Source organism: Gracilinanus agilis, chromosome 2, assembly GCF_016433145.1.
Source record: "Gracilinanus agilis isolate LMUSP501 chromosome 2, AgileGrace, whole genome shotgun sequence".
Lineage (NCBI taxonomy): Eukaryota > Metazoa > Chordata > Mammalia > Didelphimorphia > Didelphidae > Gracilinanus > Gracilinanus agilis.
The window spans coordinates 146,479,586-146,551,674 of NC_058131.1; the positions used below are offsets into that span (position 1 = coordinate 146,479,586).

General features: G+C 35.8%; 2 protein-coding genes across 2 annotated transcripts; both read left to right on the plus strand.

Moving 5' to 3' along the window:
* Positions 1-13,996: 13,996 nt before the first annotated feature.
* LOC123234782 (GDNF-inducible zinc finger protein 1-like) lies at positions 13,997-42,435 on the plus strand. The gene is made up of 7 exons (XM_044660749.1): positions 13,997-14,434; positions 15,002-15,282; positions 26,728-27,639; positions 28,964-29,058; positions 38,426-38,593; positions 41,151-41,308; positions 42,193-42,435. Exons 1-7 carry the CDS (start codon positions 13,997-13,999, stop codon positions 42,433-42,435), a joined length of 2,295 nt encoding a protein of 764 aa, XP_044516684.1.
* Positions 42,436-47,050: 4,615 nt separating this feature from the next.
* Positions 47,051-60,629, plus strand: GZF1 (GDNF inducible zinc finger protein 1). Its single transcript, XM_044660750.1, has 5 exons — positions 47,051-48,387; positions 50,272-50,366; positions 55,683-55,850; positions 58,065-58,222; positions 60,276-60,629. The coding sequence occupies exons 1-5, from the start codon at positions 47,051-47,053 to the stop codon at positions 60,627-60,629; spliced, it is 2,112 nt and encodes a 703-aa protein (XP_044516685.1).
* The last annotated feature ends 11,460 nt before the right edge of the window (positions 60,630-72,089 follow it).

The window sequence follows — 72,089 nt, forward strand, 5'->3', positions numbered from 1 at the left end:
CTAGTAAAATGGATGGTAAATGCAATTATAATCATATTATGCCATTTAATCAGTCAGCATGGCCATGAAATGACCATAATGGCATTGTGAGAACCAAGTAAATTACTTTTTTTCAAAACTGGATCTTAAATTTATTTGGAACTCTACAACCTATTGGTTGCTTTGGGGTATAACTAAAATTTTATTGCTTTTCCCATTACTTACTTTTATTTCTAGAAGAATGTGTTTATCAGTCTAAGCAATTGAATAAGGTGTTGGATAAATAAAAAAGATTTCCACAGTGGAATGAGATGAACATGAAACATCAAAACAAGGTTAGGTTGACTTAAGAGGTGTGTGTGTGTGTGTGTGTGTGTGTGTGTGTGTGTGTGTAAAACTTATCTATATAGCTGAACTTAGCTATGTATTGGTGATACTTGGAGGGAAACAGTTTCTTCATTTCTAAGTCTTTAAGAAATGTGAACCTTTCTAAAAATTAGATTACATTTGTTTGCAATATTTCCTTCTTATTAATTGTTTGATTTTTATGCCATCAGTTAATAAACACCTAACTATGTACTTTTGGACACAAAAACAAAAATCAGATAGTCCCTGCCCTAAGGGAACTTTTTTGGTGGGGAAAGAGCAATATGTAAATGTATATAGTACATAAATACAAATTTATATGGAGCAAATTCAAGTGGATAGGGGAACTGGGCATTAATAATAATAATAGATAGTATTTTTATAGCATTTAAGGTTTTTAAGCACTTGACAAATATCTTTTTTTGTTGGAACCAACAGCCCTTGGAGGTAAATGAGGTGGAGATGAGAAGGGAGAGTATTCCAGGGCATAAAGCAAAGACACAGAAATGGGAGATGAACACCTTGTTATAAGGAGCATAAAGAAGGCTAGTTTGGCTAGGAAAAAAAAAAAAACATTTTGTGACGCAAAGTAATATATAATAAGCCTGGAAAGGTATAGTGGGTCCTCTTTGTAAAATTCTTTATCTTTTTTTTTAAAACCCTTAACTTCTGTGTATTGACTCTTTGGTGGAAGAGTGGTAAGAGGGTCAAGTGACTTGCCCAGGGTCACACAGCTGGGAAGTGTCTGAGGCCAGATTTGAACCTAGGACCTCCAGTCTCCAGGCCTGACTCTCAATCCACTGAGCTACCCAGCGCCCCCTGTAAAATTCTTTAAATGCCAAACAGGAGTTTTTATTTTCTCCTAGAGGTAATGAAGAAGATACTCAAACTGCCCAAGCAAGGTTTATGGAACATAATCTGTTCTGTGCTTTAGAACATCATTTCATTAGGTGTGTGGAGTAGGGGATTAGAGTGGGGAAAGAATTGTATAGGAGAACCTGAACAAGGGTAGTGGTATAGGAGTGTAAAGAAGGAGAAAAATCTAAGAAATGTTAGTGGAGGTAGAAAAGCCTCACAGTTATTGAAGAACTAGTTTTCTCACTGATGATAATCTTTCATTAAATATCACATTTTCCTGGTAGACTTGTTTGTGTGTATAAGTATATTCCCAACTTGAAAAAATTTAATTCAATAAAGAAATATTGTAAAATAGCCAGAAAAGAACTTCAAAATAAATTTTCACATCCCCTTCCCCAAGCTCTTCTTTGTGTGTGTTAGTTAGGCACTCATTTACCAACTCCATAAATGTTACTACAACTAATTTGAATAAAGTCGTAAAATCAAAAATCTGTTTCCAACACCACAAACATACAACTAACACCTTGTAATTCTTTAATGAACAACCATAAGTAAAATCTTCTTGAGTTTAATCAAGTACATATATAACAATAGGATCTTCTTTCTCAGGAAATGTACATCAAACCAAGAACTTTTCATTAACTTAGTTTAAAGGTGTGTCTCTGTTGCATTCTTAGAGTATTCAAAGTTATTCAGCCATTTTTATTTGCCTTTCATTCTACTACTGACTCATGGCCTACATGGATTCTTCCTGTTTAAGGTCCTTTTTTAATCTAGGAAGTAGTATCAAAAGGTTGGTAGTTTCCTTTTTTTAATGGTTCTAGTTTCCCAGACAGAGTGTTTCTGCCAAAAGATCTTAAGGGTTAAATTTCTCTTTCTTTTCTGGGAGACTTTCCCTTCAGTTATCTTCCCAACTTTATTCCAATAAGTAAGTAATTTAACCACAAATGCTAAAGGTTAAAAATGTTTATTAAGAAAAAGTAAACATTTCCCAAAAAAGTTGAGTAAACAAATTTTCTTGTGCCCAGAGGAAAAAGGCTTGGAGAGAAAGGAGATACAGGATTACTCTTTTAGGGTGTGTAGTGCTAGTGGAGTTTCAGCTCCACAGCTTCTGTCCTGACTTGCTTTATGCCAATTGGTCTGAGAGACTTCTGTGTGGCAGTCACCTCTATTTTTGCTGCTCTAGCTCTATGTATATTCAGCTTCTCTCTTCAGAACCTGGGTTTCTCTTCAAAAGTCTTTTTGAACTGGCTTTTAAATGTTTACCCTCAGGTGTGCCTTGTCATTCTTTATCCTAGAGAGTTGTTTCCTTTCTGATTTACTGAAGGGACCATTCAGAGGGATCATCTGATGTTGCTGCATGCATATATATATATATACATATATATATATATATATATATAGAGAGAGAGAGAGAGAGAGAGAGAGAGAGAAAGAGAGAGAGAGAGAGAGAGAGAGAGAGAGAGAGAGAGAGAGAGAGAGAGAGAGAGAGAGAGAGAGAGAGAGAGGCTGCCACTTCAGTGTTAGTACTTGCTTTGTGTGATTAGGACCAGAGGTCAAAATTACATGTATGACATATTATAAGAATAATAATACATACTGTAATGTAGAGGATGGCAGGATGGAATTCCTGCAAAACACAGAGTCAAGCCTCACCCAGAATTCCAGGGGACCCCCCCTGGAGAACTTTGGGTGAGTGACAGTTGAGGGAAGTTAAACAGTTGCTTTCTGGGAGTTAAGGTGAGCAGATCTTGTTGCTTGCTGCTCCTGACTTGGGGGTTCACCTGAGGGGCCATTGTGGCAAAAGCCATCGTGGTTTCTACTCAGGAGTTAGCCTGTCTAGTAGGATTAAACCTTACCAACATCAATATAACAATTATTTAGTAATAGAGAGATTAGAAATAATTAATATTAGCCTAGAGAACAAGTTGACCAAGGGCCTGCCACTCCCTCCTGGGGGGGGGGGAGGGGCAGCTTCAACATGACAGATCAGGGTTTCCCATTACTTATCCAAATCCTTATTATCCCTCCTGCCTTCCCCATCCCTTTTCCTTCTTCATTAATATAAGCTTTACCTTCAATATTTGTGCCTGGGTATTATTTGAAGATACTCACTGCTCATTGTTACCATCTAGCTTGAATCCTTTCTGCTGCCTGCTTGAGAAGATCAGCTCCATCTCTGCCCACAACATTAAGATAACTAGTTACTACTCAGCCCTCTATCAGGCCTGTGGGGAATATAAGTTAAAGAAAGGGGAACATCATTAAAGATTAGTAAACTTGCTTGGAGAACCACAGCCCTGTCTCCATTTCCAACTGAAATCCAACTGCTTGGGGGGAGGGGTTTGAGATCAAGGAGTGCCTAACCCCCTCCCTACTCACTCAAGCCTGTCAGTGTGGGAGGAGAGTGTCCTGGAGATTTCTGGCCCTGGCCTAATTATCTGTTTCTCCAATATATCTGTTATTACCAACATAACAATATAGGGTACATATGAGTAAATATGCACAAAAAGCAATGCAATAATAAAAATGAGTCTACCACTATCAATGAACATGTATAATTTTACAAAAGGTACTGTAACATGGAAAATGGCAGGGTAGAATTCCTGCAAGATACAGGGTCAAGCCTCACCCAGAATTCCAGGGGACCCCCCTGGAGAACTCTGAGGGAACAGTTTGAAAGCAGTTAAACAGTTGATTACTGGAGTTGAAATGAGCAGGTCACTCTGCTTGCTGTTGCTGGTTTTGGGATTGCCTTGATTGCCTTAGTGGCAAAAGCCATTGTGGTTTCTTCCCAGGAGTTTGCCTGTCTAGTGGAATTAGACTTTTCTTTCAATAGCATTTTGTTATTCATTTAGTTATTTTAGATATTAGAAGTGATTATTATAAGCTTTGAGGGCCAGCTGGATATAAAGGTCTGCCACTCCCTCCTGGGGGGGTGGGCAGTTTCTACCTGTTCAGGGCTTCCCAGATCTTATCCAAATCCTAGATACCCCTTCCCTGCCTACCCTTACTTCTTCTTTATCAGTAAAAACTTCATCTTTTAGTAGTTGTGCCTGACTCTTATTTTGGGCATACTCACAGCTACCATAAAGCTTAGTTCCTTTCAGTTGCCAGCCAAAGAAGTCAGATCCTCTTCTGTCCCTGATAACAAGACATCAAGCTTCACCTAGTGTCCCTCAGTCAAACCTGTGGGGAATATAAGTTTGAGAAAGTGACCATCATTAGAGATTTGCCTTGCTGAGCTTTGCCAGAACAACACCAGTCCTGCCTCCATTTCCAACTGATTTCCAACTGCTTAGTGGGAGGGGTGAAGAGTAAGGAGTACCTACCCCTCCCTACTCACTCTAGCCTGTGTGTGTGGGAGGAGTGAGTCCTGTAGGTTACTAGTTTCAGGCCATCTCTTCAGCTTCCCCAAACATCTCTGTTATTATCAACATGAAAGGTACACCTTTCATAGGTAAACACTAATATTATCTTACTACACATTTAAGTACTTTACTGGCTTCCTCTATAATATCAGAAGTTAGTCTCCTCATATGTCAAATAGTTTTTAGTCTCCTCTGCTCTGCTGATCTTTCTGCCTGTATTCTACTAGCTAATAAAAATCTTCATCAGAACTATAGTCATACATCCCTAAACCTGAATCTGTATAGACCAGTAATGGACAAAGAGGGGGCCAAAGGAAAGGAAATGCTCATCTGTCAGTCTGTTTCTAAGGCAATTCTTTCAAAGTTTCATTGTATTGTATCCTACTCATTGTATTTGTCAGATTAGGAATAATGTCAGGCAGCTGGATAGAACATTTCAGGGGGCTATATCTGGCCCTCTGGCCGTAGTTTACCCATCACTGGGTATAGAGTATAGAATAACTTGTTTCCACAACTGATGTGAAAATTTGCTATCTACAATAGGTTACCCCTGTTTTGTTTGATGTTGGATTACCATACATCCATGGCTTCTCTTTAAAATGTCTGTTTCCAAGTCATTTTCTGGTTCACACAGTCTTTGGAAAACTGGGAGAACATCTCTTCTACATAAGAACCTGATGAGTACTCATTCTTCCACTGGCAATAAGCCCTTGCAATGAATTTTCTTTACAGGGCACCCACTAGTTTCTGTGGGCTAGTAGACAAGTTGTACATTTTTTCCACAACTGGGTGTGGAGAAGTCTATCTATCAATTCTTTATCACAAGAACACCAAATTTCTTAGCAAAACTGTTTTTTCATTGCGAATCTCAATGATGAACTCAGATATCATGCTGCCATTTATTTCAGTCAGAGTGCTTGTGCAACTGAAGTTAGAGTTAGGTGATAAGCTTCTTTTAGCTCCTTTATAGGCTGAGAATAAAAGTGGTTATGAAAGGCTTCTTTTCAAGATCTCAGAAGCAGAAATCAGTAAAAAGACATGATCCTTGACCAAACATCAATAGGTATGTTACAAAGTCTGTGATGTTATTCCTGATATAATTTCATGTTTACTATGCATGCCACATATTGTCTTTACCAAGATTTCTGTAGTGGTTTTAGTGTTCTGAATATGTTCAGCAATGTATAATTGGAAAGCTAAGGATGGATATACACAAATCATTCTTTGAACAATACTTTTGTTGCTGTATGTAATGTTCTTTTTGGTTTTTCTCATTTCACTCTTCATAATTTCACATAGGTCTTTCCATTTAAAAAATATGTTAATTATTTCTTCTGGCATAGTAGTATTCCATCATAATCATAAGCCACAACTTGTTTAGCTATTCCCAATTGATGAGCATTTCTTCTATTTCCAGTTCTTTATCACCACAAAGATAGCTGCTATAAATATTTTAGGACATATAAATTCTTTTTCTCCTTCCCTGATCATCTTAGGAAATAAACCTAATAGTATTGCTGAGTCAAAAGTATACACGTATATTTTAATGAAAAAACAAAAACAAATAAATTTAAATAAAAAAAGAAAAGTCAGTGGTGTGGGTTCTCCTTGAGGAGTGGTAAGGCTAAAATTTCAGATGTCTAGGCAGCTATATGACATAGTACATTAGTGGATAGAATACTGGACTTTGAGTGAGAAAGACTGAGGCTAAATCTTGCCTCAGATACTTATTAGCTCTATGCCTTTAGCCAAGTTAATTTCTCTTAATCACAGTTTTCCAGTCTATAAAACAGGGAATATAAATAGCACCTACCTCAAAAGGTCTTTGTGAAGATCAAATCCAATAATATAAATGAATACAAAGTGATTTCTTGAAAACTTTAAAATGTTATATACATGTTAGCTGTTATATACATGTTAGTGTTATTAATATTGACAAGGAAAACCTATACTGTATTTATTATCATTGAGATCCTATCTAACTATATATATGGGTACCAGAGTCAGAATTTTAGCATATGTAAAACTCAGAAATAATAGCATATTCAACTCAAAGAAGACAGATATAAAGGTTAAAAAAATAAAGGTACAAAATTTCCCTCAGCAAATGGAATTTTGTAACAATGAAAAAGCATTAGCACTTATTAGCAATAAATGAATGACTGCTAGAGTAGCAGTTCTCAAACTTTTTGATCTCACAACTCCTTTTATGGATTATGTCTATTGGTATTTACCCATATTAGAAATTTAAAATGTTTAATATTATTATGAAATAGTTTTGACCTTGCAGACTTCCTGAAAATTTCTTAGGGACTCCTAGGAATTCCTGGACCATATTTTGAAAACTGAGGTGCTACCTAGCACATTGACCAATATGACAGTAAAGGAAAATAAATTTTGGAAGGGTCGTGGCAAAATTGGGACACTGATGCATTGCTGGAGGTTTTGTGAATTGATCCGACCATTCTGGAATCTAGAATTATAAAAGGTCTTCTTGGTGTTCCTGTCCCTTTGGTTAGAGGTGTTGTTGTTCCTGCCAAAGTCTATTTGTTGCTTGAATCTACATTGACATACCATGTGACCTAAGCAGCCACACAGATAACACCTGCATGAAGAACCTTTTAAGCCTTGTTAATACTAGCAGGCTACCTGGATTGACTACATCCCCTGCTGGCTTGGAGGGCGAAGTTCTTTATCTCTTCAATTTCCTTATCTTTTCTAGCCTGCTTTAATGGCTTCCTTAGGTCAGCTATGATGGAATCTTTCTCTGAATCACTCTGTCTGGCTGTTCCAATATCACTGAAGCAGCCCTTGGCCAGAGCAAAGTGGTCTCTGGTCAGGAAAGTGAGTAGATCTATTGGCTAACCTTGTAAATGATGATAATAGATAATATTGATTTGCTTTTGAAGATAGGTCCTAAACCCTACTCTATCCTAAGGCCTAAATTTACACTTTCCACCTCCTTCCTCTCAGGGCCCAGGTGGGATTAGGGGTAAGTGAGTGCTTAGGGTGAAGTTAGGGGAAAACAGAACCCAGCCTTGGGTTTCCAGGGCCTTTTATACTCTCAGTTCAACTGCCAGTTGGTATCTGCCACATGGTGCATGCCACCCTCAACATTCCATCCAGGGAAACTGGCAGGTTTGACCTAAACCAAACATGGCAATGCTCAAACCTGTATTACAACTATAGTTGATACTAAACCTAGCATTAGTAATAAAATATGGGTTAAAAAATGCTAAGCAAGATAACAAGATAATTACACATACACTCAGTTGTGGAATTATTGGGTTAAGGTCTATAATCAGTGACTTTTCCTTGCAAACCAATTTACTTGCCACTAACTATGTTAGTGTGCTTGGCTTGACCTAGTTAAACTCTGATCATTACTCCTTTTCCTAATTGTTCACTAATCATCCCTTTAATACATTATTGAATTTTGCTAGGAATCAAAGTCAAATTTATTGGACAGTTTTCAATCTCTTACTTTATTCCCTTTGTGTAAACTGAGAAAATAGATGCTTTTTTCCTAGACCCTTGTATCTTTCACATTCTTTGTAGTCTTTCAGGAGTCATTTACATGCTGAGTAGTCACAACTGCTTATTCTTTCAATTCCCTGAGATAAAATATCTCTGCTTGCTGATTTGAACTCATCCAGGATAGCTATCAGCTCTCATTTCCCCAACTCTCCATTGGGTATCAACTCCCCATTATTTAAACCCTAAACAGTCTAAAGGTTATTCTTCACAACAGAAAAATAAGAGAAAAATGAGAATAAATTCTACCTTCTCTCAGTTCAGTTATTGCCATCAAGTGGTGGTCCTTTGCCATTTTTTGATCCTTTTCTTTTTCTTAGTATCACTAAAAAATTTACCCCAAATTTGGGCTCATCCTTTTTTGTTGTTTTTAGATCTGTCAAGCATGGCTCTTTCTGAACTAAAGTTCTCTTGATATTGTTTTCCCAGGACTTTGCTATATTTTTGTATTTATATTATTTTACTTGTCTATTTGGTATACATGACTTTAAAAAATCTAAATTACTTTGTAAGTTCACTGTATATCTATAATGTCTCATTATAGAACTACTTCCTTTCTTCATTAGAATTTTCAGTTTGGCTTTGTAGAATTTTGAGTATGTAATCCTACCTCTCATTTCTCTAAATCCTCAGAAACTGATTTTCTTCTAAACTAGACTGCATATCAGACTGCCCCTGGCTTTCTCCTACACAAATTCTAAGATAGAATGATCACTTTTCCTCTAAGATTTCTCTCATTTAGTTTCAATTACAGGGAAAATCAAACCCAGAAAAGAAGTTCCACTTTTGAAAGATAAAATTATCATTAAGGCAAGTCATGAATTCCATAGACATTTCAATTCAACACCTAATAACTTCTTTATTTCTAATTATAGGTAGCAATTTTGGGGACTTATAGTTGTATTAATCAGATTTTTCCCCCTTGTTTATTTTTATATTCAAACCTTGGGCATGAACTAGAACAAGAAGGAATGCTAGAAGCTATCAAGTCATGCCCCCTCATATTACTGTGGAAACTGAGGCTCAGAGAGTATAAATGATTATTCCAGGATCACCCAAATAGTCAGTGTCTGAGTCAAGATTCAAACTTGGATCTAACTCCAAGCCCAGCATTTTCTTCACCGTGTAACAGCCTTAGTCTTGTATGAAAGTTTCATCAGATTTCAGAGGAAATTGAAGATAACAAAGACAGAATTACTTTCTAATCTATTATTCAATAATAGTTTTGAATTTATTTTGGGTACAGCTAACATAGGACCAGTTACATTCATAATTCTTATGAGCCATTTTTATCAGTATGACAAATTTATCAGCATAACAAAATTGTTGGATAATTTCTTGAGAAGAGTCCCCCATTGTCAAAATTAAGCTTTTATGAACACCGTTGAACTAATAGTAAGAACAGATAACAGAAGAATTCATTGGTATGCCATAGTAGGAAATGGGGGTCACTTTTTTTTTTTTAAGTAAAAATATTTATCTTGGGAAATAAAGTCTTTCTGAATGATAGCCAAAATATAGATTCTCTATATTTGCTTTTGGGTACCTTTTATTTAAAGCAACATCCTGTATGTATGGATCATAATGCTGCACTGGGTAGCACATTTGTGTGTGAAAATTCATAGAGAAGTCAATTAGAAGAAAATTCATGTGATAGTTTAGAGAAGCAGTTAGACCTTTTATTGGAAAAGTTAGTTGTATGTTTAAAATAGCATATGATAACCCTGACTTTTTATAAAAAGATATGCCTTATTCTTTGCATATACTGTTTTAGTATGCAATTATAACATGTACCCTAAAATGCATTATATTATGTTTAGGTATTTATTATGGTGTGGTCATGACCCTGGGTTCTCAAATGGCAGTAACAGCAGAGCCTGAGGACCAACATATCATACCAACCTGGAAAGTCTAAGCACTGACTTTTCGCAAACTTTATCAGTCATATATATACAGACATATACATAAAGGCTCACACCAAGTTGGGTACAGAGTAATTAATTGTTTGGTCATGGCAACTTGTGAAGATTATAAATTGAATAGTTTATTGCATTTAAGATATGTTAGTAGAAAGGGAGAACATATATTGATGAAATCGTAATTCCTAGAAGTACTGAAATGATATATTATGTGTAAAGAGTATAAATATGCTTTTAAGATAATGCTGGTTAGAAATCATATGAATTAAAGGGAAAAATTAATTCTTTCTTTCCCTGGAAGGACGTTGGAATTTTTTTTACTAGTATATAATAAGGAGTCTAGAATAATACATTGGAAAACTGGAAATATGTTCTTTTTATTATGTATGGTGAACCTGAAAACAATTTTTTTTAACATTCAACAGAAAATACTTATTTTTATTTATTTAGAATATTTTTCCATGGTTCCATGAATCATGATCCCCACTTCACTGCTCTTTCCTCCCCCCTCCCGAAGCCAACAAACAGTTCCACTGGGTTTTATACATGTATCATTGTTCAAAACCTATTTCCATGTTTTTCATATCTGCAGTAGGTTGATTCTTTAACATCATAACCCCAATCATATCCCTCTCGCACTATGTGATCAATCATATATTTTTCTAATGTAAGAGAAGCCTTGCACAGAAGTGGCTTTTGGAATGTTGCAGAGACTTGAATGATAGGAGAGGCAGTTGGAAGGAAAAGCAGAGAACTCTGGGAAAGGAACTGTTACGGGGAAGTTCATCCCTGGACCTGAACTGTGTGGAGTTCATACCTCACCTCAGGATTTGAATACCCTGAATACCTGAGGATTTCCCAACCTTTTCCTTGTACCTGGTCTCCTGGACAACAAACTTAAGAGGGCTGGCTGAACATTTTACAGCAGCTTGAGGGGCTTTGCCCAGAAAGCACACCGAGCCAGTCCTGAAGAAGATCTTCTCTTTCTGTGCCAATAAAGACATTGCAATCTGTCATTCTAGATTAGGTTAGCAGCATAGGAAGGAAGGAAAAATTAAAGAATGCTTTCTGGCTGGAACCTTTTGGCTTTTGGCTTAGGCCAAAAGAGACTCCAAACCACCCTGTGTTTAGACTAGGGCATTCCTGTTCCCACTCTCCAAAACCCTTCCTTGAACCTGTTCATTAAACCACCCCTTTGAATTGAAACAATATGCAGTCAGATAATCCTTTGTGAGGGAAAAGTGCTTGTAGGGTGAAGGGGTTTACTTAGGGGGGAAGAGCTCTCTGTAGCCCCAAGTTCTGTCAAATCTTGGGGTGCCCACCATTGCTCTTCCCCTAGCAGGGGTTAGCCAAGAGGGACATCAGGAAGGTCACACATAAAGCAAAGTCCTGATCAAAAGCCAAATCATATTTCCTTCAGTGTTTCTACCCTGATCAGACGCCTGCTTGCTTTTTCACATCCACCATATCCAGCACTGTCAGAGTGCAGCCATTATCTCTGTCAAGAAGGAAGGAGTTTTCCCACGAGGCAACTAATGTTATAGGTGGTAATATAATGATATCAGATAGGGCCTGATGGAGAGATGGCCCAAAGTCCTCTGATAGTACAAGGACCTGAGCTGAGTGAGGGTGAGATGCTAGGTGAACACCAGGTCCCACAAGTATTTGAAGCTCAGCTAAACACCCAACTCCCACCTAACAGTGCCCAGGAATAAGTGATCAAGTGAGAAGCTGTGACTTGGACCACACAGCTTCCCTGACCGCTTATCCTGGGTTTAGATTGATGGATAAAGCTATAGACTAATGGATAATGCAGATGATTGCAATTTGGTTTTGCTTGAGCAATCCCTTCCCTCAGACCCAAGGATAAGATTATTGATCCTTAGGACAATAAAGACTTTCAGCTAAGTAGACTTTTAAGATTTAGTTGTAACAACTCAGGAAAAGGAACAGGGTTGAAGGAAAGAGGTGTTGGGAAAACTTCACTAAGCTACTGATGATCAGGTTTGTCAATCAAGGGCAATCAGGTTGAGACTCTATCTCCCCCCCATCCCTAACATTGGTTATTGGCTCTCATTATTCTTAAACTGGTCTAGATAAACAAAAGAAAACTCAAATTATAATGTGTACTTTCATGATCAGTGTGACCAGCAAAAGATGAAATGAGTGAGGAAACAAAGATTTAATCTGAGTGTATTGATTTTTTTTTCATTTTTTTATTTTCATGCAAAACATACTTCCATATTGGTCACTGTTGTAAAAGCAAAGTCATACATAACCAAAACCCCAAAACAAAATAAAAAATACGCTGATGTGAAAGATGATTCCAATGGTTCTTTCTCTGGAGGTGGATAGCATTCCCCATCATAAATCTTTGGGAATTGTTCATTTTATTGGCGAGAGTATCTAAGTTTTCACAGATAATCATTATCTAATAGTGCTGTTATTATGTACAATATTCTCCCAGTTCTTTTTATTTTACTCTGCATCATTTCTACAGATCTTCTTAGCTTTTTCTGATATCATCTTGCTTATCATTTCTTATAGCACAATAAATTACCAACATGCACCACAATTTATCTATGTTCTTGGTCAAAGGTCTTTTTTTTTCAAACCCTTACCTTCTGTCTTGGAGTCAATACTGTGTATTGGCTCCAAGGCAGAGGAGTGGTAAGGGTAGGCAATGGGGGTCAAGTGACTTGCCCAAGATCACACAGCTGGGAAGTGTCTGAGGCCAAATTTGAATCTACAACCTTCAGTCTCTAGGTCTGGTTCTCAATCCACGAGCTACCTAGCTGCCCCCTTTAGTTTCCTTTCTCTTAGATTATGTGCCTAGCTTATTCAATTGTGGGAACTGGGAGAAAAGTATAATGCATTTTTTGAGTATAGCCCTGTGTGGCTGGGAAAGTGAATCATCTGTACCTGCTGTTTAAAGACCTTTGACCAAGAATATAGATTAGACCAGTGATTCCCAAAGTGGGTGCTACCGCCCCCAGTGGGTGCTGCAGCAATCCAGGGGGCGGTGATGGCCACAGGTGCATTTATCTTTCCTATTAATTGCTATTAAATTTTTTAAAAAATTAATTTCCAGGGGGCTAAGTAATATTTTTTCTGGAAAGGGGGTGGTAGGCCAAAAAAGTTTGGGAACCACTGAGTTAGATCTTCTCTTCTTTCTCTGTACTCTCTCTTAGAAACTTCATCAGCTTCCATAGGTTTAATGACCATATCTAAACTAATGACTCCTAGTTCTCTACATATCCATCCCTGGTCTTTCATGAGCTCCAGTCCCAAATCACCAATTGTTATACATTTACAATTGCTTTTTCTGCAGTGTTCTCAAATTCAGCATGTACTAAAGGAGTCGTTATCTTTCCCCAGAAAGCACAATCTTCTAATGAACTTCCCAGTCTGTTGTAATGGCTCCCTCTGCCTTTTAGAATCTCTAGTTCCTTTGAAGCTCACCTCAAGCACTAATTTCTATGTGAAGCCTTTCATGATTCCCTAATCCTCTGATCTACTAATGCTTTCCCAACAGATTATTTCGTCTCTGCTTTGTAAATACTTATAAACATGGATTCTTCCTCTTTCAAGTATAAATTTCTTGAAGATAGAGACAATTTCACTTCCATGTTTGTAAACTTTGTAGCATAGTGCAGGTCCTTAATAAAGGCTTGCTGACCAATTGATACTTTTGCCCATTCTTAATATCAACATACCAAAAATGTGATCTATCATGAATTTAGTAATATTACTAAATAACATTAATAACCTTCAGAGAAAATAAACTTTTAGTAAGATACTAGAGGTTTAGTATTCATAGGTATACTTATAATAAAATTACAATAGAAAAGTAATTAGCCTCAATTTCATGGGTCAGTCATATAGACAATCCCCACCCCCCCAAAGACAGTGAAACAAATATATGATGGTAATTGGCTTCTTCTATTTTCTCTTTTCCTTAATCACAGAATGGAGAAAAAGAAAATCTTGGTGAGATCCAAAGTGGCTGCTTCAAACCTTCTGAGTGCCTTGCATTCTCTCTATCAGTTTGGTCATTTCTGTGATGTAACTGTTCATACAATCCATCTTGGAATCCAGGAAGAGTTTTTGGTGCACAAAGCAGTCTTGGCTGCTTCAAGCAACTACTTTAAAGGGCTTTTTCTAAGTGATGAGATGTCAGACATTAAGAGGTGTACTGTTGTTTTAGATGACATTTACACAGAGGAATTCACATCCTTTCTGGAATTCATCTATACGGCAAAAATTGAGATTGAACCAGAGAAATTGCATCGAATGAGAGAGGTAGCAGAGAGACTTGAATGCAAGGACCTGCTTGACATTTGTGAGGAAATGAAGACAGAAAGTAAAATGGATGGCTTGGATTTAAGTCTCCATTTGAAAACTCAGGTATGTGAAAATGGTGGGGCTTCATGGGTCTGTGATCAACACATTCATCAAACTAAACTGAATAATTCTCTACCAGTAATAGTGGCTCCTGTGAAGAGAAAACTCTGGGATATGCAGAAACACAGAACATTGTTAACAGGCAGTACAGATCAGACTTGCATGGTTGTAACTGATGTGAAAACTGAAATAGAAAAAGTAGTTAAACAAAACAGAATAGAGCCCACTGAGAACTATACCACAGATGTAATCAATTTGGAGAGGAAAAAAAGCCTCCCTTCTTTGTGTGGGTTGGAGGCCAAAGAAACTTGTCTAGTCATCAGGAGTGTATTATCTGAGCAAGATGAAGATGAGAATTCTCATATTTCTCAATCTCTGAGCTCAAATGAATGCAGTAACAAACTGCAGGATTTACCTCAGGTGTCTACAGAAACATACAAGTGTGAAAAATGTGAACAATCTTTCCCTTTCATCAAATCATATCAGTCCCACATGGAGACTGCACATGGGATTAATGTTGTCATCAAATATAGCTGTAATGTGTGTGACCAGCTTTTTTCCAATCGCCAGAACCTGCAGCAACACCGACTTACAGTTCATAATGATGAGCGGCGATTCCCTTGCATGTTCTGTGACAAGAAGTTTAAACGTCAGAAGGATATAAAGTGCCATGTACGAAGAGTTCATGAAAAGAAAAGGAATCCTCAGGCTTGTCCCTACTGTGACAAGGTCATCAGCTCCAAGTGTGGTCTGACTGTTCACATTAGAACCCACACAGGAGAGAAACCCTATAAATGTGGCTATTGCCCTGCAAGCTTTGCCCAGAGGTCTGCTTACAATACTCATGTAAGGTACATTTTGTGTATGTATGTCTGGTCACAGTGCTAACAAATGAACCCAGTATTATTTAGTGATTTTTATTTCCACTTTGTTGCATTATTTGGCTTATGAGAGAGTTGGGGTGGGAAAGATAAGGAAAGAGTTAAATATCAGACATGCTTTTTTAGGGGTTATGAGGAGCAGCCTATACCTGTCCTAGGTTTATATTCATTGTGATCTTAGGAAAATCTTTAAGTAAACTAAATGGTATGTTTATGCATATGGGATCAAAAATAAGTTTTTTCTTGGGCCCTGCACATTGAAGTTATCTGTTGATAGGAGATAATTCTCTAAACAGTAACATAATTGATATAAAATGTTGTTCATTTTAAAATAGAGAACCAGAATTCACAGAACCACAGAATCTCACAACTAAGACCTCAAAGGCCATCTAGTCTACCCCATGAGAGAAGAACATTTTTCTACAGTTACTAAATTAGTGGTTATCTGGCCTTTTCTTGAAAAACCATAATAATGGGGATTCTACTACAGTACTACCTCCTACTTTTATGTAACTCTTATTGTTGGAAAGACTAAACTTGGCTCTTTGTAACTGCTACCCATTGTTTCAAGTTCTTTAGGGTTTATATAGAATAATTCTAATCCCTTTTCCATCTGACAGCACTTTAGGAACTTGAATACAATGACCATGGTCTTGATTCCAGGCTATACATCTTCAGTTCCTTCAGCTGATCTTCATATCTCCTCAACTCTAAGCCCTTTACCTCTCCCACCTATCCTTGTATGTTTTCAGGCTTATCAGGATCTATTATAAAATGTGGCATTCAGAGCTGAACCTACTAATAAAGATGTAATCTAGCCAGAGTAGAGTATGGTGGATGTATCACCACGCTGGACTTGAATGCTATGCTTTTCTTAAATGTAGACTCATGTCAACACTGTTAATTCATGAGTTTGTAATTCATAAAATCCTTTTTTTTAATTATGTAGACACACCTCTCTAATTTTCTGAATCCAAGTGTTAGAATTTATCCATATTCATCTTATTAGATTTGCCCCAATGTTCTTTAGTCATTTCAAGTCTTTTTGAATCCTGATTTATCTAGTGTATTAGCTTTCCCTACCAGCTTTGTGTTTTCCATAAATCTAACAGACATGTTATTTGTGCCCTTGAATCATTCATAAAAACATGTTTAAAAAGTACAGGGCCAAGCACATATCCCTGTAGCAGTCTACTAGAGACTATAATCTAATTTGGATTGAATAATTAGTAACCACTGTTTTATTCCATAAGAATAGTGAAAGAGGATTTGCCAAATATTTGTTAAAATATAGGTAAATCATATCACTTGCCTAATCAAAAGGAAACAAGGTAATCTAGCATGATCCAGAATTTTATCAGAAATCAAAGTTAAGCACACTGGACTATATTTTTTAGATTTTACTCTTTCTGTTTTGAAAATTGGGAAGATTCCCTTCTCCAAGTCTCTAGTACCTTTCCCATTCTTCCTAATCTTTTTTTTAATTTAAATGTATTTGTCTGTTTGTTACATTAAAATATCCACTTAAATCTCCCCCCCAAAAGAAGACAAAAAGACATGTATATAGAAACTTATTTCTTACTTATTCCTATTTGTCAGTTATTTCTCTGGAAATGAACATATATAAGTCATCTTTCAAATAATATTTCTGTTGCTATACATAAAGTTCTCTTGGTTCTGCTGATTTCACTATTTGTGATTTTATGTAGACCTGTACATCTTCCCATGTTTTCCAAAATGAACCTACTTGTCATTTCTTATAGCATAGTAGTATTCCATCATAATCATGTGCCACATTCCCTAGTTGATGGGCATACCTTCAATCCAGTTGTTTGCCACCAGAGAGAGGCTGCTGTAAATATTTTAGAATATATAGGTTCTTTTCCTTTTTTCCTGATCACCTTAGGAAATAAACCTAATAGTGGTATTGCTGGGTCAAAAGGTAATTGGCAATGCATCAGAAACCACATCTTTCCATACATTGAGGGGGCACAGTCAATAGAAATAAATATAGCAAGAAATACAGACTATGCTTCAAAATTTTTATCCTTTTCTCCATCCCCCCCCCTTCCTGATAGGCCAGTGATGGTGAACCTTTGGCATGGGTGCCAAAGATGGCATGCAGAGCACTCTTTGTGGGCACATGGCTGTCCTTTCCCCACCACCCCCATCCCCAGAATTGGTTACTAGAAAGGAAGAGGGTCTCAGGCAGAGCTGCTCCCCTCTCCCTCCCCACCATGCCTGATGACATTTTTTCCCATCTCCTGCCCCTCTGCCCAGTAGCCCAATGGGAGCGAACAGGGGGTGAGGTGGGCAGCTCACAGGCAGCAAAGCTAGAGGGTGACAGAGCCCTTGGGCCTCTCCCCTCCCCGTCTCTACACTCGATGAGAACATTTCTCCCTTCACCCACCTCTCCACCAAGCAGCCTGATTGGAGCATTTCCTCCCTCCCCTGCTTGGATGTAAGGGGGCAGGCAGGGTGATCCTGATACTTGGTCGGGGGAAGGGGCATGACACGGGGTCTCTGGATGGGGGCGAGCATAGCACTTGGTCTGGGGTGTGTGGTTGGGGCGGGGCCATCATGGTGGTAGGTCTTAAAGCCTTGCTTCCTTTCTGTAGTAATAATAGAGGTGACACCATGGAACTGGACTTGCATCAGGAATACCCAAGTTCAGATCCAGCCTCAAATTCTTTACTAGCTAGATCTGTGAACTTTGGCAAGTCACTTAACCTCTGTCTCAGTTTTTTCATCTATAAAATGGGAATAATAATAGCATTTACCTCCTAGAATTATTGTGAGAATAAGATATATTTGTAAAGCACTGTGAAAATCTTTAAGTGCCATGTAAGTGTAAGTTATTGCTGTTCTTATTGTTATAATTACTGGAGGATCTAGATTATCTAGACTACCATCTAACCTCTCCTCTGTCTGAAAATTCAGATCCTTTGTTTTCTTATTGAATCTCTTCTTTTTTTATTTTTTAAATGGAACACTTGCTTTTCATTTGATAACCCTCAGAGAGAAGCTTCCTCAAATCCCTTTACTTATACTTCTAAGAAGGATACCAGCCTGCACTTTTAAGTTTAGATAACAATCCTTTGGCCTTTGTAGTCTCAGAGAAGTTTAGAGTTGGAAATTCCTCTTATACTGTATATGACATCATTCTCTACTTGAAGAACTCCAATGAAGGGGAAAATCTACTACTTCCCTTGGCATCATATTTCACTTTGTGACAGCTCTAATTATAAGGAAGTTTTTCTTGACTTCATGCCTAACTTTACATCTTCTATTGTTAGAATTAAAATTGTCTTGAGAGACTGATTTTTGGACAATAGTAACAGTTTATTAATTATATAAGTTTATTGATTAGGCCAGCATCAAAACCAATAAAGTGACATAGGTCAATGACTCTCCTGATGATCAGAGACCCCCAAAGTTCAATTAGGCAGATAAATAAATAAGAGTTCTAGTAGCTCATTATTCAGCCTCTCCCTTGAACCTCCAAGACATCTCTAATTGATAAATAGCTAATAACAGGTGGTCCATCAAACTATCCACCTCAACCCATCCCCACATTATGGGGAACACTACACAGAAAAAAAAACCAAAAAAACTATTGTACTCTTCATTTATTAACCAATTCGGTTTAAAGAAAGGCATTCATTGGGATTCCTAAGGACAAATAAAAGGCAAAAAGCAGAAGACTGGTTGTAGAAATACACAGTAATTATAGGAATTGATTAGGGGCCTTTCTCTTCCAGAGCCCTGATGGTAAGACCTGATTTAAGGACCCCCACAAAGTAGTGGCGTTATATTTATTTTGTTATTTACATATATTTTAAGGCTTTATAAACTCTTCCCACTCTCCTATAAACCTTTTCAACCCTCTTATTAACCTATAGTCACTGAGCCAATTGGTGCCCAAGATATAGAATACAGTGCTGTGATTGGTCACCTTTCATTCCATCAACCAATAGTGTGCAGGGATAAGTGTAACTCTGTGATACAGAATTAGATATGTATTTTTTTTTAAACCTGAGACACAGTGAAGCCACGATAAATGAACCCTGAGATAGCGAAGGATGACTGTATATGAAACATAAATTCTCATACTACCCATTGCTCCTGGTTCTCTCCTCTCGGGCTAATTAGAACAATCTAATCCACTCTTCTACATGATAATCCTTCAATAAACACTAGACCATAAACATCATGGTCCCCTGCATCTTTTTTCCTTCCAGGCTAAACATTTCTAGCTCCCTCATCCTATTCTCATTTGGCATGGATCCAAGCTTCATCACTATCTTGGTCACCTTCTTCTGGCCATTCTGGCGTATTAATACCCTTCATAAACTGTGGCATTAAGAATTGCACATAATAATTCATATATCTAACCAGGCTATAGTAAAAGGGTCTGTCACCTTTTTATTCTTGGAATGACTTAATGCAACCCAGAATTATATTAGCGCTATATAGTCACATCATACTGCTAATTCATACTGAACCTGAAGTCCACTAAAACATCCAGTTCTTTTAAAAACTGCTGTCTAAACATGCTCCATCCATCCTATACTTGGGGTGTTGATTTTTTGAACCCAAGTGTGAGACTTTACATTTATCTTTATTGGATTTCTTCTTCTAAAATTGAGCCCATTGTTTCAGCCCTTCAGAATCTTTTTGGAGCCTGAATGTCACCTAGTATATATATTAACTATCTCTACCAATTTTGTGTTATTTGCAAATTTATGAGCATGCTATCTATGTCTTTATGCAAGCTAGTCATAAAAAAAAGCAGAGGGCCAAGGACAGATGTTGACATATTGTACTAAAAACATCTTTCTATCTTGACTCTGAATCATTATAATTTTTTCTGGTCATCCAATTGGTTCTGACTCTAACTTCATTATTAGGTATGATATAGCTGATGATAAAGCTAATGTGATATTAATTTATATTAACATAGCTTTCAGGTAGGTGATGTCTAAAGAGTTCTGGGCCTAAAGTAATAAAGACCTGAGTTTAAATCCTGCCTCAGAAACTTATTAACTATATGACCTTGGACAAGTCACTTAGCCTTCTTTTCCTCAGTTTCTTCATCTGCAAAATGGAGATGATGATAATAGCACCTGCCTCCCAGGGTTTTTGGGAGAATCAAATGAGATGATAATTGTAAAGTGCTTAGCATAATGCCTTACACATAGTAGGTGCTATGTAAATGCTTTTTTTAAAAATAAAAAAATATTTTATTATTAATACTACTATTATTATTTTAAAATTAACTTATTTTCTAATTATTTGATATTACAAACATTATTTGAATATATAATTTAATAAATTATTATTTAAATATGATGTTATTTAATGATATAATGGGATATGATAATAAGATAATAGCCTTGCTATATTTTGCCCTGGTCGTAAGTTCAGATGACTAAATTTTAAGAACATTGTTGAGCTAGAGATTGTCCAAAGAAGGGGAGCCTGAATGGCAAAGAGCCTTGGAGTAGAGACAAGAAGATCAGCTGAAATAACTAGAGGTTTTCAGCCTATATAAAGCAAGCTTTATTAGACACATATATTAGGCACAAAGATAGCAGTCTTTAAGTATTTAAAAGGATAAAACTTGTTCTACCTGACCTAGGCGGGGATAGGGACTAAGGACAATAGGAAGAAAATGCATAGCTAGAATTGGCTGCCTCAGGAGACATCTTCAGGCAAAGGCTGAGCAATTACTTGTTGGGGGTGTCTTATAAGGGGACTCTGGAATACCAGTTATACCATATCATTACTAAGGTCCCTTCTAATTCCAGTACTTTTTATATAGCACAGTAACACTGTGAAGAAGATAATATAAGTATTATTCCCATTTCTTAGGTGAGAAAACTAAGGCTCACAAAGGCTAAGTGGCTTGTCTAAGATAGCATGGCTAGTAAATAAGATTTGGAATTCAGAGAATCATGTCAGACAACATATTTCCATGACGCTATCTTTGTAATATGACTATTCTACTAATGGAACTTACTATTCTAAACTTTTCTTTAATTTCTCAGAAAATTATTTTAATCCTCCCTTCATCTCAGTTAAAAATTAAGGGAAGTGGGTTCAGGGAATATCTGGCCCATAGAATCTGGGAATTTTCATTCAGGTTTAGGATCCTAGCTCTAAGAGAAAGAAATGGAAGTAAATCCCTATTCTCTCTTAGGTAATTATCTTCTTCATATAGGATAATTATAACCATATTTGTAAATATTTAATTTAGTAAATGATACTCTTAGTTTTTGATACTGCAGGATTGAGAGGAATTTTTCTCCCCAGGTACACAATATAACCTTCCAGAACTTGATAGCTATTGCAGTGCCAGTTCACTTTTCTTTAGTTCTTGTCCTGCTACAGCAGACTTAGGCCCAGAGAATATTAAAGGGCTCAAGATCCAAGTAGATGGATGAGGAAATTGTCATAGTTACTGAAGGGAGATATATTGTAATTAGGACGTCAAAGGTATAGAATAAAGGATTTAAGAGACAGATGAGAGAAACTATAGAGAATGGAAAATATGTGAAATAAGCCTAGTAAAGTGAGAATCAGATGGTGGAAGGTTTTAAATGCCAGACTTGGAAGTTCGAATTTTATCTGAGAATCAAGTGGTCCCTAATGAAGATTTTTTAGTAGAGAGGGTGACACTTTCATATCTGTCTTTTAGGCATCTCAATTTGACAGCTGCATGAAAGATTAAGGTAAAGTAGATGAAACAAAGAATTAATTTCAGGTGGATTTTATTATTTGAAATGGTTTCTTGAAGACATTTGAATAGGGACCTGATAATTAAGATGAACTATGAAGAGACAAAAAAAAAATCTTCCTCTCACAAGGGCCTTAGATTTAGCCATCTTATTGAGAGGCACAAAGGACTGGATTGTGTCAGTTCATTTCTCCTTTGCAGTTCATCCTATGATTGTTCTTTGTCATCCTTTTTTAAAAGTTGGTAAAAATGACCTTGAGCCCTCTGTTTACCTACATTCTAAATTGGACCTCTTCTTATCCACTGACTTTCCTTATCAGTTAGCTTACTCACTCACTTTCTTTTACTCTTCTCACTTACTCTGGTAAGAAGCCTCTTGACTCCCTTAGTGGTTTGCTTCCTCAGTTCTTACCTACCTCAGTTCTTCCACCTCAAAATTCTACTCCAGATCTGTGTCCCACTTCCACCATATCTCCTGGAATTCCTGGACTCTAACAAACTTCCTTTCATCCTAAACTTCTTTTCTCATTCCCTCCATTTTCTGGTACTTACTGAGACTTGGCTTCTCCTCCCGAGGACATAACTCACTGTCTTTTATATTCGTTTAATCTTTAGTCTTTCCTTGTCTAATGGTTCCTTCCCTATTGCCAGTTAACATGTTTCTTCCAACCTTAAAAAATAAAATAAAATATAACAAAAAAACCTCTCTTGGTCTGACCATCTTCACTAGCCATTAGTTTCTATCTCTCTTCTATACTATACTCCTTAAGAAAGGTATATAATCTTGGTGCTCCACTTCCTCTCCTTTCTTTTCTAATTTCTCTGCTTTCCAGCTTCCAACTTCCTCTTGCAATGAAAACTGTTCATTCCAGAGTTACCAGTGTTCTCTTATTGCTAAAGGCCTTTTCTCAGTGTTCATTCCTTTTGACCTCTCTGCACCCTCTGACATTGCTGACCATCCTTCCTTCTGTAGACTCATTATTCTAGGTTTTCGTGACTTTTCTCTCCTGGTTCTCCTCTTAATAGTCCTACCTCTCCTTAGTCTCCTTTGCTGAATTTTTATCCATTCATGCACCCTAAACTTGGGTGGTCCTCCAAACTCCATCTTGTCCTATTCTCTCTTTTTCATTCATACTATTTTACTTGGTGACTTCATCATCTCATGTATTTAATTATCATCTCTATGCTGATGCTTTCTACATATTCATCTCAGTTTCTTTCCTGAGCTTTGATCCCACATCACCAGATGGCTTTTGGACCTCTCAAACTGGATATACTATACACCCCTTATCCTTAATTTGTCCAAAACAGAACTGACTGTCTCTTTCCCGAGAGAGAAAAAAAAAACCCAGCAAAACCAATTCATACATTGAAAATATATAACATAGAAAATATTCCACATCTATAGATACTCCACCTCTACAAAGAATGGGAAGGTATTATTTCATAACTCTTCTGGGGGACTACATTTATTCTTTATGCTTTCACAACATTCAGTTTTGATTGTCTTGTGGTCCTTCTATTTTCAGTTCTATTTTCTACATTGTTTTGCAATAATTGCTAATTGGTGAAAAGCCTGGCATCTCAAAGCACCATGTCTCATCACCACCATCAATAAATACTTTGGTATACAGCCCTATTTTTTTTTTCAATAATCACCTTAGGGAATATGCTTAACAATAAAATCTCTGGGTCAAAGGATATAAACATTTTAGCCACTTCATTTGCAGAATTTCTTATTGCTTTCAAAAATGGCTATCAATTGATAGCTCCACTAGCAGTGTATTGATATTTTTGCAATATATATCTAATTGGTCTCTTTGCCTCAAGTTTTTTCCTACTCCCTATTTCTGGGCCATTCAGTTCTGAAAGTGATTTTCCTAAAGTGCAGGTCTGATCATGTCAAATATCTATATCAATATCTATCTATCTATCTACCTACCTATCTATCTATCCAAAGACAGACCCCCTTCCCTCTCTATTCAGAATTTCCTGTCCCTCTGATATCATTGGCATTAACTCTTCATAACTTACTTCCTTTTCAGTATTCTTGCTGTACCTTGCAAATGACATCCTATCTTCTGTCTTCGTGCCTTTTCACAGTCTCTCATTCCTGAAATATTCTCTTTTATCATCTCCGCTTTAGTTTCCTTGGCCTCCTTCAAGACTCAACTCAGATCTCATCTTCTGCAAGAGGCCTTTCCAGTCTCCCAACTGCTAGTGCCTTCTCTGACATTACCTTCTACAAATACTCTCCCTCCCTTCCCTCAATATTCTTTATCTCTCTCTCTCTCTCTCTCTCTCTCTCTCTCTCTCTCTCTCTCTCTCTCTCCCCCTACCTCTCTCCCCCTTTCTCTCTCTCTCTCTACACACCTACATATATATGTATATATATATATACATATTCTATACATATACATACTTACACATAAACACACACACATACACACACATATATGTACATATATATATATATATATATATATATATATATGACACTGCAAAGTCATTGTAGACAGGGTTTGTTTTTCCCTTCATTTCCTTCCCTTACATTTCTTGGAACATAATAAAGGCTTATTGATGGACTGATTCTGGTTGAATTCTGTTCTTTCCTTTCTCTTATCCATTTAAGGGATATACAATTTACAAAAATAATAAAGACCTTGCCAGCATTTCTTTGTGATTTTGGAAAGGATCCTGTCCTATGCTCCTTGCAGAATGACAGTGAGGGCTATGTCTTCTCTACACCTACTTTCTCTACATTCTTCATTCTCTAACAGTTCCATTGATAAGTATCACATTGTCCCCATTTTCCATCACACTCTGTGTTCTTCAAGGTAGTAGTGAGAATTCTTAGGTTCTAGTTTAAAAGCAGTTTACTGGCATTTACTTAGCTTTTTCTTGCCATCTCTTCCTGAACCACCTCTAAATTCTTAAGGTTTATTTTCTTTGATTGGAGTGGATGGTATTGATTTGTCCAGTGATTTTATCTCCTTTGGGAAAAAAAAAACCTAACCCAAAATGGGGTTTCAGTTTAATCTTTACAAGAAAATTAAATAACTATTCAAGTAAAACTCATTTAAAATATAAAACTATGTAAACACTTGTTTTTAGGAAGTAGTCAAAATTTCAAAGCACTTAAAAAGTTTTAAAATGTTTTTCTTTAAAAGTATTTTTTTATTCTACCCATTTCTTCAAATCACATTTTCAAGCAAGAAAAAATTTGAATAATTATTAATGCACACCTGATTAATAAACAGATTCACTTTCACCTAGCATATCAAAAAACCTTAATAAAAGCTGGCTGATGATGTATAGAAAGAATTCAATGTATTTAAACAACAAGGTGAGGTAGTTAGTATGCCGCTCATAAGAAATGGTAGAGAAGTAGCAAGAGAGTGCTTTACCACAGAGGTGTCAGACTTGAGTCAGACCAACTAAAATGTAATTAGGAAATGTTTAACAAAATAAAAAATACAACAAAGATAATGCTAATTTGCAGTTTTCTGAGAATATGCTGCCTTCAGAGAACCTTTAGTCTGATACTGCTGCTTTACAGAAAGTAACTTGAATAACTGTTAGAAAAGGAGATTCAGCCAAGTACAACTACTTCTAAATTTTGTTGGGCTAAAAATATTTTTTCTCCTGGTTTTTTCAGAGAGGAACTGGATTATAAGAAGCCTGTCAGAGTTCTCATTTGTTTTAGGATAACTAACGCATGTCAATCAATAAGCATTTATTAAACACCTTCTGTGTGTTATACTGTACATAAAAGGAATGGCAAAAGACAGTCTTTGCCCTTAAGGAGCTCTGACTAATGGTAAATTTAAATTTCTTCAGCACCTAAGAAGTTGGTATCTATTTCATGTCATTTTGGGAATCTTATTTATCCTGAATTTGCATTTTCTTCTCCCTGTAAGGGAAATTTGAATTTCTAGTACAAAATCATATTAAAAACAAAGCAAGAATTTATTTACTCATTACCCTTTTCTTAGAAGAAGCAATCACTGTTAGTCTTGGTCTATGTATTTTTTATCATTACAACAATTTGTAAAATAATAATATAAATTACTTAGCACCTAATAGAGTAAAATTAGAACTCTAGGACTATGTAAATAATGGTAGCACACAATAGCTCTGAAACGAAATATTAAAACTAGAAGTGTCCTTAAAGACCATCTAATCCAACTCCCTTATTTTACATATGAGAAAACTGAGGCCTAGAGTAGTTTGTACCCAAACACAAGTATTAAGTAACAGAGCTAGGACCTGAACCCAGCTTGACTGATTCTGAATCCAGCCCTCTTTCTGATATATAATTAGCCAAAAAATCACATAGTGAATACAATAAAAGACTTCTGTAGAGAATTATTTTCATACCTCCTCTAGAATCATCACTAATTCTTTGGCTTTCCTATTACTCCATTGTTATGTAAAAAGAGAGGAACCTCATAGCATGGGATATTCTCTTTAAGTTAGAGGGAATTCACAATAGTTTTGTAAAAGCATATGCAAAGTTAGGATCAAGAAAACTTAGAAACTTTACCAAGTCTCTGATAATATCACAAAACTACTGCATTGAGTTAGAGATAGCCTACCTGATAAGACTTTCATTTAAATATAAGTTCTAACCTACCATAAGTTGCATTTTTTTTATTGTTGTTGTTTTTCTACAGAAAAATACATGAATCAAAACAAGATAGAAAAACTATGCCAGTATACTGGATGGTTGTTCCATCTACTAGCAGATCAGAGGCAACAGATTATGAAATTGATTTTACTAAAGAAACATGGGAACGGTCCTCAGATAATGGTTTACCAATGGGAACCAATGGCAATGACACTTTCATCTACGAAGATAATGCTAGAAACTCATCTAATGTAGTTGATTCTAGTAATGAAGCAGAAGAAAATGAAAAAGAAAAAAATAATAACAAAGAAACTGTACTAAGTAGAGAAAGGGATCAGGATGAAAAATCAAGTGTTAAAGGAGAAGGAGATTATGATGCTGGTTTTTCTGAAGTAGAAATGAATGATAGCAAAGATAATGAAGTTGTCTGCACAGATGATGACTTTTCAAATGAAAAAGATGCAGAAGATAATGAATCAGAGGAAGAACTTAAGATAAAGAAAGTAAATAATATGACTATAATGAAGAAATCAACTTATGTTATAACTTGTGATAAGTGTAATCAGCAATTTGTATCCCGGAAAAAATACGTGGATCACTGCAAAGATGTACATCAATCCCTTCCTGGGAAGGTCTATCAGTGTGATATCTGTAGCAAGTCCTTTGCTAGTTACAACAGCTGTAAAGAACATCAAGCTTGTGTGCATACAGAAGAAAGGCAGTTTGCCTGCACTCTCTGTAATGCTACTTTCAAACGAAAGCGAGATGTAAGAACTCATTACATGCGGAAGCATGAAGGAAGAGTAAAACGACCACTTTGTTCTGTGTGTGGAAAAATTTTGAGTTCTAGAACAGCACTGGTATTCCATATGAGAACCCATACAGGAGAAAAACCTTATGAATGTGGTGTCTGCCACTCCAAATTTGCTCAACCATCCCAACTTAAAATTCACACAAGGTTAGCTTTTGCCAGCTCCTCTTCATTCTCTTTAGTCATCTATTCCAGCCCCCATTTTTTCAAAACAGAATTTCCTAAATTAATTTCAGATGTCAGTATAATAGTTCTACTAATACTGATCAATTAAAAATAATTCACTTTTAATTGTCTTACCAAAAGTAACTTTAAAATTCTTTTTTTGTTGTTGTTCAAATGGGAAATTCACTAAATAAACCCTTTTACACCCCAGAGTTAGAAATAAGTCATCCAAAGCATATAATTTTACTTTTTAAGCATGTAATTTTAAATTAATATATTCTTCTCAAGTATTTTACTATTTAATATATAGTTCTAAAAAGTTCTACTTAAGGGGATAACATTAGGGATGTTTTGCATCCAATATCTCTTTGACTGTGAACTTCATGGGAACATTCTTTGAAATACGAAGATAGGAAACTGTAGTGTTAAGGTTTATTTAAATGTGACATAGCAAATTTTTGTTTCTTGATTCTTCATTAAAATATGACATTCAATATTATCTGACATTACTTACTACTTATCAAGTCACTTGAATAAAAGGTAATGGATTTATGAAGAAATAAATAAGAATTTGATTTTATAACATAGGCATGTTGTGGTTATGATTATCTTAATTTTGACCCTTGCCTATGTCTAAACATCCTCATTTGATTTGTCCTTGATTTTCTCAGTGTGCAAAATTAAATGTAGTACTCAAAACTCTAAATTACTACAGATGATGGAGGTGCACTTGGTCAAAGGATCTAAATCTGTAAGTAATCTTGGATGCCATCTAGATCACCCCTTCTCATTGTATACATGAGGAACTGAGGCCCAGAGAGATGAAGGTAGGACAAATAGTACAGAGCCAGGATTTTCAATTTAGTTGTACTAGCAATTCTATCATGCTTCATTCCTTAAGAATTGTTTTTAACAGTTGAAATTTGATATATACTATTAAATATGATGGCCTGTGGCTCATTTTTCTTTTACTTGCTTTTATATTTTTTAATATTTTTTGCTTTTACATCAGCATCGTTTCCAAACATGCACATTCCTTTCTCTCTAATCTGGAATTTTTAAAAATCAACAAAACTAATCAATATAGGTATCAAGAAATTTTGTCATGTGACATTACACACAATAGTCATTTATATTTATAATGAAGGAAGGTTGATATAAATTATCTTATACCATCTTATAAACTAATTTTATAAATAAAACATGCATTTTGCTCAATAAAATAAGTTTAAGATCAACTAATCTACAGGTTGTTTTTATGCTACTATTGAATCTTTATGCCTTTCTTTTTACTTAATGGATACAGGTCTCATACTGGAGAAAAGCCATATATTTGTGAGGACTGTGGAGCTAGCTTTGCAGATAAAGGAAAACTAAATGGCCACAAGAGGACCCACACAGGTACCATAGGCTTGTTATATCTTCATCTAGAAGATAAATCTTTACTTGATATTTGGACTTAATCCTCTATAAATTCAAGCGATCAGACTTTGTGTGATTTTTCCCATATATAGATATAGATTGACATATTAGTTTTTTTTATCAAAAACAAGGTATTATTTACAATAAAAATTCTGTCTTCTGAGGAATTGAAAACACATGATTAAAATTTATATATAATTTGGAACTGGAAGTTAGATTGACAGAATCTTTTGACCCTACTTCCTAGAAATGAATAAAAAAAAATATCAAGTGCCTACTAAGTTCAGTATAATACTACGCATTCTGAAAGATACAAAGAAGTAAAAGAAATGATTGAAGTATCCTTTTGCATAAAATAAGCTCTTTGAAGGCAGAGGCTTTCTCACACCTGTATTTGTATACTTGGCACCTAAATCTGTTACATAATGAGTATTTGTTAAATACTTGTTGGTTGATTGATTCAGAAAGTTCATACCAAAATTGGTGTAGTGTAATAATTTCCTTGGGCTGTCCATCTTTAGAGTTTCTGGATGGAACTGAGAGGCATAAACAATTTTGAAAAATAAATAGAAGCCATTCTATATAAGCCTTTTAAAAATAACTTGAAATAGTGGGGCAGAGCCAAGATGGTGACATAATAATGCAGGAAAATCTTGGAACTATTCTGAATTTCCTTCCAAACTGATCCTTACAAAGCATCTCAAAAGGACAGAAGTCAAAGCAGGACAAGCAAAGGAGCTCTTCCACTGGACAAAGTGTGGAAGGAAGGCAGCAAGACAGGATTTCCACATTATAAAAGGCCAAAACTACACGAGGAATAGTGTAGACTGATCACCCCTCCTGTCCCAATACTGCACCAGAGTCAGAGCCAAGATCAGGGCAATCTCTGAATTCCAGGGGACTGACTACACTGAAGAAAAAGCATCTTAGACTTACCCCTGGAGCAGACTTACTCCTGGAGGCTGCTCCAGGCCCCTGCAGTAAGATTTGAAACTTAATAGCACCAGATTCACTAGTGGCAGCTGAGGCAGCAGGGCAGTGGTTGTAGTAGTAGCAGGGGCAGGAAAGATAACTTCAGGGCAAAACACTGCAAAGTGTGCTATACCACCTACCTACAGAAATCCCATGCCCGGGAAGTGAAGTTCAGGGCTCCAGAGCACCAACCTCACAAGGCAGTAGGCAGTGGCAGCAACAACAGCAGCAGCAGAAGAAGAAGCTATTGTGGAAGATAGCCTCAGGGCAAAACACCTTGAAGCCTGCTATGAAAGGCCTGCTTTCATTGGACAGGAAATTGGAGGTGCGGCAGCAGAGGTGTGGTTGAATGAGCACAGCTAGAGATTGAGATGGTATTCACAGAGGCTGTCCTAGTGCCATCTGCTTATAGTTACATACAGAGTTGGCATAGAAACTCCATATTCAACATAAGTTTTTTCTTGGGGATAGTGAACAAGTCATATACTAACCTTGTTACCAACAACCTTGTTACTAACAACTTTGTTACTAATAACTTTTCGAGGTTGGTTACTTGTCTCCCTGGCTATGAGGTGGAGAAAGCAATTCTTTCAGTGGAATGGGACGTACCAGCCTTTGAGGGCAATTTCTCCATTTATCATCCATTGTTAATTATCGAATCAGGAATCAGGGAGGGGGGAAACTTGACCTGTTTTTGCAGGCACTTGTGTATCTAAGTTAAGGTTTTAAAATCTTTAACATTAACTCACTATTTGCTGGTTTGTTATAGGGAGACTAGGGGAATTTCTGTATTATTACATGTAAAGGTGGGGCTTTTCCTAGGAGTTTGTAGGGGGCTTATAAGGGTTCTAATAATAACCTATATTGTTCTTCTGTATTACCCTGGGACTTAGTGGGGATATTGATCACTAATTAGGGAGTCACAAATTAGAGTCACACAGGGAGGCCTAGGTGGAAATCCATCCTCCTGTAAATCTTGCTTTGCAGATATCAGGGTCCTTGTGTGACTTTGTCATAAATGTGAACTCATTGGCCTTTGGCAGTCTGCTATATCTACAAAAACCAGGAAATACCAGGCTCTGGAGGTGAGGGTCATAGCTCTATTTTACCAGGCTCGCTCAAGCCTCTGACAGAGAAGGGAAGAGAGCCCCAAGGCAAAGCCCTGCAAGAAGCTAAGATATAAATGACCAGAAACATGCAGAACTCCAAGTCCTTAAGCAGGAAAATGATTAAATAATAGCAAAAGAAGCTCTTGACCCTGGAAAATTTCTACAGAGAAAAAGTGTAAAAAACTGAAGCAACAGGAAAGGGTGAGAAACAAGCAAGCACATGCAAACTCTCCAAAAAAAAAATGGTAGCTGGTGGCAAGCTATGGAGGAACTCAAAAAAGAGTTCAATAACCTAATAAGACAGAAGAAAAATGTGAAAAATAAATGAAAGTAATACAAAAAAGAAAATAAGAGTTTAAAAGGCAAAATTAGCCAAATGGAGAGATACAGAAAGCAAATGAAATAATAAGCAAATTGAAAACTAGAATAAATATGCTGGAAGAATAGGCAAAGAACTATAATGATAAAAAGGGTGCCATGAGAACCAGAATAGACCAAACTGAAAAGGAGAATCAAAAAATAATGGATGAAAATCAGTCTTTAAAGACTAGAATTGGGCAAGTAGATGTAAATGATTTCACAAGACATCAAGAAATAATAAAACAAAATCAAAAGAATGAAAAAATTAGAAGGAAACATGAAATTTCTCATTGAAAAAAATAATTGACCTGGAAAATAGATCCAGGAGAGATAATTTGAGCATTATTGGACTGCCTGAAAGCCATGACCAAAAAAAGTCTATTACTAGAAGTTATCTAAGAAAGCTGCCCTGATATTCTTTTTTTTTTTTTTTAAACTTATCTTCCATGTTAGAATCAATACTATGTATTGGTTCCAAGGTAGAAAAGCAGTAAGGGCTAGGCAATGGGGGTTAGTGACTTGTCCAGGACCACACAGCTAGGAGTCAAGATTTGAACCTAGGACCTCCTGTCTCTAGACCTGGTTCTCAATTCACTGAGCCACCCAACTGCCCCCTGCCCTGATATTCCTGAAAAAGATTACAAAATAGATATTGAAAGAATCCACAGATCACCCCCTACATTAATTCCCCAAATGACAACTCCCAGGAATGTTATAGCCAAGTTCAAGACTTCCAGGCCAAGTTGAAAATACTGTAAGTGGCCAGAAAGAAACAATTCAGATATCATGGAGCCCCAGGGAGGATTACACAGGATTTGGCAGCCTCCATACTGAAGGACCACAAGATTTGGAATATGATATTCTGAAAGGCAAGAGAATTGGGTCTACAACCAAGAATCACCTATTCATCAAAACTATATACTTTCAGGAGAAAATATGGGCATTTAATTAAATAGAAGATTTCCAAGCATTGCTGAAGAAAAGGTCAGAATTAAACAGAAAATTTGATGTCCAAATACAAAATTCAAGAGAACCATAAAAAGGTAAATAAGAAAGAGAAAAAATTTAAGGGCTTCAATAAGGTCAAATTGATTATACTCCTATATGGAAAAATGATATCTGTAACTCTTAAAAATCATGTTCATTATTATAGTATATAGAAGAACTATGCATAGGCAAAGGGTGTGGTATTAAACTGTTTAGGATGCCATATTAAAAAAATTAAATTGGGGAAAAATAGGATTATACTAAGAGAATTACAAAGGAAGAGGTAAAATGGGGTAAATTATAGACATAAAGAGGCGCATGAATTAGGGTGGGAGAATACCATTACAAGAAGGGGAGGATGAGGGTGGTGACAGGTAATACTTAAAACTTACTCTCATTGGAATTGGTTCAGAGAGGAAGAATAGCTAGATTTATTGGGGTATGAAGCCTCTCTTATCCTATAAAGAAGTAGAAGGGGAATAAGGAAGGGCAGTGTGGGGAGAGGACTAATATAAGGGAGGGAAAAGTTGGCAGGGGTGCAATTAAAAGACCCTAAAGAGAAGTAGGAAGGGAATAAGAAGGGAGGGGGTGGGAAGGAGAATAAAATAAGGGTGGGGGAAAGAGGACTGATTAACAGCAAAACCCTGGTGTGGAGGAATATAATGAAAAGAGACAGGGCAGGATTAAAAGAGAAAATCAAAATGATGGGAAATACACTGGTAGTAATCATAACTGTGAATGTGAATGGGATGAACTCACCCATAAAATGGAAGCAGATAGAAGAGTGGATTAAAAACCAAAATCCCACCATATGTTGTTTACAAGAAACACATGAGGCAAGTAGAAACACAGGGTAAAGGTAAGAGACTGGAGCAGAATTTATTGGGCATCAACTGAGAAAAAGAAAACTGGAGTAACAATCATGATCTCTGACAAAGCTAAAGCAAAAATAGATCTGATTAAAAGAGATGAGGAAGGTAATTACACCCTGATAAAAGGCAGTATAGACAATGAGGAAATAGCAGTATTCAACATATATGCACCAAATGGTGTATCATCCAGATTTTTAAAGCAAAAACTATTGGAGCTTAAGGAGGAAATAGATAGTAAAACTGTAGTAGTGGGGGACCTCAATCTTCCTCTATTAGATCTAGATAAATTGAAATAAGAAATAAATAAGAGAAGTGAATGAAATTTTAGAAAAATATAGTTAATAGATATCTGAAGAAAAGTAAATAAGGATAAAAAGCAATATACCTTCTTTTCAGCAGCATATGGTACTTATACAAAGATTGGCCATGTATGTGGGCATAAAAACATTGCAAACAAATGCAGAGAAGCAGAAATGATAAATGCAACTTTTTCAGATCATAATGAAATAAAAATTATAATTAGCAAGGGTGCATGGAGAGGCAAATTAAAAATTAACTAGAAATTAAATAATCTAATTCTCTAAAATTGATGGTTGTTAAAGAACAAATCATAGAAACAATTACTGATTTCATTGAAGAAAATGACGGTGAGGAGACAACATATCAAAATTTACGGGATACAGCCAAAGCAGTACTCAGGGGAAAATTTATATCCCTGAATGACTATATTAACAAAAAAGAAAAAGAGGAGATCAACAAATTGGTCATGCAATTAAAAAAACTAGAAAAAGAACAAATTGAAAACCCTCACATAGAGAGAAAATTGGAAATCCTAAAAACCAAAGGATAAATTAATAAAATTGAAAGTAAAAGAACTATTGAACTAAAAAATAAGACTAGGAGCTGATATTTTGAAAAAAAAAACAATTAAACAGATAAAGTATTGGTAAATCTAATTTTTAAAAAAGAGAATCAAATTAACAGTATCATGAATGAAAAGGAGGATCTCACCACTAATGAAGAGGAAATTAAGGAAATTCTTAAGAGCTATTTTCACCCAATTATATGACAATAAATATGGCAATCTAGGTGAAGTGGATGAATATTTACAAAAATATATTGGCCTAGACTAAAAAAAGAGGAAATAAAATATAATCTCATATCAGAAAAAGAAATTAAACAAGCCATCAAGGAATTCCCTAAGAAAAATTCCCAAGGCCAGATGGATTCCCAAGTGAGTTCTATCCAAATCTAAAGAACAACTAATCCCAATACTATACAAACTATTTGACAAAACAAGCAAAGAAGGAGTCTTACTATATTCATTTTATGACACAAGTATAAAACTGATTCCTAAGCCAGGCAGACCAAAACAGAAAGAAAACTATAGACCAATCTCCTTAATGAACACAGATGTAAATATTTTAAATAAAATACTAGCTAAAAGACTATAGCAAGTTATCACAAGGATTATTCACTATGACCAGGTGGGATTTATACCAGGAATGCAAGGCTGGTTCAATATTAGGAAAACCATCCACATAACTGATCATATCAACAACCAAACTAATAGAAATCACATGATTATCTCAATAGATGCAGAAAAAGCCTTTAACAAAACCCATTCCTATTGAAAACACTAGAAAGCATAGGAATAGAAGGGCCTTTTCTTAATATAATAAGCAGTATTTATTTAGAACCATCAGCAAGTATCATCTGCAATGGGGATAAGTTAGAAGCTTCCCAGTAAGATCAGGAGTGAAGCCCATTATCACCACTACTATTTAATATTGTACCAGAAACACTAGCTGTAGCAATTAGAGAAGAAAAAGAAATTGAAGGGATCAAAGTAAGCAATGATGAAACTAAACTATCGTTCTTTGCAGATGATATGATGTTATACCTAGAGAATCATAGAAAATCAACTAAAAAGCTAGTAGAAATAATTAATAACTTTAGTAAAGTTGCAGGGTACAAGATAAACCACATAAATCATTAGTATTTCTAAATATCTCCAACAAAACTCAGCAGCAAGAGTTAGAAAACTCCATTTAAAATCACTCTAGACCAGTGATGGGCAAACTATGGCCCATGGGCCAGATGTGGCCCCCTGAAATGTTCTATCCAGCTGTGCCACATTATTCCTAATCTGACGAATACAATGAATCTTCGAAAGAGTTACCTTAGAAACAGACTGACAATGAGCATTTTTTTCCTTTGGCCTCCTCTTTAAAAAAGTTTCAATATTCCTTTCTTTTATAAGTGTTAAAGTGAAGCTAGGTGATCCAGTGGGGTCATGGGTTCAAATCTAGCTTCAGACATTTCCTAGTTTTGTGTTACCCTTGGCAAGTCTTTTACTGCTCTTCTGCTTTGGAACCACTACTTAGTATTGATTCTAAGACAGAAGGTAAGAGCAAAAAGTGGCATGAAAGTATGTGCCATTTATCTCCCTTACACATTTATTGTGATACTTTATAATCAAATGTGCTATATCTAATAAAGGATTTATGGTTTGTATCTAAAATGGCCAACTATTTTTATTGATGATTGAAAAGGTCATGATTATACTAAGTAATGTAACAATAAAAAAGCCAGTAACCAATATTTGATAGAAAGGGAGATAGAGAAAGTCTATGTAGTGAGTCTCTTCCAGCTCTCCCCCCAGGGCTGAATATACGCTGGGAGACTTTAAGGGGGTGTCACCCTGAAATTGGGTGACATGGATGGTTATGCTGCCCCATAGGAATTGGGGGCAGGGCTTCCCTATAAGACGAGGTATGTGGTACCCCAATCAGATTCTGAATAAGGACGATATACACACAAACCTCCCCCCATCAGTTAATTTCACAGCAGGTGATCTGGCTTCAAGATGGAGGCAGCCAGACCAAGCTGTGGTTCCCCTCTCTTGTGTTGTCTCTCAGGCACTCTGGAATGCTATCTGACTAATGAATGGCTTTTATTATACACAATTCAGGGATTGGGGGAAGCAGTGAAGGGCAGAGGCATTTGGGGATGCCCTCTTCTCTGTTTCTATGGAGTCTGTCACTTAGGAGGGAATCTTTGGGGTTCCCACTCCTAAGCTTCTTCCCCCACCCTTTCTCCTTCTGTTTCTATTTCTAGTTTTCAGTTTCTATCCTTTTCTATAATTATAAGTTTTCACTGAAAAGTAGTCTCTCAGCAAGGTTGGGTAATGGGAGGACACTAAGACATCACTCCCAAAACAGAGTCCAAAAACTTAGCTAACTCTATGGTTGAAGTCTTGATGGGTGAGATGTGACAGAATGGCTTTGATCAGGGAATCAAGGTTTCAACTTCCAAAGAAAGAACCTCAGAAAGCCCTCAGGACCGAGCAGGGATGTCCTCCTTCTCCTCCCTCTCTGTCCTCTGCCCTCTCCTCTCCTTCCTTCTCCCGAGTTCCTTCCCAGAATTCCCTCTGGTCTCAACTGTCAGCAACTGTCAGCAACTGCCTTCTCTGGTTCCTTTGTCCCATCCCCCTTACACAAATCCTATCCTTACAGTAACCAGAATTCAACTTTAATTTCCTAGAAAATGGGTAGAAATTAATGTTGGCAGATGGCAAAAGGACCAGCCGCTCAGCTAGCATTTATTAAGCACCGGTTTTGTTCTAGGCACTGCTAGGATGCAAAGAAAAGCAAAAGGCAGTACCAGCTGTGCTCATCGGGCTCACAAAGAGGAAAGACTACATATAAACAATTTAGTACAAACATGAGAATAGAGGATCAGTCAGAGATAGTCAACAAAAGGAAAGTTCTAGCATGAAGATGGATCAGGGAGGGCTTCTTGTAGAAAATGAGATTTTGGCTGTAACTTGAAGGAAGCCAGGAGACCCAGGAGGTGCATATATAGAGAGAAGTAGAGGGATGAGTGACAACCAGTGAAAATGCCCAGAAATGGAATGTCTGGTTTGAAGAACAGCAAAGAGGCCATTACCACTGGTTCACACACTGTTAGAGTGAGGAGGGTCCAAGAACACTGAAAAACAGGAGAGGGGAAAGGTCATGATAGACTTGGTGTTTTGTTGTGTTTTGTTTTTCTACAGTTGATCATTGTACTTTATTGTTGTCACCATATACAACATTTTCCTGGTTCTGCTCACATCACTTTGCATCATGTCTTAGAAGTATTTCTGGGATTTTTTGTGATCATCTTGTTTGTCATTTGTTATGGCACATAGTATTCCAATACAACCATTTACCACAACTTTTTCAGCCATTCATTCCTCAATTGATTGGCATTCCTTCAGTTTCCAGTTCTTTGCCACTAGAAAAAGAACTGCTACAAATACTTTTATAAGGGTAGCTCCTTTCTCCTATCTTTAATTATGAAGGGCTTGGAATGGTAAACAAAGGATTTTATACATGAACCTGGAGGAATGGGAAGCCACTGGCATTCAACGAGGAGGGGGTGACATGATATACTCATTATCAATTTAACAGCTGTGTGGAAGATGCACTGTGGTAGTGAGAGATGTCATGCAGAGACCATCTAGTAGCTGTCACCAGGGCCATGGCAGGGTCAGATAAGAGCTGAGGAATATGTAAGAGATGGTAACAGGGCCTAGCAACAGATTGGCCATAGGGAATGAAAGACATAGAGTGAAGGTGGCCCTAGATTTCACTCTGATAGTAACTGGGAAGTTATGAAGAGAGGTGGAGAGCAGATAACACCTTTTCCTTCAAAATACAGTGTAGTCCTTAAAATTTAAATATTAAAAAATTCCTTGAAGGAACATTTAGTGTATCAATCCAGTATTTGAAAAATTATTTAGGAATGTTCAAATAATTAAATCAGTAGTTCTCATCATGACTGAATAAAGAATAAAATAAGTGGGGAAGGACAAAACTGCAATATGGGAATTTAATAGTGATGGCAACAATATTAACTTATAATTTAAATGCAAGAGAAATGTATCATATGTGAAAGTTAAAGATATTCACACTTCCAGTTCTTGAATTATGGTGAAATCTGCAATGATAAAATTATCATCAACATATTTACAAATCTTTGATTTTATTTTGTTTTTAGGAGAACGGCTATTTAAATGTGATGTCTGTGGAAAACATTTTGCTACCAACGAATACTTAAAATGCCACAAGAGATGTCATATGGGAGCTAAGCCTTATAAATGTGATATATGTGGGAAAACATTTGGATTGAGAGCCTCATTAGCTCAACATAGCAATGTTCATGCAGGTAAATATATATGTAAAAAAAAAAAAACAGCAAATAAGGCATTTACCCTGGAAATCAACAGACACCATATTTAGTTAAAGTAACTTATTAACTTTTAGTTAACATAACAACGTTTTAATAACTTAAATAACTTCAACAAGACTTGGAATCTCTTGTCTATCTTCCTTAATAACAACACATTTTTACACATTTCTGTATGATATAAAGCACTTCCAAATTGTTTTGTCTGCAATTACTAGTTTATTGGGTTAGAACTAAGAATCTTATCTAAACTTTAAAATACTCCCTATAATCTAGCCCAGTGATGGGCAAACTACGGCCCTTGGACCAGATGGGGGAGAAGGGCACTGAAATGTTCTATCCTGCCTAGCAACATTATTCCTAATCTGACGAATACAATGAGTAGGATACAATACAATGAAACTTGGAAAGAGTGCCTTAGAAATAGACTGACAGATGAGCATTTCCTTTCCTTTGGCTCCCTCTTTAAAGTTTGCCCATCACTGGTTAGCCTGATATTTTCTACAAAATTGGTACTTTAAAATTTTATCATACTGAATTCTCATAACAACTCAGGAAGTAGATGACAGAAATATTATTATCCTCATTTTACAGGTGAGGAAACAGAAACATTGAGAGGTTCAGTGAGTTGCCCCAGTTTGGGCCTTAACAACAGGACTGACAACCTAAATCTGACTCTCAACTGCTATGATCTTTCTTCCGTTATACTGTACTACACTCCACTGAACTACCCAAATTTCTTTTTATGACTATTAGTGCCAATGTTATGAAGAGAAAATGTTTAACTTACAGATTTTACATACTTCTTGACATTTGTTCTAAAAAGGGAGATATATTCAAGTAAATTGAAAACTATTGAATATTTTAAAATATTTTATTTCCTCCCAATTACATGGAATAACAATTTTAACATTTTTTTTAAATTATGAGATCCCAATTGTCTCTCTCTTATCTTTTCACCACTCCCTAAGATGGTAAATAATTTGATCTAGGTTTTTCGTGTATGATCATATAAAATATATTTCCATTTGGCTGATGTTTATTGAGTATTTTAAGTGAATATAAAAGAAATATAATGCTTGGCCCCTGCCCCCTAAGAATGTGCAATCAAGTTGCAGAGTCAGAATTATATGAAACAGCTAACAATGCAAAAGAATATGTTTTTATGCCAGTCATTTCCCTGTATGTCCATCCTCTTTCCTGAGGATTCTAATGACAAAAAAAAAAAAAAAAAAAAAAAAAAAAAAGGTGCAAAATTCTACATCAGGTACAAACTATAGCCTCCTACTTCTCTCATAAAAACAAGGGTAAGTGTCATTATGTTACTGGGACCACTTTGCATCAATTTATAGGCATTTTCTCAGGTTTCAATTTCTCACATTTGTCATTTCTTACAGTGTAATAGTATATGATTACATTCACATGTCAATTTATTTAATTTATTTGTTTAACCATTTATTTAACCAATTTATTTAACCATTAACCAAATGATGGGTACCCAGTTTGTTTGTTAAATACTTAGTATTTGCAAAACAAAACAAAACAAAAACCTAGATTGTTTTTGATTCAATGAACAGCATATTTTATATGACTAGTAAGGCCTTGCTACTGAAAGACAGGTTATTTTTGTTTTTCTCCAAAAAGAAAAAGGTCAATGAAACTTAAGAACGTCCAACCCCATCCAGTACAAACTGTGAGGAATTGTTAAATATAACTTCTGAAAGCAAATAATTCATTGCCTTTAGAAACCTGTTGTACAGGATTAAAACAAGAGGAAGCAGCTGTCCATCTAGGGACAGGAACTTTGAGCACGAAAGCCTCTGGAGAACAAATTCTGGTCCTTCAAGTTCACCACATCTCTAATTTGTATAGTAGTAGGTAGGTGCTTTGTTCTACATCTCACAACTACACTCTGGAGTGTCTCATCTTCAAGATGGTTTTTGTTTTGTCTACTAATGAAGATTAATCCTTTGTCTCAGCTCACTGAATCAAGATACTTGGAAACACTTGGTAATGGCCCATTTCAAGTGAATGTGCTATTCCTGCCACTGGATTAAAGCAGCTGAGTCCTTGAAAGCATGTTGCAAACTCTTTAATCAAACCTGAACAAAAACTGGCTTTTCGAAGAGCCTACTGGCCCTTAGGAACACTGTTGCTCCATGGCAAATCTATTTCTCCTCTGAGCAAAAGGAGAGATCAGCAGCCTCATGCTATGTAGACTGGAGAGAGCACAGTGTTGTTGCCTGGCTGGTAGAAAGGCTTAGTGCTAGCCTTTGATCTTAGTGAATAATTGACATCAAGGCTGATAGAATTGATTTGGGGATCCAGTGTTTATGTGTGCAAATTCGTACAGTAGCAATAAGGTCAGTTCTGACTGCAGATATGAACCTCTTTGCAAAATATTAAATATCTCCTATACTGCCAAAAAAAAATTTTATTTTATTTTGCAGTACCAAAGTGTTTCATCTAACAAAAATATTGTTTTAAAAACTTTGCGTTATGAAATATCTCCACTGATTTTGATACTTGTTTACAGAAACTCGTCCATATTTCTGTGAACTATGTGGGAAAACTTTTACACAACAAGGAGCTCTCAGACGCCATCAGCGTATTCACACAGGAGAAAAACCATATAAGTGTCGGGCTTGTGAGAGAACTTTTACAGACATGTCAACATTGAGGAGACATGTGTCCGTAGGTTGAATATCCATAATGTAATGTATACTAATTTGCCTGAAATTGGAAGGAACTGTTAAGAATTTTTACCCAAATTCATCAGTTTATTTTTCCTTAACCTCAAATATTTTTGACCCTTTTACTTACCTTTGAATGAAATTAATGAAATTAATAGTATTAGAGGAATATATGCTCTAGATAGTTTTATTAGTTGTGGCTAATAGAGTTGTACAGATTTATCCTAAATTTTTTGTTTAAAAGCTATTAGCTATATCATGAAGTATACCATTTATTAAATAATTTTGAATAGGTAGTATTGTCAAATGGACTAATGCCATTATTATTTGTAGAAAGGCGTGGCAATGTCAAATATCGTTTTTATAACTTTGCTTATTAGGATAAGACCATAGAGATCCTTTTTAAAGTATAAGAAGGAAAGACATAATATAGTAGTACCATTCCGTCATTTTATAGATGATAAAGTTGTGGCCAAGAAGAGTTAAATGACTTACCAAAGTCACAGAGCTAGGGTTGGAATTAGGACTGGGCCTCCCTACTTCTGGCCAGTATATTATAATAAAACCTAATATAAATGACGTTTAAAAATATTCTAACTAAAATAACTAAGTCATGAAACTTTATTCAAATTATATTCAACACTTTTCAAAACTTAACACTACAGGTCACTGAAATGGACATTAATCTATAGAAGTTAGTAGTAGTAAATAGTGACATCAGCCTTCTGTATCATATAGCCTGGGTAGAATTTTAGTCAACATTTTGATGGTATTAATAAGTCAGTCCATTTACATAATTTAGGATGGTTCTGTTATGATTTCTATGTACTGGCTTTTCTTAAGAGCATTTTTAACCAGTGCTCTTTTTTCTCCCATTTTTATTAGGTCCATGATCGAAATGCACATTGGAGAAGTTTCCTGATAGACCTTACTACTAAAAAAGACCACAACTGGTCAAAAATTGAGACCTTATCAGATGTGTGTATGGGTGAGGAGCCAACACCTGAAATTTGGTCAGTTGACCAAGGTAGACTATATAAACCAGAGAATGCAGTTGTGAAAACTGCTAATGTCGTAGCTACCAGTGTTACTACTTGCACCAATAACCATTCCAGGGTATATATGTAACTATAAGACTTGTATTGATAAAGCTGTTTACATAGCACAATCACATAATTAAACATGATGAGGAAATTTTAAATCCTAGTTCAGCTGTATATATTTTATTTAATGCTATAGTAAGCCTTTTGTTTTTTGGCATTTTTTTTCTTTTAAGAAGTGATGTAAAACTCATCAGAAAAAACAAGTTTGTTTCAAAGAGTTTTAGTTCTTGGAACTTTTATTCACATATAAATGTATGACACTAACAATTCTGTTATATTAAATTCTACATACCATTTGTATAAACTTTACATTTATGTTTATGCTAATATTAAGCTAATTCTAGGGGATGCATATGGCATCATTACATGGATTAATTTATTTGTATATATTTATAGAATGGTTTTTAGAAGCTTTCTGAACATCAAAAACATGAAATCAGTCGTGCAGTGGTAGAATTTAGAGGGTTTTTTAAATGAATAAAAATGGGATGTGAAATTTTACCTTTTGCTTGACTGATGCTGATGTAGTTGTTTTATATTTTGTAAAGGTCTTACTTGAATCTTTAAAATAAGCCAATAATGGGGTTGAATTATGATATGTATTAACAGATAAGCTCTTGCAATGCAAACCAATATTACATAATAGAAAATTATTCATGAATTTATAGTTTTGTAAAAACTTACCAGCAGTTTAGGAAATCACAAAGAACCAGAAATGAAAAACACAAACAATTTTAGTGTCCTCTTTGTATTTTACCATTTCTTTAGCATAATCTGAATCATGTATCATTAAGGTTCATCTAATTCCATAGGGAAACTGTAGCTCAGAGCTTTGCCAAAGGTCACAGAACCTCAAAATATATATGTAATCTACAAACACTATGTTCTCAGTATTTGTGTCTCATATTTGGAAGGAAGTCTTCAAATGGTATTAATTTATTTTCATGAAATCATTATGTTATAGAGCTTTTAGAAAGACCTTTTTCTTCTTTACTGAATAGAATATTTTTTTTATTTAAAGCTATAAACCAGTAGCATTCTTTTCATATAGTTATAACACTATGCCTTTAGGACAGCATGACAGTAGCAAATGCCTTCATCTTTTAGCTAGGTGATAAACATTTCTTGGACTTACTGCTAACTGCACTGCCTCTATAACCAAAGGATCTGACACAAGACAGTTACTGCTTATGTCCAGAGGAAAAACTTTAAGCAAAATGAATTTCATCTTTTTATACAGGTAAGACTAATTAACTGCTTAATTTCAAACAATTTTCCTAAACTGTAATTAGAGTTAACCATGGGAATCAGTGTTCAAAACAAAATATCTAGGTAAGAAGCAAGGGGCTAATTTAGAGGTTTTTAGATTTAAAAAAAACAAAACTTGAATTATCACCACTCTAAATGCAATGGAACATCCATTAGCACTGAAATAAAAAGGCAGGTTATTAAATGTGATTACAAAGTACGAATTATGTGCCTGTCTCATTCTTGGATGGATGCATGATCTCAATCCATTTGCCTCAGATATCCTTTGCAGCTCTTCTATCATACAATATTAACTTCTAGAGGTCAGGACACCATACCTTTTTTCCCCTTTATATCTCAAGAACCAAGCACAACGCCTTGCAGGTACACTGGATAAACTAAATTGTGTTCTTTTAGTTCTCTTCCCATGACCATTACTATTTTCTATTTACCTCTTGTGGTGGGTTATGACTTAACGATTTTGCATTTCCCTATAGCCTTTGAAAGAATGAGTCCGTCAGATTAGGGCATGGTCTTTAAATGCAGATTGAGACCCCTAAACTATCCAAGACTGGATTTGAAACAGATATTTCCCAAGGCAGCCTACACTCTACACTCTCCCAGGATGCATCCTACTTACATTGCTGAGTGCTGAATAAATGTTGGATTAGGTATTAAAAAGGACTCGGTACCTGTGATGTTTGTAGGACATTGAGAAAGGTTTTCAAAGTTTAAAAACTCTGGAGCGTGAGCAACCTCCATTATAGAATTGTTCTGGGTCTTGGCAGGGGCAGGATTTGGTGCCATGGTGATTGAGGACGCAGTGCCAGGAGGCCAGAGTTTAACTTTAGGACTGAGTTGTCAGCCTGTGAGTGGCAGCTTTGCCGGGCGCCGCAAGAAGGCCCTGGGAGTAAGGTTTAAAAACCCTTCGTTTTTAACTTTTTAAACCCTTAGTTTAGCTTGAAGTTGGATTCAGGAGCGCTGCCCTGGGGTCTGGACTGGGTGCCTCACCAGCCCAGAAGGGCTCCTTGAGTACCAGAGGACGCGAGCAGAGTGCCCCTGAGCATAGAAGCTCTTCACCTTTCCTCAAAGGCTCCAGCAGTTGTCTCTGGGGTTGGTGGGAAGGAACTGTAACAGGAGCTACGCGAACTTTACTCTGAGGTAGCAAAAAAGATGCTTGCTAGCAGTCCAGTAGGGCACTCAAGACGTAATCATGAAACTCACGTTCTCCACGTGACCCCTGCGTAGTCCGAGCCATGTGACCCAAGATGGCGTTCTCGAAGTCGCTCTGGTAGTTGCTGTGGGCGGGCGCGGTAGGAAAGGAACTGTGAAAGCGCGCCCCCCACCCCCTTGTCCCCACTGGGGAGCGAGGAGAGGCAGGGGCAACTGCTGGTGAGGGAGTGGCGCGCGCTGTGGAGGGGGCGGAGGGAGCGCCCGGCAGCCAATGAGCTGCAAGCAGAAGGGAGCCGAGCTTCCCGAGTGGCCGCCTCTTTCTTTCCCTTTGCCTTCTCCTCCCCATAACTCTCCTCCCCATATCCCTCCTCCCCGGACCTCGTCCAGGCGGATGTTCGGCGCCGGGTGAGTGTCCCGGCCCCGGCCTCTGAGGCAGTGTCCTAACCGGTTCCGAGTCCCTCCGTCCCGCAGCTGCGGCTTCCCCCTGCTCCTCGGCCCATCTGTGTCGTTGGGGCGCCCCCTTGGGCCTAGGTGAAGGCTTGGGGTTCGGGAGTTCCTGAGGCCAGCGAGGGCAGCCCCTGGGCCGGGGCGGGAGGGACCCGGGTAAGGACGTGCGGCCGGAGAGTAGGGAAATTTCCGGGAATTTAGGCAGCGTTCCCCCTCTCTTCCCAGTGACTACCCCATTCCTGGCCAGCCTGGGCTGGGCAGCCCTGTGGCCAGTCCTCGGCTTCATGTGGTCCGTGATCTGAGTCAGACGCCCGACCCCCTTCTGTGGTGCAGGTGCAAAAACTGTCCCTAGCTAAGGGAGCAGAACCAGATGATCTTCCAACTTTATGTGATCAGGCGTCCTTTTTTTTTTTTTTTTTTTTTTTTTTCTCATCAGCTCCTAAGCCAAGATCTGGAAGCCGCAGGTACATATGGGATGGACTTAGTATTCTTTTCCATGTTCTGCTAATGCCTCTGTCAAAAATCTTGAAGTCAAATGGCCCAGCCAAGGCTTAGCAATGAGAATTTCATACCATTTGTTGGGTTTCCATTAGTTTACTAGGTTTTTATACTTAAGGAAGACAAACATTTATTGAGTACTTGCTATGTGCAAGATGCGATACCAAGATGAAGTCCCTACTCTCAAGGAGCTTACAATCTTACTGGGGTGGTAGGACATATATACAGGTATTTGAACATAAATATGAAGTATCTTAAGTAATATGAGTGGTTAATATGAGTGGTATAAGTAATGTAGAACTTGAGGTAGTATTCTCTATAGTGCAGTTGGGAATACATCATTGAAGGTGTGACATTGCAATTGAAGGAATAATAGCACATAGAAAACTGGAAAAGAGTTGGGGGCGCATTCCAGAAAGAGCAAAGAATAATGTTGTAGCATGCTAGGGGAGATAAACAGGTGGCCTTGGCTGGAGCAAAGAATTTTTATTAGGGAAATAGAAAATAAAGCTAGAAGCAGGTAGACACCAGATTTGTGAATTATTGAATTGGGTGTATCCACGAATGTTAGGATAGAGATTTTTAATTTTATTCTTTAGCAATAGGAAACCCTTGAAGGTTGTTTTAGGAAGATTAATCCGGCATTGTTTGAAAAGGAGTTAGGAGAATTTTGAAGTTGTCCAGGTTTGAAGATGCCTGGATAGCATTGTGGGTAACTATGAAAATGATTTTTTTAATAACCTTAAAGTAGGGATTAATTGGAGGGGGGGATTAATTTCTGCAAGCAGATAAAAATATATGACTAGAATTCATGTTTGGAACCAGTGGTAGAAATCTAGATATATCACTTATGTGTCAAGCAGTGAATGGCAGTTCTTCAAGAAGTTTATAGTGTTTTGGGGAAAGATGACACATAAAGGGATGATATAAAGCAGAAATTATGGTCAAGGGAGTGAAGTGAAGTCCTGCATCAATAATAAGCAGAAGAGCCAGTATAGTTACAGGGGTAGATATGAAGTTTGCAGTGGGGCTGAAGTCCCAGTGGAGTCATCCACATTTAAGGATGATAATTGAGCTCTCAAAGAAGAGTTGAAGGGTGATAGTGATCAGACTGAGTTATGTCTATATGTAAGTGAGCAGGAGAGTGGAAGAACCGTTGAACCTTTTATAGTCTCTATAAAATTAATATGTATAGTTTTTAGTATTTTAATGTCATTAATTGATTCTATTTTAACTAACTTTTCTTTTCAAAGCTGTTTTCAGAAAGAAGAAAGATGGAAAGTGGTGCAGTTCTGCTACAGTCCAAGTCATCACCAATTAATCTTTTGAATGAAATGCATCAATTACGCCTTCTTGGTCACTTGTGTGATGTGACTGTCAGTGTAGAGTATCAAGGTGTTCGAGAAGAATTTATGGCTCATAAAGCTGTATTGGCAGCCACAAGTAAATTTTTTAAGGAGATGTTCCTTAACGAGACAGCCATGGATGGAACAAAGACAAATGTATATTTAAATGAAGTACAGGTTGTTGACTTTGCTTCTTTTCTTGAATTTGTCTATACTGCAAAGGTTCAAGTAGAAGAAGACCGTGTGCAGAGAATGTTGGACATGGCTGAGAAACTGAAGTGTTTAGACTTATCTGAAACTTGTTTTCAGTTAAAGAAACAGATGTTAGAATCAGTACTCTTAGAGCTCCAGAACTTTTCAGAGTCTCAGGAGCCAGGAGAGAATAATGTTTCTCAAACAAATGATGTTATACTTGATTCACAGGCAGCAAGCATAATAGTAGAAGTTCCTAATGATGATAGCCTTTCTGATTCTTCAGATTACCCTGTAGAAAGAAATAGCAATGGTTTAATACCACAGAAAACACAGAGAAAGTCAAAGGACAAAGTAGATAAGAAAAAAGAAGTTATGAAACCCCACTATACTAAAATTAGAAGAGCCAGTGGAAGACTGGCTGGTAGGAAGGTATTTGTAGAAATCCCTAAGAAGAAGTACACAAGGAGACTAAGAGAACAGCAAAAAAATGCTGACGATAATGGAGAGAACAAGGTTCCAGAAGACCAAAGCATACCTGATGTGGAGATGGTGACAAAAAATGTGGAACCAAAGAATGAGGAATGTGATGCCAGCTTTGTGTTGGAGGAAGCTTTGAAAAAAGCTGAGGAAGAGGATGATAAGAAAAAAAGCAACTTTAAGTGTACCATGTGTGAAAAGGAGTTTCTCTATGAGAAGAGTTTCCTGAAACATATCAAACATAACCATGGCATTGCTGCTGAAATCATATATCGTTGTGATACATGCAGCCAGACATTTGCAAACAGATGTAATTTGAAAAGCCATCAGCGCCATGTTCATAGCAGTGAGCGCCATTTCCCCTGTGAACTTTGTGGAAAGAAATTCAAGAGGAAGAAAGATGTTAAAAGGCATATTCTTCAAGTTCATGAAGGTGGAGGGGAGCGCCATCAGTGTCAGCAGTGTGGCAAGGGCTTGAGCTCCAAAACAGCTCTTAGGCTTCATGAACGAACTCATACAGGGGACAAACCATATGGATGCACTGAATGTGAAGCTAAGTTTTCTCAGCCTTCTGCACTGAAAACACACATGAGGTATGAATAGACTTCATTATACTTGTGAAAAAGGTTAAAGGACTGGGTATTCAAGAACACTTTTTAACCTAAAAAAAAAAAAGCATCCTTCTAAAATGAAATATATTTTATTTTCAGATAATGTTTTTATATTTGAAGAAATCAATCCTAAACTATGACTTTGGCTAGAGGTTTTTGCCTGTTTTGAAGTAAGGCCTCTAAAGGCTGAAAGAATAGTTAATTTAGGGTTCAGGGATCTTATTCAGGTTTGAAAATTTGTGGGAGGTATTCCTGTTCTCCACCTGGGAATTGCAGGATCATTTCCACAAGCTTAATGTAAATCAGTAATTCTTAAACTAGGATCCATGAAATTTTTCAGTTAATATTTTGATAAAAATTTAAATATAATTGGTTTTCTTAGTAATCATTTATGTTTTATGTATTTAAAAATATTATTCTAAGATTAGAGGTTCCAGTTACTTCACCAAAAAACTTCCAGAGTGGTTTATTATTCAAATAAGGTTAAGAACTGATCTAACTCATTAAATGTATGCATACTACCTTCCCCCATAGGACCTAGAAAACTTAACAGTGTTGAGAGAGACTGCTTGCTACAGGAGAGGGTATGTGTACTTCTCAGAACACTTGTGCATTACTCTGCATTTCAAAACTAGAAGATCCATAATGACCTAAAGGGGTCCTCCCTCTATGTTTTTTTTAAGAGAGAGTTGGAGCTTATTCTTTTTCTGTAGTTATTAACTGCAATCAAGAGTTAGAGACTATAATTAGGGCTCTTCAGCTCTTTAGAGGCCTCAATGGAGGTACCTGAGGATCTGAGTACACTTTTGCATCAATTCCTCTTTTGAGTTTTAAAATGCTGTTAGCTCAGGGCCTGGCACTTTAAGAAGCCATTAATAAATAAATTTTTGTTGCTTGTTGTTATACAATCTCTACAACTGGGGGAGAGAATGGGACAAATTGTTTTTGAGTATATTCAAGTTGAAGAAATCTAAAATTAACAATTCTTTTGGCATTTAAAAAAAATCCAGAGTTTTCCTAATGCCTCATATCTATAGGTAAATTAGTGACAAACAAAATCCTTATAATTACCCTCATCTCCAGGAACCTAATTCTGAGGCAGAGAATTGACATTCAGAGTAGGTTAGGAAAGGAAATACTATTCATCCAAGCTTTTTTGGGGGGAAGAAAGATGAGGAAGTATAATAGTTATAGCCTCATAATGCATACATATTTGTTTTCTAATAATAATAGGTTTGTGTGTCCTTTTAGGGTCATTTCCCCCTTTTTTGATCATGAAATTTATGATTGGTGCTGTGGTACATAAAAATGAGGTGCTATTGAACATTTCTGAATAGTTTGGAAATATGTGACAAGTTATCAAAACATGGTTCCTTAGAAAAGGAAATATTATACTATTTATTTTGAGAATTAGAAATTTTATGGCAACTAAAAAATAGTTCCTTAGAAATTTATTGTTGATTATGCTGCATGGAGATTTTTAATGTTATAACTTGATGTAGCAATTATTTCACAGTTTATAAAAGCTTATTAAAACTATTTGCTAAGCTAGAACTATATGAAGACATGATCTCTACAAATATATTTTAAGATAAGATGAACCAGTAGATAAATGAAAATTCATAATGTTCATAAAATTATCAGATAATCATTCTAGTATCAGGTTTTAATTTATGAAGATGATAGCTCTATTTTCTTTGAATTTTCATTAATCTGCTAAAGATTTTCATCAAGAAATTTACTTCAAGAAGCTTGGAATGGGAGGCACTTTAGTTTGAAATATATATATTTTGAGAGAGGGAGGAAGGGAGGAATGAACTTAGAAATAAAAACATTCTGAATTATAACGGGATATTGTAATTTCAGAATTCATACAGGTGAAAAACCTTTTGTCTGTGATGAATGTGGTGCAAGATTCACTCAAAACCACATGCTGATATATCATAAAAGATGTCATACAGGTAAGTTCTTACGCTGTCAATGTCATACCTATAAGAGAAAAAGCCACAGAATCAATGAATGCTAGGACTGAAAGAGAATTTAAAAATGGTGTAGTACACCCCTTAGTTTTACTGATGGCTAAAGAGGACCAAAAGAATTAAGTGAATTGCCTTAAGCATACAAATTGAGCACCAAGACAAACTTAGATTTTCTGATTTCAAATGTTCATTACAATACTACAGCTACCCACTTATTTAGACATTTACAATTTGCTAATTTAATACTATTTAGAACTTTTTCCAGTTGAAGTATACACACTAGAGAATTTAATTAAGAATCTAAAAAAAACTAATGATGGTCTGTGAAATTGTTTATTTCCTTTACCTGTAAAATAATTTCTCTAAGTCTTATGTCATATAACCCAAGTAAAAAATGAAATTAGAAGAAAGATGAATGAAGTTTCCATTACCATAATATTTAGTTTATTAAAACATGTAACTTGATGATCCACTTCAGTATCTTTGCCAAGAAGACCTCAAATGGGATCACCAAAAGTCAAATGTGACAATTGAGCAACAACAATTTCACATCAAGATGCCCTGGTTAAAAGTCAAAAGTTTAGGTTAGGAGTAGGGACACTGGGTATGAAGAAGGGAAAAGGCGAATGGATGATATATTAGATTTAAATGTAAAATGTACATGTTCATGTTTAATTTTTATTTTAATGACAAATTTCACCAAAAAAACAGGACTCCTCTGATAGACATTGTAGTTTGGCAATTTTTTTTGTTTTGGAATTTTATTTGGTTTATGATATCTCAGTCTCTCAGCTATAAAAATGATTTGAATTGAGGAATGATAAACATTTTGTTCTATTTTTTTTATGTATAGTTTGCTTTAATTTTGAATTACATGATAAATTCAACATGTTTGACTATACTTCCTTCTAGTTTTCCTTCTATTCCCAATAAAATCCCAAATGTTTTATGTCTTCTGAAGTGGAAGTTATTTGTGATGAATTTTTCTAGCTAGGTTTTGTTAAAAATATACAGAAATGCATATGCTTATGTTTTTAAAGTGTTCATATACCTTTTCCTTTTGAGCGGTGGTCATTAGCGTCTCAGTCTGTCCAACCCCTCCTAAATTGAGGAATAAAAGAAAAATTCTTTCTTTTTCATTTCTTCTCCTCTACCTTTTTCTTCTTTCCTTCCTCCCTCTCTTTTAAAATTTGTTATACTCTTTATAGCATATTAACCAATATAAATATTTTGAACATAAACTAAAATAACATAATACATAAAAATGATAAGAAATAATAGATAACATTTGTATAGTGCTTTGGGGTTTTCAAAGTGCTTTTCATATATTGTCATTTGATCCTCACAGCAACCCTTTGAGGTAAACACTAATAAATCCTCCTTTTTACAATGAGGGAATTGGGGCAAAGCTTAAGTGACATGCCTAGTCATACCAGTAGTAAGTTTCTGTAAGAGAATTTGAATTTTTTTTTAACTCCCAAGTCCTGTACCACCTAGCTCCCTAATAATAACATGTTGGTGGGCTTTTTTTTGTTGAAATATGATGTCTTTGACACTACTGATGATACTTTCTTAAATACTCTTTTTTTTCTTACTCTGTTCCTTCCCTTCTCCCCTCTAGTGAGGGGGAAGGCCCTAATATATACATGTACATTCCAGGTCTGAAAATGTATGTCTCTTTTCATATTTTAAGTTCATAACCTTTCTGGCAAGAGATATATGATATGGTTCATCTGAATTATTTTGGATTCTTAGTTTATCATTGTATTAATTAGCATTCTAAAAAAGTTTTCCATAATACTTTCCATAATGTTTTATATAGATTATTCTTCTAGTTTTGCTTTTTATTCTTTATACAGTCATAGGAGTATTCCTAGTTTCCTCCGAAACTATACATTTTGTTATTTCTTTTGGCATAATATTGTATTTTATTAATATACTACAAATAATTTCAGCCATTCTTCAAATAGGACACTCCTTTAGTTTTCAGTTTTTGGCTACCAAAAAGCTCCCTTAGGTATTCTTGTACATATAGCTCTTTTTACCTTTTTCTTTGATCTCTTTGGAGTTTATGCTACTAGTAGTATTTTGAAGTAAAAAGGGTGTGCATATAATAGTTTTAGGGGCATAGTTCCAAGTTACATTCTAAAAGAGCTATAATATTTCACAGCTCCTCCATCAGTACCCCTCAGACGTTTTTTGATTTTCCTCTTTTGTCATCTTTGCAGCCCTGTAGTTTTGAAATGGAATCTTAAAGTTGCTTTATTTGCATTTCTATAATCATTACTTTTTAGAACACTTTTCAGAGGATTTCTTTCTTTGAAAACTGCTTGTTTGACCATTTACCTTTTGGGTATCATTTTATCATGTATTTGAAACAGTTCCTTATAATGTTGAATGTTAGACTTTTATCATATAAACTTACTGCAAGTGATTTTTTCTAGTTACTTGTTTGCCTTCTGATTTTAGTGACATTGCTATTGTTTGTACAAAAGCTTAAATTTCACTTATTCAAAATTGTCCGTCTTTTGTGATTGTTTTTCATGTTTAGTCATGAATTTAACTGTCCCTCTATCCATAAATCTGAAAGGCAATTTTTTACCTTGCTCCTTGAATTTGTTGATGATGTAACCTTTTTATATATTTCTGTATGTGCATCTGTAATTTATTTTAGTATATAGCGTGAGATGTTGTTTTAAGTCTGATTTCTGCCAGCCTGTTTTCAGTAACTTTTGTCAAATATAGTAAGTCACTTTGGCAATAATTGAGATTGTTGGGTTTATGAACACTATGCTAATTTGTTTGCTCCTATGTATTTCATACATAACCTGTTCCACTGACTGACCTTTTTTTAAAACCAGAATGAAATCATGTTGATGATTTTTATACTGGTAGAACTCTTCTTCCCATTTTTTTTTCATTATTACCCTTAAAGTTCTTGACCTTTTTTCCTCCTTTCATGATTACTTTCTAGACCTATAAAACTATTTCTTTGGGTACAGCACTAAATAAGGAAATTAATTTAGATAGTATTATAATTTTGTTATATGAGTTAAACTCACCCATGAGGAATTAATGTTTCTAATTATTTGGGTCTGTTTTTATTTTCTCCAAAGAGTATAGTTCCTTAGTGAATCTTGGTAGATACCCTCCCAAATTACAATTTCTTTGGTTACTTTGATTAGGATTTCTCTTTCTAGCTCTTCTTGCTGAGTTTTTTGGTAATTACAGAAATTTTAATGATTTGTGTAGATTTATATCCTGCAACTTTGCCGGTTAGTTTTGTTTAAATTATTAGTTGATTCTTTAAGATTTTCATGAACATACCACTTTATTATGTGCCAAAAAGTGTTCTTTTGGTTCTCTCTTTGCCTATGTTTATTAAGTTTCTTTTTGTTTTATTATTATAACTAGCATTTCTGGCATTATTATATAGAACTCATGATAATGTGTATAAGGAGTGGGCTAACACTCATGTGGGGCTAGCAGCTCCCCTTTCTGTCTTAGAGGAATGCTTATTGATTTATAGAACCTATCTGTATCCTAAGGCTATTGATAGTAGACCAGCTATAGCATTCCTCCTGGCCCCTAGGAAGGAATGAGACCCCTTCTTAATTGTATAAGGATGGGCAAGGATGGATATTATATTTCTTAGACTTAGCTTAAGGACTTAAAGATAACACCAGATGTCTTGGTATTTTCCTAGGAGCTGAAGGTATAGTAGATAACAGTTTTTACCATTAATTATAACTTTAAGCTAACTCACAGGGAAACTAAACTTATGTAACTCAGAAATTGTCCATTGTTTGAGTCCACTTGCAAGGTTAGATATAGTGGACCACATTCCCTGGTGTCTATTTGCAATCCTCAAAGATCACAGATTTCCTTGAGATGAAAATAAAACAGTGATTATTAGGAGAAATGAATTTCAAAACTTTAATTCATTACAAGCCAGCTGAATTTCTGAACTATGTCTAGAGGTAAACATTACTTAGGCAGTTTATAAGACAAAATCAATTGACTGTAAATAGGATCAATAAAAAAATTCTATTTTACATCACTTTAATTTCTGAAGTCATTTTCCTTTTATGTCATCTTTGCCAATGGGTGTGATGAGTGTGAAATGGAACCTTTTGTATTTCACTTCTGTCTTAATCTTCATGACCTCATTGAGATTTTCTTGGCAAAGATGATGAAGTGGTTTGCCATTTCCTTCTCCACTCATTTGACAGATGAGGAAACTGAGGCAAATTGGTTCAGTGACTTGCCCAGGGACACATGACTAGGAAATATCTGAGCTTGGATTTGAACTTGTCCTCCTAACTGCACAGCCTGCACTCTGTCCACTGTGCCACCTAGCTGCCCAAGAAATGGAACCTTAGAGTTGTTTCAGTTTTCATTTCTTTAGTAATGATTTGGAGCATTTTTTTTTCTAATATGGTTATTGACTTTTTGAATTACTTACCTTTGAAAATTACTCATCCTTATCCTTTGATCTTTTTTGTCAGTTGGATAATGTTTTGGATAAATGTTTTGGATAAAAAAACATTTGTCAGTTGGATAATGTTTTGGTTAAAATAATAGATAATTTTGTTTTTGTATATCTCTATATCAGAAATTTATAATTCTTTTATTTGAGGGTACTTAAAAATCAGAAACTGAAACTGGCTACCTCTAATTCAGATCTTCTTATCCCAAGGTCTAAGAACTTTTTTTTTTAATATGTTATAGCTATATTTCAATGTAATTGGTTTCCTTTGTAGTTTGATATATTTTATTCTGTTCATTTTTAAACTTTGGAGAAGCCCACAAATTTCAGCCTGCCAAAAGAGTCTCTGATTCAACAAGATTTGAGAGCTTCTACTTTAGTAGAATCTTGATTTAAGTTTGGTTAACTCTTACACACTGGCTTTACCAATTATCAGCTCATTTACTTGCAGTTTTTATTATGCAATAGTATAGGCCAGTGATGGTGAACCTTTTAGAGACTGAGTGCTCAAACTGTACTCTCAGGCACATGTGAGCCTCCCCCTTACCCCAGATAGAGGCAAGAGGAAGTGTTCCCATTGGGCTGCTGGGTAGAGAGGCGGGTAAAGTGAGAAATGTCTTCAGGTGTGGTAGAGAGAGAGGGGAGCAGCCCTCTCTGGCACATGTGGAATAATAGGTTTGCCATACAGATATAGGTTGTTAGCAGTGATGACTTTTAGAAATATATGTTGGTATTTAACCCATTTGTTTCTTCTTCTTTATGTATTTTAGTGTAAGTTTTTATTACAATCCGTTTCATATTTCATGTAGGGGAAAGACCTTTTATGTGTGAAACATGCGGCAAAAGTTTTGCTTCTAAGGAATATTTGAAGCATCACAATCGAATCCACACAGGATCTAAACCCTTTAAATGTGAAGTTTGCTTCAGGACATTTGCACAAAGGAATTCACTTTATCAACATATCAAAGTTCATACAGGTATGACCTGAACTTCTGTTGGAAAGGGAATTATTTTTCAAGAAGAGTGTCCTCAGTTTACAAATGGGTTGTGTCCCCAGACATGCATATAGATTTGTTTTTTGGGATTTGAAAAATTTTTTTCCCCACAAAAAATAATGTTCTTTGTTGCAGTATGGTTCTCAGTCTAGCTTTCATCCTACTTGTAAAGTACTAGTAGGCATACTACTATACCAAAATACATATAGAACTTAATTTCCCCATGTGGTCATTTTAAGAAGAGTGGAAGATACTTCTAGAATTTGGGGCTCCAGGCACCCTTCTTTCCTTTCCCTTTCAGTAGAGATCCACATTCCCCTCTTTCAGCCCTTCTCATTTTCTAGAAACAGTCCAAAGCTCTAATCTAGGGTTGTAGGAGTTGTATTCCTTTCTATTTTCCCTCATCGGTGCTATTCCTTCTGTATTGATTTCTTTTGGCACTATTGCCAGAGCTTGGATAAGCATTTGTTTAATGTAGATAGAGTTGGAAAATGCTATCTCTTGGGTTAAAAGTTTTGATCCTTTGCTATTGCAAAAGCAATTTGATTTATTACAAAATTAAGTAATTGTACATGAAGATTGGAATTTTCTGGAGATGGGTGTGGAAGGCTAGATCTTAATACCATCACCAGAGAAGAGTGGAAGGAGGTGAGTTCCTATGGCTATAGCCAGGGTTGTTAATCATTCTGAAATCCAAGTTTATATGAGTCTTCATCTAATGAAATAGCCTCACTAGTTTGGAACTTGAAAAAATGCTAAGCTATTTCAGTGGGAATATTAATTATAGTTTTTGTCTAGACAAGTGATGGGCAAACTACCGCCTGCAAGCCAGATGCAGCCCCCTGAAATGTTCTGCGGGACATTATTCCTAATTTGATGAATACAATGAGTAGGATACAATATAATGAAACTTCTAAAGAGTTGCCTTAGAAACAGACTGACAGACAAGCGTTTCCTTTCCTTTGGCCCCCTCTTTAAAAAGTTTGCCCATCACTGGTCTAGACTAATTATTTCATCAGTGTAAAGAGCTCCCAGTGTGAAAGCTCCCTCCAATTATGCATATCAGCAACTCATCTGAAACTTAAAATTCTAAAGAGTTGCTTGGGGGCCACTGAGAGGTTGTGATTCTGTTTAGACTCCCCTATATCTCAGAGATAAGATGAACCTTTGTCCTCCAAGGTTGGCTCTTCATTCACTAATGGGAGAGAGTGTTAAAATGCCATTTTTACATTTAGTGTCTCCTGACTTCTCATGTGGCTGGAAATGGAAGAATCAATCAGAGTAGTAATTAATCCAACATGGAAATAGGAAGTTTGACTTCTCTTTTCATGGATAATCATAATGAGAGTTGGTATTCTTATGTATTTAGGATTTTTACCAACTGCTCAAATATGTGGAATATTTTGAGTAGGTATATGGAAAAGAAAATGTTATGATTTATTAGTTGTAGGTATCTGTTATCTGTCCATCTGTCTATCCTTCCATTCATTCTTCTATCTAGAGTTTATAGAGTATCTATAATTTTATCAGGCAACACCCTGATGGGCAATTTCTTCTACCAGTGCAAATTGGTACCTTTTCTATGATGAAGTCCTAGGATGGTGATGACAGACCTCTTAGAGACCATTTGCCCAAACTGCACCCCTCACACCACATGTGAGACTCCTTACCCCAGATGGGAGAAGACAGCCCCCTCCTGCACAAGTGCCATAGGTTTGCCAACACAGCTCTGGGCTGTTACCTAGAACTCTGAGAAGTTTAGTGACTCTCCAGAGTCACTCAGCCAGGATGGGTGAGAGGGCTGGGCTTTGTACCCAGCTCTTGTAGAGAGTCCAAGGTCAGCTCTCCACTCTGCCATGGATACTCATATATATAGCAAAAGAAACCCAGTTATTTGGTAGTTTTTGTTTTTGAATGTTTTCCACTACAAACTTTTAACAGTGATTTGGCTAATAGAACTAATGTTTCCTGTAGATAATATGCCCCCTTTTGGCACTTGTGGTCTTGATTCAAGATGCTTGGTATAATTTTATTTAGTAATTAAGTTGGAATTGATGAGATTCCTGGCTTTCTTCAATGTCGTATCCTAGAGGACATCATAATTTGAAAAATAGACCTTCAAGTGAGTGCTTAGTAAATGATTTCTGTGTTTGACAGTAGAAAAGTCATCAATGAATCTTGTGTATCTTTTTTCAGGGGAACGTCCATATTGTTGTGATCAATGTGGAAAACAATTCACACAGCTTAATGCCTTGCAGCGTCATCATCGAATCCACACAGGAGAGAAGCCATTCATGTGCAATGCATGTGGTCGTACATTCACAGACAAGTCCACTCTGCGGCGGCACACTTCAGTAAGGAGGAATGTGTGATTTACGTGTTCCCGTTCACCTGCTCCTGTCCCTTATTCTTTTAAATATTTTTTCAGTTCAGTGAATTAGTGCATCTTAACTAAAGTTAAGATTATTTCACAATAATATTGTAAAAGTTTTAATTAGCTTCTAGCCAGACTTTTCAGTTCTCTTGTTTTTTTTAAGGAGAGGAATAAGTGGTGCAATAACCTCAAGGCCAAGAATGGACTCTCTTATATTTGTCCAGTATAAGCTGCCCCCCTAAGATGAAATCTTTTTGAAAGGAAAAAAAAATATTTGCCTAGAAATAATTATAAAAAAATATTACATTAAAATATTGCCTGTTTGAGCTGTTGTGATTCTGAAAGTATAGAAATGAGTTATTGCACTGAAATATAAAATATAGAAAGCTAAAGGCAATGAACTTAGGAAAGTGGGGAAATTTAGAATAGTGAAATGTCAGAAATTGAAAGTGAAAGTATTAAGAAATACTTTAAACTTAAAAGATTAAAACAAAAACTACTAGCTTTATGTGAACTGTTTTTAAATTGCTCAAATATATTTCATGCAGTTTCATGGAATATATAACAACTGTCAGATTCCTCTGTATTTCAAACAAGAGCCTTAACTTAATAACTAGCAAAAAGTGGCAGATTGAGGATTTCTAAGTTCTATCACCCTCCACTTTATTTTGATTAATGTTCTTCTACATCAGGAACATTCTGTTCAGATTAAGTGTAACAGTTATTCTTCATCAAGGAAGGGGATGCTAGTAACATGTATTTTTGGAAAGAAATATCTTGTCAAGCTCTCCTCCCTCACTGATGTGGTGACAATAAGATAAACTGATGATATTTGCTTCCTCTTCTGGTTTCCCCCCACCCCTCTACCCCTAAATCCCTTCTACAACCCTAGAACATCCTTTCATTCTGTTCACCATGTTATGTCGGCTATAGATTTAGAAGATAACTTCTGGGAATTGAGTACAAATCCTTCTCTCCACCATTGTGACCAAGCTTTCTGAGGTCTGTCCCCAACTAACAACTTTCTGAGAGAGATTGCTTGGACTCTGGAACTTATTTTGTTACTGAGGAGACTGACACAAATAGGTCATTCTCACTTGCTCTTTCTCTCTCCTAATGTCACGTCTGCTTCTCTCTCTCCCATTTCTTTTTTATGCTCTACGATGCTGAAGTCCATTTCCCTACCTGTATAGTTTCTAGCAGCAGCTCTAGGACCATCTATAAATGGGAAAGGGAGTCCAGCTTCTTTGAGTAACTGTATTCCCAGAGGCTTCCATTATCCATCTCCAATTTTCTTCTAGGATCAGGAATATAAGGGAAAGAGATTTCAAGGTCTTTGCAGTAGGATCACTGTTGATAAGGGGGTGGGTCAGAGGTGGTCTTTGTTACTGGGTGTGTGCAAGCAGAAGTTATCCGTCTCCCCTGAGCAACAAAATCATGTTGTTAGTGCTTATACTGGTGCTGGGGGTGAAAACAGTGAAGCTTAAAGCTGTATCTCTGACATTAAGAGCTTCATTATAAGCTTTACTTAAGATTTATATAAGATCGGTTGGGGGATGTGGCGAGTTTCATTACCTATACTTGGTCTAACAGAACAGTTTTCTTTATACAGTATTAAGGAAAATGGTAATACATGATTAGTTACTTACAACTTTTTAATAAAGATGATGACAATGTTAGTAGGTTGGTATAAATCTTTTAAATTATGCTTATAGTTCTTGCCTGGTGTTTTTAGGACAGATTAACTTGGGATCTATTTGCTTCATTTCTGTTTTCATGTGGCCTGGAACAGCAAACAGGTTAACTTCTTTTGTGTTTTGTTTTGCTTTTTTCCAAGGATCCTTAAGCATTTTCTGATTTGTACTAGATCAGTTTTTGTAGAGAGAAAAACCAAAGTACAGTAGAATTCCAGTTTAAGCAGAGACACTAATAGTTTGAAAGGCTAGATCCTTAAAGAAATATCCAATTCAAGAGTTTTTAAAAAGTGATTCCTTAAATTATTTAATGATGATGTTTGTGTGTTTTCTTTGTAGATTCATGATAAGAATACACCATGGAAATCTTTTCTTGTTATTGTAGAAGGTTCACCCAAGAATGAAGACAGCCATAAAACTGAGCAAATGGATGAGGACTATCCATCATCCAAAATATCAGAAAAGCTACTCTCATTTGCAGAAAATGGCCACTTTCAGAACTTGACTGTTGTCCAAGGAGCTCTGACTGCTTTACATGAAAACATTCCTACTACAGACCTGGACTGCAAATCAGATGATCCTGTAGTTCCCCAGGAAGCCCTCATAGCTACCACATTAAGTGATCTTACAGTACTTCATACACAGACAGACTCAATTCAGCCATCACTCCATGTTTTGTCAAACATAGAATGATCACTTCAAGTTGTTTGCTGAGAAAATCCAACATAGGAGAAACTTCTTTGAATACACATTGTGCTCAGATCCATGCCAATAGCATAGACATAGAATTTCCAGTGGGCATACAAACAAAAGATGGGCTTTTGTGGATGACATACCCAGATTTTCCTGAAATCCCTAGTACTTGTACATATTTATCAAATCATTTTTTAAATTCTCACTTTTCAGACCCTGATTTACATGATCTGTACTTTACTCAACAGTTAAGATTCTACTTTGAGTAGATGTTATATTTATTCTAAGGCTTGATTATTCTTATTTTTAACAAAGTACAGATAGCCTCTTTTGAACATAGTTTTTACCCACTATGTGTACCATTCCAGTTTCTTAATTTCCTATGGGTAGGTCCTTTGCAACCTTTTCATTGTCTCTCAATCCACCCTAACTTTCTGTGTGGATATATTCAAATGATAGTCTTAGGATATTTTTTCCAATTGAGTTGATTCTGAAATAATGTTGGGACCATATTTTTCCAAGTGTCTTCTCTGATAAATCAGGCCAAGTAATAGGAGCTTTGTGATCATTGAAATGCAGCCCCTTTTAATGGGGAAGGAGTGTATTGTTGAGCTCAGTTTTTAATATCATTTAGGTACAAAAAAGAATGACCATTTAACAAAATTTTTAATCTTAAACCCAGTAACAATCTCTTCACTGACTCTACAAATAAGACTACAAAAGAGCTCCGTCATTTCTGAAATTCCATGAGTAATTGTTACCAAAGAATCCAGCAGTAGTGTGCAGTATTTTGTCACAAGGTGCTGAAAATTTATGCAAGAGCTTGAGAATGTATTGCGGGCTGCAGTAGCTTTAGTCTTCTGGCATAATGTAGTGATTGTGGGAATATCTGGAATTCATTGTGGTAGTTGGCCTCAGGTAGATTTTCTTGACTAATGATTTCCTGCTACTTTTTGATAGAGGCATAATTCTCCTAACTTTCTTATTTAAGATTAGAATTTTTTTTGACAAACATATAACATTATAGAATTCCAAACATGTTTACTTGAGATATTCCAATAGCCACAACTCAAATGTGTAATTCTAGGTTGTATTTTAATAAGATTTCAGCAGGCATTAAAAATAATAGTGTAATCATCTCAGTGCATTTCAAGCATAGCATATTTTTCTCTGCAATATTTCCTTGAGAAACTTCTTTTGTTGCACTTGCTGCTGGTGCAGTTTTAACTAGAAAAACAAAACAGACTTTGCCAAGTTTGAGCTCTACATTACTAACACAAGTGTTCCAGTTTTTGAACTTGCTTTATTTTGGTGAAGTACTTTGGTTCAGATGTGGTCCTTGGCATAAATCCATATGTTCATGTCAAGAAAGAATCTTAACCATAAAATGTTTTGGCCCATCACTTATGTTTTCCTTTAAGTTTTATTTTGCTAAATATTCTGTGAAGAGAAATTGTATGGGGTAGTTGTAATTTCTTTTGTTTTCATGAAGCCACTGGAAAGTGCTTTAACCATGTCTATTTCTCTGGAGAAAGTCTGTTTTACTCTTTTTGCAGTAATTTGACTTTCATATACTAGTGTCATATGTTTAACCAATTTCTAGTAAAATATTCACAGTGACTTAAGAGTTTCACCACAACTACAATTTTAAAAACTCGATCTTATAAAAAGTAAAAAATTGCAGGCTGTGTTTTCCCCTCTATGAGGTCACAACTTTTTTTTTTTTTTTTTTTTTAATTTCTTGGAGAGGGAAAAATCTACATTAACTTGCTTTTCTCAAAAAAACAGTCAGAAGGAATTTGGATACTAGATTTTTATTTACTGATAGTTTAGTGGTCTTCAATTTTTGTAACTTTTCAAGGAACAATAAAGCTTTACCTGTTCAATCTTTTGAAGAATGGATGCTTAGTTTCATTGTGCTGTACCTATTAAGTTCTTTATATTCAGGACTTAATTATAAATCTAGACTCAGGTAAAAACTGAGTAATAATTGTGACTGAAGCACAATCAACTATCTTTAATTGTGTGAACAGCGTTTAAAATGAAGGGTCTGTAAGCTATTTTATGGTATACTGTCGAAATTAAAATACTTAAAATATATATTAAAAATGTTAAAATAGTGTTTTTTTTTCATAACTTTGGATTTCTCCTTAATTGTAAATCTTTTATCCTATTTCAGTACTGATAAGCATGGTACTGAAGGGAGAAGGATAGAGAAGTCTTTGGAATTCATGTAGAAATAATTCATGCATCTTAATTCTGTTATGTAAAAATTAAAATATACCACGCTATCATAAATACAACATTAAAGTTAGAACATTTTGCCATGATAGATCTAAACATTGAATCTTCAAGAAATCTTTCATATTATATCCATAAATATGGAGAAAGTCAAATTTGTAGAATGAATTTGAACTCCATTAGTGACAATATTGTTAACTGAAGAAGTTTGTGGCAATTGTAAAAAGCAGGGAGAGTAATAAAACTGCTTATATTCGAGAAAGTCTAATTAATAACAAGGACTTTCTTCTGTGGGGATATAATTAAGAGAATTGAGAAATCTAGTGTCCCATGGGCACCTCCAACTCAGCATTTCTAAAACAGATGTCATCACTTTTCCCCTGCCTACAGCTTTATCTCTTGGGGTCCCACCACATCTTCCACGTGCCCAACTTCAAAACCTTGGTGTGGGCTTCCTTAGATGTCACAGCTGAGAAATAAGACAATTGTCAACTCCAACTTTCACATCTCTTGAATTGGAACCCTCCTCCCCTTTTACACCACCATGATCTGGACTACCATAATAAACGATTTTTTTTTCTCCATTCCGGCCTTTCTCCTTCTAGTCTCTCTCTTCATGAATCTATCCCAGAACAGTAGCTCGAATCGTCCAAGCAAAGGCCATGAATTTTAGTAAGGGAAGAAGAACCTTTCGGAGGAAACATGCCCCCTTGTTCTTTAAGGCCCTCCAAAATCTGCCTTTAGGCTAACATTTTGGCCTCATTCCACAGTACTTCTCAACATGTTCTCTTCAAACTAGATGATTCCGTGCATTCTCAAGCTAGATTCCCTCCCTGGAATACTCTCAACTCTTCAAATTTGCCTTTTGGAAAGGTACCACCAGGAACCAACACTTGTCTGTTCAGTCTACTCCCTACCACCAGCTGTGTTCTGATCTTATTCAAAGGCCTTGGAACAATTTGGATCTCTTTTCCTAACGTGGATTATGCTTTTTCATGTATATGCTTTGCATTTCCATTCACCCTTCTGTTCCTATGGAAGGGAAGCTCTGGATTTTGTAATTTGTCCTACACCTCTATTTTGAAATGCTCCCAAAACAGCCGCCTGTGGCCATTTAAAAGCTTTAGATTCTCAAATTTAGGAGAAAGAGCTTAAGGATTAATTTCTCTTTGGGACTTTTTAGAGATCAGAGTCCTGAGTAACAGTTCTGGGCATGCTAACTTTAGAAAGACCTTTGAGCGGTGCGAAACCACTATCTGGAGAAAGGAGGACGCTGAGTCTAGAGATGAGACGGGAACAGGAAAGGGCGTCATCGTTTACATTCACCTGTTTGGGAGGGCTCAGACTTCTATCCCAAAGCAACCCTGGGCCTCGCTGAGAGCCAGGAGAGCCAGGCGGGAGGGAGGTGCCTCGAGGCAGGATAAAGCCCTGCTCAGGCAGGGCTCCTCGCTGGGATTCCAGAGTATCTCTATAGCAAACGCCCAAGGGCATAGCAGGGAGAAGGGGACACACAATGTCTGCTGTTATGTGCCAGGTTCTATGCTAAATGCTTCACAAACATCTCATTTGATCTTCACAACTGCCCGGGGAAGTGGGTTCCCTTATTTTAATTGAAAGTGAGGCAGGCAGAGGATAAGTGACTTGCTCAGGGTCACCCAGCTAGTATATATCTGAGGCCACATTTGGACTCAGGTCTTCGTGATTGGGGCCCAATATTTTATCAATTGTGCCACTTAACTGCCATTGAATGACTAAAAGGATTTTGTTGATATATTCATTTTGTATTACTGGATTTGGGTTGAATTTACACTAGAAAGACCAGGCATATCAATTGATGCAATTTTTTGACATTTGAATACAACCCAAATTATTTCTTCTACTTCATACTTCAACTTTCCTATATTATCAACATTTCTTAGCATTCTAAAGGCTTTGAATAAAATATGTGCCTATGAGGACTGGATGCATCAGATTGTGCCTATGCTTATGTGCTTCATACTTTTGTTGTAAATAAGAGGAACTGATCCTACATTTATTTTTATTGGGCCATAGCTTTGCCTATATTACATTTTCCCCATTTGAAGCATCAGAAGAATTATTCAAATGTTTATAGAACTTGGTGAAAAATTATTTACAAAGTAAAATAAAATTTTATCTTTGCATGTAGTTTGTTTTGTTTTTCTGATTTTTCAAATACTTAGGATTTATACTTTGGTTGTCATAACAATAGAGCTTTGCTCACATCCTTACGATAAAATGTCTAAGATATTCTCTGAACAGATTTTAAAATCAGGAATATCGCATCCCACTCATCTGATAGTAAACTGGCAAATAGTGAATTCAGATATAGTAAATGCTAAAACCATAATGTATGAAACAGAGACCAAGTGTTCCTCAATTGATTCTAGCAAGGATGAATCCATCAGTGAAGTTATTTTTTTCAAATCACAACCTAAAAATTACTTAGTAATTTGGTTCTGGGACGTAAGTGCATGAGAAAAGAGATAAAGATCTACAGTGCCTGAGAGGTAAAGGTGGTGCTTGGCAATGGGCTACAGCTTCTCAAGCAGAATAAGAATAGTCGCCCTGCTATGTATTCTACAACCCATGTCACCGAGAAAAGTCTTGTTTCTTTTCAAATATTTTTAGGCAAATGTTTAGAAATTTTAAGAAATGTATAGATGCTGAGGGCCAAGATATAACAAGCAGTGCCATAATTAAATGAATTTAAAAAGTTTACTGGTCTAATTGTTGCCCTTGGTGTTATCCATGTAAGAAACCTATCCATAAGAACTAGGTGAAATAGCTTCAGAGGGTCAGAAAGGGGGCTATTCTTGGTTCAATAAAACTGTCACAATTTATTGCTAGATATGAAGTACCTTCATTTTGATCTGAAAAATGAAAGGAAGCAAAATCTCAGGACAAATTTTGTCCAGCATCGTCACTGTGGAATCCTTTCATTGAAAATTACCAGAAGACATTTATTTATTCCTGATGTTTACCTAATGATTAACGAATAAATGCTACTTTGCAAGGAACACTGCAATTTATTCAATATGCCAAGCCAGATTTGGCCTAAAATTTTAGTTGGCAGTACACAGACAACAAATACTAGAAATCATTGATACCAATTAGTTTTGTGATACGACTTTATGACTGGTAGCATCCTAAATGTATACAGATGCTAGAGTTACTGCTTACTTTTTAAAAAGCCAGCCTGTCCCCTACACTAAGCCCTTCTAGATCCCTGGTGGAACAGGTCTGTCAGAAATGAAAATACTTGGATGTCTAAACCTTTTTTTGTTGTTAAAAATCTACCTATGGCACTTGAGTTTATGGACTTGAGTCCTCTTGTGATGGTGAAAAAGGACTTAATGGTAAAGACAAATGTCACCTTATATATGTATAAGGTCTAGTTGTGGGACCCCAGACAAGTGACTACAGTATTCATAAAGGTTTCTTATCTGCAAAATATTTGCACTACTTAGCCCAGTTTTATGTGCTTTGTCAGCACTAAAGCTCTGAAAACATAAGTTATAAACCATAAAACACCATATAAATGAACTAATTCACCCAAATATTGCTTTTCTCTGATTCAACCTGAAATTATTTGTTCAGGAATTGACATAATTTCAGGGTATTTTTAAAAAGTCATGTTCATAATATAAGTACAAAAACAGAATATACCCATAAACCTCAGTAAAACTTGGATTGGGGGCAGCTGGGTAGCTCAGTGGATTGAGAGCCAAACCTAGAGAAGGGAGGTCCTAGGTTCAAATGTGACCTCAGACACTTCCCAGCTGTGTGACCCTGGGCAAGTCACTTGACCCCCATTGCCTACCCTTACCAATCTTCCACCTATGAGACAATACACAGTATTGGCTCCAAGGCAGAAGAGTAAGGGTTTAAAAAAAACAAATTTATATTGAGGAGGGAAGGAAAATGACTGATGCTCTTCAACTAAATGAGCAATGCTAGTAAACTGCAACTAATCTAGAAGTTAAAAGAAAACACATTTGAGCCCGAAGATAGAAAAAAAGAAATGAGTTATCCCCAAATAAAATGATCTATAAAGATTTCATATCAAATGTGTGAAACCACAAATGATAAAATTGAGTTTTCTAAAAACTTAATTTTTTAATTTCCTAAACAGGAAAGAGCTTTAAAAAGATTTTCAACAAAGTTATCTATTTATATAAACTTTCAGGTAGCCAATTAATCACAGCATTTCTGATAATGGAAATTTCACTATATTAAATTACCACTGTAGGCTCCATAACCTAACTACCTATCAGCGATTGACTTAGTACCTGTTGACTTAAAATTTCCAGTTTTAACTTAGTGGGTAGATTGGATTTGTTAAGGAAGCCATCTCTGACAGCTAAGCAATAAGGAGAATTACCAATCATCACGTTATCATAATTTTGACTTTATTACTGTACAAGTTCACACAAAACATACACAATCTGTTCCTGCTAAGGCAGAGTTGTTATTAAATGGTTTTCATTTTAAGTTTTCTGACCTAGAAAGTGATAGGAGAAGGAACATCAGCAGCTTAATTTTCTGTACTTTACATTATATGAAAACTGCTGTTATCACCATTTATAACACAGGCTAATTAATTACATTATAACTGACATGCTAGACTGCCAAATCTACAAAAATCACAATGTTTACATTTAGACAAATATGTGCACAATAGCAGAGAAAACACACTGTTAAACCCCACAAAAGCTAGTGCATATAGTTAGCTATGAGATCATTTATGCATATCACAATTGTGCAAAAATACTGTTTTCATATCATAGGATAAATAAAAAAGTAATCACAAAAAAGGAAATCAAGAGACAAGTTGTAAAAACATTTCCACAAAAGCGATGCTTTTCTGTAAGAAATTTTGCCTGTGACTGTCATCTTTGACCATGAATAACCAAGTGTAAGCTTTCTCAAATAACTTGGTTGATCCATGGAAAAATATTTACCATAAATGAAAATCAGACTTGCTAAAATACAAAAACTGTAACATAATTCTGTAATTATTACTGTTGTAATCTTATGAGTCCTGAAAACCCAACTCCTTAACTTGTTGAAAGAAATATGGCACTCATCCATTATGCTGGGATAGCAATTCAATGCAATTACATTTATATTCACTCTTATTCTAGTTTGAGTTTTTTTTTTGTTTTGGATGAATATATATCTTTATCTTCTGACTAGTTTGTTCCATCAGTAAGAAGTTATTTTCCTATGCTTCTATGCTATGAATAGCTATTAGTTCTTAACAAGTGCTGATAATAGGTTGAAACAATTTGTTACAATATAGATGGTATTATTGACCATTTAACACATATGAATCCTTAAAACAAAGTGGCATGTTCTTTATTAGTCTATGGATGAACTGACTTTTGGGTGCTGAAAAAAGGAGAATGAACAGAGCCTTCTTAAAAGAAAAAGTTCAATGACTAAAATTATTTTTGTCGCATCTTGCTGATCACAAAGGCTTAAAGAAAATGTGTAAGTAGTAAGCAAAGAAAAAGGAAGCACAATCAATTAAAAAAAATTTTATGAATATGGTGAAGAAAGTCACCCACATCTGGCAAATGTAAAACAGCTTTCCAAACCTGATAAATTTTCAGTAAGTACCCAACTATTAGACTATCAGATAAAAGTGTGTATTGTCTGAGGTTAAAAACATCTTTTTCTGCACAATCAAGTATTACAATAAGAATCTGACTTTTCTCTTTGGTTATTTTGCCTTTAGCCCAAGGTGGTATGAAGAAAGATCATTTTTTTCTAAAGTTATTCCAAAGAAAGCAACGATTGTTTCTTGAAATATTGTGTTGTGCTCCACTTCAATTTCTAATTAATATACTATTCTAAAAAAAATTCTGGTTTCATAGCCCAAGGAAAAGCCTCCCTTCCTCAAGTCTCCCAAGGCATTTTGTTTTTGCAATTCCAATATAATTATCATGTAATATTTACATATTATACTTATCTGCCATATTCCCAGCACCTATTACAGTTCTGTCCACAGAGAAGGTGCTTAGTAAATGATGACTTAAATTGAACTGATAATTGTATTTCATAGAATTTTAGAACTGAAATGGTTCCTTCAAGGTTTATTGATTAGCCCAGAGAAGTTGTAACTTCTTCCTTTCTATTTCATCATTCTATTTCAGTATCACAAGCCTAGATGATCGCAACAGCTTCCCAAGTGGTGTCCCTGACTCTAGTCACCTCCGATAATTCTATAAGACCACTTCCAAACAATTACTAAAGCATTACCAATGTGATTAGTATTTATCCTTTAGCTCAAAAACTTTTCATAGCTCCTCACTGTCTACTGAATAAAGTGCAAATGTCTCTGATATTTAAGGCCTTCTACAATCTGACCTCTAATTACCTTTTTTGACCTTCTCTCTCACTCTCTGACATGTACTCCACAATCCAACCAAAACAGTTTTTTCCCATTTCTTGAACATGACTAACCTTGCCTTATCATTGCTTATTGCCCTTTATTTCAATCATCATCAGTCAACATCATATCCATCCTTCAAGTTCCAGCTCCAATACCACTTTTCTCAAGAATTCTTCTATGATCACTTTCGCCCAAGAGAATCTTGACAATCTCTGAACTTTGAATCACTCTCACAGAACTATGACATTTTGCCTCATAATTTAAGCATGAACAAATCTTATCTCTCTCAATGGTTATATCATTTTTAGTCATGTCTGACTCTTTATGGCCCCATTTGGGGTTTTCTAGGAAAATACAATGGAGTAACTTGCCATTTCCTTCACCAATTCATTTTACAGACAAGGAATCAAAGGAAAATAGTGACTTGCCCATGGTCACACAGCTACTAAGTGTCTGAGGCCAGATCTGAACTCAAGAATATGTGTCTTCCTGACTTCAGGGCTGGCCCTCTATCCACCGTGCCACCTAGCTGACCAGAATGTTATCTACTTTCAGGAAAAAAAAATCAGAATCCTACAGAATAGTACCTACCACAATGCACTGCACAAAGAAAGAGCTTCAAAATCATTTCTTGGATGAATGCACCAAAACAAAATCCAAGTTTCCTTCTCAATTTCTCAGTCTAATACGTTTTAAAAATACTATTAATTTCCTAGCACTACCTCGCCAAAAACAGTCCCCTCTCTTGTAGCAAAAGTATAATTAAGCAAAGCAAACTGACATAGCTAATCTTTCCACTTTAATTTTACCTAAGGGTCATACAATTCAATATTTCTCACTAACCTGAAAAGTTATAAAATGGACATAAAATAATTGGCATTCTTTATATTTATCACAATCAATAAAATACATTTGCAAAAGAGGAGACAGATGAAGTCAACGTGTAAATTTAGTGGGGAGAAGTGTTTCTTTCCAAAGTCAGAAATAGCATTAAGCCAAATTCTCACTATAACTTGTAACCAAATCTCCTGATACCTCTGGGCATATGATTTCATTGACAACTGCATAAACTTTTCATGAATTCATTTCATAGTTTTCTAAAAACTGAAAAAAAGAACTTCCAAAATAATATTTGAAAAACTGACAAATCAGGATGTATTTTTCTCACTGTTACTTTTCACCAGCATATTTTAGAAAGGGCAGTACAACTTGACTTTCTGGCTAAGGATTCCCTGTGACATATACCCAGTTAAAGGTGAAGACTAAAGGTTTACACAAACCAGAATGAAAAAGCCCCTAAATGGTGTACAATTATGAAAAGTTAAAATCATGGCAAAAATGAACCAATCTTACTCTTTACTTAATTATCATGAGTCTAGAAAAGAGCCAGGAAAAAGTAAAAACATACAAAGTAAAAACACTCAGTATTGTAATGTGTAGACAAGTGTTCACCACCACAATTTATGACCAAATCCATTGCTCTTACATCTCCAAATAATATTCATTTTTTTCCCCTTTCTGGGGTTAACATGTTACTGTAAAATATAACACTATTTTAATCCAAGAAAAAAAGATTTGGTTAGTTTTTAAGAAAACAAACACCAATTATAAAGAGGTTTTTTTTTTTAAATTGGGAATATTCCTAAAACAACATACTTTCAAATTCTATATAATCATTAGCACTTATGATCGCTCCATTATCACCCAGAATATATATGACTTTAATTGGGCAATACAGTTTAAAACGAACTTTGGGATACCTTAATCTTAGTATCTAAAAAATATCAACATAGCCATTTCAGTCTAAGAAATATTAAGAGTGGCACAGTGATAGGCTAGAAACATTACTGTGTCTACATACGGTATTTGTTTAGTAACCTAACAGCTAAAATAGTTTTTATATATGAAGACTGAAAATATATAACTCCAAAGATCTTAACAGTGAAACATTTCAAATGTACAATCATCTGCTGAGAGATTCTTAATGGTCCCCTAGCAAGTTTATTTGCCTAACCAAAAGGATAATCTATAAGAATGAAAAAAGGAGCAGCACTGGCCTCACTAATTAAACCAAATGCATGTAACTCATCATTAACAAGCCTAAAAGTCTACCTTTGCTTGATATAACACAAATGTATAGCAAAGAACACATCTTAATAAGGTTAAGTGGCATTGAAAAAGTCAGAAAAATATATTTCCTGATCAAACAGTTTTTATGATTGAGGAGAGGAAGTTATTTCTACCATAAATTAGACGTGAGAAATATTTCCTAATGAAATGACTGTTTCATAAAGGCTACACATATACTTTATGTGTACCTAGTATGGAAATAGATTTTCTATACTATCTACATATGGTAATTTTTGCAGTAATAAAAGATGAGAGTTAATTTTTTTCTGGGTCTATACATAGATATTTGTTTGGAGGGTTTCAATATTTCAATAAATATCACATGGTAAATACAACACACCACTTTTTTTAGTTTTATTTAAAAAACATTTTAACACTTCAGAAAAAAGGAATAAACTAGCAACAAATTTCTAAACACATAATTGCATAGGTATAATTAAGATAACAGATTCTTAAATAGTGATTATAAGTTTGCAAAATAATTTATATACATTATTTCATTTAAGGCCTCACAACAATAGTGTGAGGTAGGTACAACAGGTAGTAGTGTCACCATTTTATAGGGAAAGAAACAAGCTAAAAGATATTATTAAATGATTTGCCAGAGATATACAGTTAGTAGGTGTGAGAGATTGGGTCTGAACAGAAATTTTTCTGACTTTTAAATTAGC

Coding starts and splice junctions, on each gene's coding strand:
- LOC123234782 (XM_044660749.1), top strand. CDS start 13,997: ATGGAGAAAAAGAAAATCTTGGTGAGATCCAAAGTGGCTGCTTCAAAC. Junction 14,435..15,001: donor GTCTCCATTTGAAAACTCAG/GTATGTGAAAAT, acceptor TCCAATCGCCAG/AACCTGCAGCAACACCGACT. Junction 15,283..26,727: donor GCTTACAATACTCATGTAAG/GTACATTTTGTG, acceptor GTTTTTCTACAG/AAAAATACATGAATCAAAAC.
- GZF1 (XM_044660750.1), top strand. CDS start 47,051: ATGGAAAGTGGTGCAGTTCTGCTACAGTCCAAGTCATCACCAATTAAT. Junction 48,388..50,271: donor GCACTGAAAACACACATGAG/GTATGAATAGAC, acceptor TTGTAATTTCAG/AATTCATACAGGTGAAAAAC. Junction 58,223..60,275: donor CTCTGCGGCGGCACACTTCA/GTAAGGAGGAAT, acceptor TTTTCTTTGTAG/ATTCATGATAAGAATACACC.